This window comes from Miscanthus floridulus, chromosome 3 (assembly GCF_019320115.1).
Source record: "Miscanthus floridulus cultivar M001 chromosome 3, ASM1932011v1, whole genome shotgun sequence".
Lineage (NCBI taxonomy): Eukaryota > Viridiplantae > Streptophyta > Magnoliopsida > Poales > Poaceae > Miscanthus > Miscanthus floridulus.
The window spans coordinates 1,650,534-1,705,115 of NC_089582.1; the positions used below are offsets into that span (position 1 = coordinate 1,650,534).

Here is a 54,582-nt window from a genome sequence, read left to right on the forward strand (position 1 = left end):
CAGTACTTTCACTGCACTGAATTTGTTTTTGCATGCACTAATCTTACGATATCTTCTTATGGATCAGGAATTCCAGGACACCTTAAAATACATTGAGAGTATCCGCCCAACAGCAGAACCATATGGGATATGCCGTATTGTTCCACCAGCTTCATGGAAGCCTCCATGCCTTCTTAAAGAGAGAAACATTTGGGAATGCTCAAAATTTTCTACTCGGGTACAGAAGGTTGACAAGCTCCAAAATCGTAAATCGTCCAAGAAGAGCAGAAGAGGTGGAATGATGAAGAAGCGTAGAAAGATTTCAGAGACTGAAGAAATCAATCACAATCAAATTGGAATGCAGCAAAACCAAGAGAGATTTGGATTTGAACTAGGACCAGAGTTCACACTACAGATGTTTCAGAAGTATGCAGATGACTTCAGTGATCAGTATTTTATGAAAGATAAATGCAGAGATTCACCACCGTCAGTGGAAGATATTGAAGGCGAGTATTGGCGCATAGTTGAAAGGCCGACAGAAGAGATAGAGGTATCAAAAACTTAGCAAAGAGTATCTATGCCCATTGCAATTTAAGCTTTTGAAAATGCAATTGTGTTAGTCCTGGATTTTGGACATTTTCCAATAATGGTCCTGTTAGAGAATTTCTTGTTTAGTTTGGGTCGGTGGCCACTCGTGGCTTGCCACGTGGCGCTGGGGCCGTGTGTCATAGGCTCAGGGAAAACACAGATCAAAGGAAGCACGGCCGCGCAGATTCCCGGGGCCAGGGCGTGGACGTGGCACAGCCAGTGGCCTTGCGCCACGTGGCCGCGGGGTCCATTTGTCTGTATCTATGAGTAGGTTTACATCTGGTGCGGAGCACGGCGGGCAGAAAGTTCACCTATGTCTCCATTGTCCTATCCAAAATGAGCATATTGGGACAAAAAAATATTAAAGAGATAAAATTTCAGTAAATTTTTTTCATCCATCCATTTTTTTTTATAATAGATTTGGGATAGCTACGAATCCAAATCTAAATAGAACTCTAGGATATCAAACAAGCTGAATAGTAATCCTAATCTCTATCTATCTATACCTAATATTAAGCCTAGGATTCTGACTAAACTGAATAGGAATCCTAATCCAAATAAATCTATATCTGGCTATATATCTTATTATAATCTATCTTTCCTTTCTATCGCGTTCTCTTTTTTTTCAATTCTGTTTTCACACGGCCCAAAAACTCCTGTGCGTCCTGCATCCTCAAAAATTCCCGTCGGTTACTGAATAGCATTGATGCTGCTGATGTTTCAATCTCATATGCTTTGAACACATATTTCTGAGCAGTGGATGGATAGTACCACTTTAAGAGAAAGAGATCGCTGAAAGAGAGACTGCACTGAAGTCGTCTGAAAACCAGATGCTTGGTTCCTTTCTCTCACGTCAGGCCATCATAGTGGCATGTCTGGATTTTGTAGATGCTGCCAAGAGGTGGCCCATGTCACGGATAAGACTGAGTACGTCATCAAATAACTTAGGGACTCAAAATGTGCTCATGACCTCTTGAAGTTCAAATTCTTCTGTTTATATGCCCCCAGGGTATAGATGGGCAACAGGCCAGGCCGGGCCAGCACGGCATGGGCCCGTGCTAGGCATGGGCCCGTGCTAGGCACGGCCCGATTGGGGTCAGGCCGGCACGGCACGCCGTGCCTCCCGGGCCGTGCCTTATAGGCCCACGGGCCTGGCCAGCGGCCCAGGCACCGCACTATGGGCCGTTTTTTTGGGCCGGGTCGGCCCGTGAAGCACACCGAAAAATAGCAGGCCATGTCGGCCCACGGCCCACTGCGCAGTAGATTTGAAGATAGAGGCCCCGTTCGCTGGTCTGAAACTGGCTGGTTTTGTAAGAGAGAAACACTATAGCGGCTGGTTGATGGAACAGTGTTCGCTGAGGAGGATCAGTCGGCTGGTCTGGTTTGACCAGACCAGCGAACGCGCCTAGAAAGGGGAAGTGGCGAGGAGCAGAGCGGAGAAGGGGAGGAGAGTCGCGCGCGTCCTGCCTCCCGACCGACAAACGGTCGCGAGGGGCCCTGAGCCCGCGGCGGCGCACCTGACCGGCGGAGTGGAGTAGGTGAGGAGCCTAGCGAGGTAGCGACCGGGCACACCCGAGGCTGGCGCGATCGCTCCCATGGGCTGGTCCAAGCCAACCGCGGCAGGCGGCGGCGCATCCCACGAGCCACGGCGAGAGCTGAGAGAAGGAAAGGGAAGGACGAAGGAGGAGCGAGTGTGCGACTCCCCCGCAAGTGCGGGTGTGGCACATCCACGTGGGGGGAGCGAGAGCGGGGAGGAGGCGAGGAGCCGAGTGTGCGACGTGGGGGGAGGGGGTCCGAGGAGGAGACGCTGTGGCCTATGGCCTTTTACGGGAGCAGGCCGAGGTGCCTCAGTGTCTGGGTGCTGGGCTGTGGCCTGTGGGCTGTTGGCCTGCTGCTGCTCAGGCCTATACCGGGCCTTTTGCCTAAGGATGGCAACGGGGGGGTGGGTTCGGATCGGGTGGAGTGTCTGGGCACCCAAAACCGAAACCCGAACCTGAAACCCGAATCCGCCCCGAAAATCGATTCGAGTGAAAATCCATCCCCAAAACCGAAACCCGCGGATCCCCGAAACCCGAGGATATTGCAATTAAAGATGTACAGAACATGCAAGTAGCAGCTATGATACACGACATGTACAACGTACATGATACAGAAGATAGTCAAGGCGTTCAGCCATTTACAGAACACACACTGTCCAGATATTACAGTCCAAACAAAAGTATTACAGATTTACAGTCCAAAGTGGCAAAGTCCAAACAAAAGATATTACACACATGTACAGGCGTACATAGTACAGAAGATAGTCCAAAGTGGCAAAGTCCAAACATCCAAACAAATATTACAGTCCAAACATTCATCAATTACAGTGCAAACAAATATTGTAGCGCCACAAAGGTAGAATTGGAGAAGCAACCCAAGTTCAGTACAGTCACATATTACAGTCCAAACAAATAACAGTACACTTATTATAGAGTTCATCATTCATCAATTATGGTGGAATCATCTTCATCCTGTGAAATAAAAATAGAGAGTAGCTCATTACTTGAATGTTCAACGCATTGTAAATTCACAAATTGAATATAGAAGGAAACAACAGCACTACCATTTCTTCATCTTTTTCATCAAGACAAGTCATCAAAGCACCAACAAAAATAGAATGAGACCCTGCATTGATGTGATTTTCACAAATTAGTTATATAACTTATACAGAATGAAAGGGGAAAATCAAAATGTCACATCTCTATAGATCGATTTCATAAGCAGTAAGCGCAAGAAGAAGACGACCGAGGAACCATACCTAAGCGACCGCAGATAGCAGCAGGCGCGGCGTCGACCGCGGCCAAGCTTCGGCACACCAGACGCAGCTCCGGATCAGCTCCCGCGCAGCCTCGCTCTAGATCTTGCCCCACCGGCGGCACCACAGATCTGGCGTCGTCCCCACCCCCACACCTGTAGACCGCGGCGGCGGCGAGCGCTGCACCGGTAAGCAGCCTAGCAGTGAGGAAGCAGCGGAGAGGCGGGAAAATGAATGAATGGAAAGCGGCTACCGAGAGCGAGGAGGGCAAGAGGACGGACGGCTCACCTCTTCTAGTCGGCGGAACGGCAGGAAGATGGAACTCGAGGCTGAACTCATTGCGCGTGAAGCGTGAGAGCATGTTGGACTTGCTGACGCCGAAGTCGCCGATCAGGATGCGCCGCCGTACCTACGTGCGGCCGTGCGGGGAAGGAACGAGCCGCCGTCGCCCGTCGCTTGTCGCCCCGTTGGGTGGATGCGGCTGTGCGGCTACGGCGCCTGGGTGGATGCGGATGAGGGCTGAGGGTTGGGGGCTGAACGATTCCACGCTTATATACTTGGGTTATTTGGATTGGTACCATTACAATTCTCAGAACTTTGAGATGTACCATTAAAATTCACCTATTCTATTACAATTCTTCTTCTACCTGATACTTGCCATTTTCTATGTCTTCCGGATGTCTGGACCCACTATCAAGCCATATACGTGTACACATCTTTCGTATGGACCAAAACACCCCCAGCTGCTTCTCTCCCTCCACTCACTGACGTGTGGGCCCCACACGTCAGATTCTCCTTCACACACCGACCACTCCTCCCTCAGCTCGATCGGCGCCTCTCTCTCTCACTCCTCTCTCTCTCACACACACACCAGCCACTCCTCCCTCTCCCTCCAACCACATCGGCGCTCCTCCTCGTTCCCACACCATGGCGGTGCCCTTCCTCCCTCAAACCATGGCGGCACCCTTCCTCCCTTTCACTCCCACCAAGGCGGCGCGACTTGACCACGGCAGTGAGCGCGGCCCGTCTTGCCCAGCGGCGTGCGTGGGGGCGCGGATCCGACCGCCACCTCCTCCCTGGCGGCGGATCTGGCCCCCTCCTCCTCCCCGGCAGTGGAACCGGCCGCCACCTCCACGGTGGTGGATCCGGCCCCACTTCCTCCTCAACGGCGGATCCGACCCCCTCCTCCTCCCCAACAGTGGAACCAGTCGCCACCTCCTCCACGGTGGTGGATCCAGCCCGCTCCACCTCCCCGGCGGTGGAACCGGCCCCAACCCCCTCCTCAGCGGTGGATCCGGCCCCTACCTCGTCCACGACGGCAGATCCGACCCCACCTCCTTCCCGACAGTGGATCTAGCACCCTCCTCCCCGACGGCGAGCGGATCTGGTTGAGGAGGCGAGTGGCATGGATCCGGCGGCGGCAGATCCCAGCGGACGAGATCCGACGGTGGTGGCAGGAGGTTGAAGGAGAATGTGACGTGTGGGGCCCACACGTCAGTGAGTGGAGGGAGAGAAGCAGTCGGGGGTGTTTTGGTCCATATGGAAGATGTATACACGTATAGGCCTGATAGTGGGCCCAGACACCCGGAAGACATAGAAAATGGCAAGTATCAGGTAGAAGAAGAATTGTAATGACAAGTCTCAGAATAGGTGAATTTTAATGATATATCTCAAAGTTCTGAGAATTGTAATGGTACCGATCCAAATAACCCTATATACTTAGGCTTCCTAGGTGGGCTTCTGGTGGGCTGAAAGTTTCGGGGCCCCGATAGAGCTCCACGAGTCAATTTAGGGGGTGTTTGGCATGGCTCTGGAGCTGAACTCCAGCAACTCCAGCTAATTTTCCAGCCAAACACCCCAACTCCAAAACTCCATGGAGCTGCCAACTCCATGGAGCTGTAGTGCAAATGGAGGTGGAGTTTTGGAGCACCTCTTTTGCAGCTCCGACTCCACCTAGAGCTCCGACTCTATTTAGAGCTGGCTCCACCTGGAGTGGAGTAGCTCCACCCAGAGTTGAAGCTATGCCAAACAGGGCCTTAAAGATCCGCTCTAAAACCGCGGTATTTCGGGTATCCGAACCCACAAATCCGTGGGTGAAAACCAGAACCGTGCCGCCCGACGTGCCTGAGAAGCGGCCCAGGCACGGCCCTGTGCATCGGGTGGGGCCGTGCTTGGGTCGGGCCAAAAAAACGGGCCTCGTGCTGGGCTGATGGGTTCGGGCTGCATGCCCATATATACCCAGGGGACCATATTTTCAATTTAACTGGAAAATTGTGTAAGTTTTCTTTTAATCAAACTGTAACTGCGTTTGTCAATTACTCAGCTAAAATTTGTGCTTGATACTTGGAATTTGTATTTCTGCAGCAAGCCACTTGTTAGATTATTATATATATATAATAAAACAACTAAAACTTCAAAGATTGGGATCATCTCTATCATTTGTTTGGTTCGAAACTTCGAATACATAGAAAAGTGGCCCACCCGTCCGCATTTTTAATTTTTTTTCTTCTTCCTTTCTTCCCCGTCGTCTCTCGTCCGCACGCATCCCACGCGGCGGGGCTGGGACGGAGCCCCGCACGCTCGCGACCTCGCGCGCCGCCGCCGCCACCCGCGGCCCCTGACGTCACCGCCGCGCCCGGACTCCTCTTCTTCTGGCCCAAAATCGCGTGCGCGCCTGCTCGTCACCCATCATCCCTGAAACCAAACACTACCTAACACATCTCCGAGTAGAACAAGAAGCCGTACCCGCATGCTCTTCTTCGCCCCATTAAATTACAGAGAGAGACCCTTTCATCAAAAAAAATACAGAGAGAGAAACAACGGCGAAAAAATGGTCGATGCCGGCGACGACACACCGGCCGGAGCGCCGCCGCGAGCTCACGAGGAGGAGCAGGCGGGAACTCCGGCGTACGGTTCGGTGGTCCTCGGCGGCACCTTCGACCGCCTCCACGACGGCCACCGCCGCCTTCTCAAGGTGCTGCCTACAATTAACCCAAAAAAAAAGGCACATAATTTTTGTTCCTCCTGAGTCCTGACTGTTGGGATTGAATCTTGCTTTCTTCGGGGTATCGGGGAATTGGTGGGCGGCAGGCCTCCGCGGATTTGACGACGGACCGGATCGTGGTGGGCGTCTGCACGGGACCTATGCTCGCCAAGAAGGAGGCAGGCATCTCGGCTTTGCCCAAAGATTGAGTTTTTTTCCTCTGAACATTATGCCGTTGATTACTGGACCTTGTGATGATTCACGGTTGGACCTGGTGATGATTCACGGTCGGTTTCTTGATTCTGTTGGTGCAGTATGCGGAGCTGATTGAGCCCGTCGACAAGCGCATAAAGGGCGTGGAGGATTACATTAAGGTTGTGGTCTGGTTATGTTTACCCTGTTTTCTTGTTCTGTGCGATTTCTGCTGCTAAGGAATTAGAAGGATTTGGGGATGGGTGCCAGGCCTGTTTTATATATGCAGAGGAGAAGATGCATAAGCATCAAGTTGTAGTTGTTTTGATACGGAAATTCGTCAGTTTTGCGGATGAAATAGAAGTAGGTTATTACTGTTATGTGGCTAGAGATTTGTTCCTATTTATCTGTCTAAGAAAAGTTGTTAAGCATGGTGTACTTTGGATGGAGTTTCTGGAATGGAAATTAGCCCCGTGTTTTCAATTTTGGAGATACATGGCTTTGAATGTGTAGTGGTTATCAGTCCCATATCTCCAGTTTTGTATGTTCTTGCATGGTTCTGCATTGGGTAATAGGGGGAAGGAACTACAAAGAATAATATGCCTATGTGTTTGTGTATCTGTGTTTTGTCTACCATTTCATGTGTTGACAATAATCCGTGATTGGTCTGTTGTCATATGCAGTCTATAAAGCCAGAACTGATAGTACAAGTGGAGCCTATTGAGGATCCTTATGGCCCATCCATCACTGATGAAAAGTTGGATGCCATTATTGTCAGGTATCAACAATAGCGCCATCCCCTTTTTCAAGCATTTAGCTGTTCATAACTATTCCATTTGTTCTTCATGTGCATATGAGTATATGACCTTACCAAAATGTAGAAAGTCATTACTCTACCCATTTCAAAACCATACTAATGGTATCTTAAGTATCTCATAATATTGGACTTTGAAATATGTGGTCTCCTAATATGTAAACAGTTCATGTTCATTTTTAAGCTTCTCTTTCTACTGGACATCATTTGACATAGAAATGCTGCTTATATTCAGTAAGGAGACATTAAATGGTGGACTTGCTGTAAATAGAAAAAGAGAAGAGAAAGGGCTCCCACTGTTGAAGGTTCATTTGTGCTTGCTTCTATACTCCCACTGTTGAAGGTTCATTTGTGCTTGCTTCTATATTTCATTCAATTGATTTTATTCTACTACTTGGTGTACTATGCAACTGATTAAAATGTGGATGACCTAAATTTCAGGTTGAGGTTGTTGATCTCCTTTCTGGTGGTGTGGAGGGGGAAAAATTGAGCTCTTCTGCTTTAAGGAAACTTGAGGCCGAGCAAGCTCAACAAAGTGAAACAAAAACTGCTAGCCTTGAAGTTTCTTAGGGAGGAAAAAGGAATACTTGAATCTGGTTAGCTGAATGCACAAATACGGGGGTGATCTGTCCAAGCTCGTGAACAAAAATGTGATTAGAGCTGATGGTTTGGTTGCCTGTCTGGAGGAATAATCTTTGAACACTGGCCCATGGCCCTGTAACAGTATCATTCTAACCTTATAAAATCAACCTGGCAACATAGACTCTCCCCTACTAACCAAATTTACAGATTTTGTATTGGCAATGCCATCTCCTTGGGTTTGTATAAATGTCTACAATAGTGGCAAAGCTACAAATAAACATGGTTCTCCTTCACAAGAACTCATGCAATATAGCTTGTCATTATAATCTTGGTCCTCTTGGCACATTTGTATATGCGCATTGGTTGAACAGAGACTTTGGGTTCTCCATGAATGTAGAATCAGGAAACTGAACATAACCTGTAAGGGTACAGATTTTTTTTGTTAGGTGATTAAGATTATGAAAATTCAAACCCCGCGCTTTGCGCGGGTAATAGTGGGGAAAAAATATTTGTATTGCGTCCAAAAAAAAAAGAGGAAAAAACAGGGTGGTACTGTTCCTTAACGGGTAAATGATGTTCATACCACCCGTTACTGTTCCAAAACCCGGTTACTGTTTACGAAAACCCGTTACTGTTCAGCAGGGAAAACACATCGCGCGCTGACTGTGCCGGTAACAGTGTTCTGTGAGAGGAGACGGAGTTTTTGGATTGCACGCTTATTATACTATTGTATAGATGCCCTATAACCCTGTTGTTTTGAATAATTGGTGAATATAGCATAGTGTACTAATCTCTTACTAAATCTAGAAAATTATCCTCTGTGGAGATAAGCAGTATGTTCCTAGCGACCATTGAATTTTGAACAACTGAAAATATGGATAATCCAAATGATGTTGGAATTTATTTTAGTAAGAATTGTCTAAAGAATATATACAAATTAAAAACCATATGGACCTTAAGAGAGAATGAAAGAGTATGACCTTAAGACTTAAGAGAAAGAAAGAAAGACAGAGATAGTGTTTCCAATGACCTACATAAAGAAAGAAAGAGTGTAGTGTTTCCAATGACCTAGATGTGGTATTTGGATATTCTCAAAAAAAAAAAGATGTGGTATTTAGATAGTATCTGCAAAATCAATGCAAGATAACAAGTGGCTAATTCCCCATATATATTTCAATGTGGCCTGATGGATTAGTAGTTTAGTACTATTAGAGTCGTGAAGTACTGGTACCATCAAAGTATTTTGTCGCAGCACGCAAGAAATCTCACATGATACAGAGAGATGCTTGTTAACATGGCTGCTGCTAGGTCTCAAGTTTCTGTGGTCTGAAATTGGGTCATTGAGAGCTATTGTGATCAAGGCCAGGAGTTGGCCACCTTTCTCACCTCACAAGTGCACTGATATGTGACTTCTATATATTTCCTTTCATATGTATCAAGAAACCTCACAAAGATTTCTGTAGGAGTTATCTTAACTCGTGTCCCATTAGTGTTTTTTTTTGTTATGTCAAATTATGGTTGCAGCCTTATCTTGCTCTATTTGATCCGAGTTTGCATTCAGAGATCAAGAAATGGCTTCTTCCTCAACATTTAGAAACCATTGGGTTAGGGTTCTTGGGTCCTCCCCGATTGGTTTGAATACTTTGAGAAAATAGTAGCAGTGTGAGATCAGGTGCAAAGTATGTGGCATTGAAGTGTGCAGTCAGTATCACAGCCTAGGTTCATACAGCACAGAAAGGAGGCCTTCTGGTTCTACAGTATGTCTCCATAGTGTATGGTATGACCATGTCACAAACCCGGGGCATTGGACTGACGACAAGAGGTGCAACACACTGGAGCCTGCTGAAGTGCTGAACTCTGACCACGGGCTCAACACACTGGTGCACAGCCATAATGTCACCCCTGCTGCCCTGCTGGAGAAGGCCGCTTCCGAAACCAACACATTTTGATCGCTAACTCTGATTACTTGTTGGATCCAGAAGAGCTATTGCTAGGAAATTTGGGCCGCGCCCTGGGCTAATTGAACCAAACGCGCCATACACTATTTCAAAAGCGTTCACTCGTGGAAGCAGACTTTACAGGCTCCATCACAACAACGAACAACTCGGACGTTCTAAACGACTTTGGGTTTCTGCAGCCCTGTCTATCATTCTCAATCAGATGAACAGGCGAAGTATCCCTAGCATGAGCATCCAGAGATTCACAATATTCCCAGCTGGTATCTCCTGCATTCCCAAGTGTGTCATCACCTGCGTCAACATTTCTTTGACTAAGTGAGAACTTCGTCTTTCATTCTCCAAATAGTGAAATAGGCGATGACTGTCCATTGTCTGTCAGACCTGCTGCTGAAATTATGACACATGTTTACTGACATTAATATTTGTCCTCGGGATAGCTTAATGCATTCCTGTCCAAAAATAAAGTAGAATTTAACGGCAATAGATATATAAATTATGTTTCCCCATCCCTAAGTTGAATGTCATAGATACCCCATTTACAATTTGGAAATACTAATGTGGTGTTATTATCCAGCACCCAGCAGAGAGTATTGGCGTGAAACCCGGTGGTGTTGGTGTTGCCGGTTTGACTGACCCAGTTTCACCCAACCTTGGATCGTCCCAATTCTTCGGTGATATGTGGATGCTGCTCCCCAAGGAGGAAGAAGAATACAGGGAGTGGTTCCACGGAGCAGTGTTCGACGACGTCAGGCTCCAGAGGATCGGACTACCCAAGCGGTTCAGCAACTGAGGCATCAACAGAGCATTGCAGGTACCTGTTGCCCGTTGCAGTTCAGAGCTCAGGCTCCCAAAGGGTTGCCTCTGAGTGGTCGGTGAAACGGTGGTCAAATTTAAAAGCTTGGGATATACATAGAGATCTATGTTTGAATAGGAGTACTTAAAAAGCAGCTATTGAAGTGTCTGAACCGTGACTTGAGGCTCTTGGTGGATTTCAACTCTAGCCTACCCTAACTTACTTGGAACTGAAAAGCTACGTTGTTGTTGATGTTGTTGTTATGTAGGCCCCGGTTGGAGCATTATAATGTTTACAGAGATTTCTTGGGATACATTTCAATCCACTGACAACTTAGGACGCATGATTCTTTTTTTTTTTTAACATGGAGGACGCAAGATTCTGGCTCTAACCCAACTGGAACATAGCCTGTTAAAAGGAACACACCATATAAATATTGGACAGAACTAACGGCAGCAGCCTACATACACCACATGTGCATATCGGAACTGGACAGCACCTTACCCAAACAAAAGCATGACAAGATAACATGGCATGACATGCAGGTTGGCACTGTCACATTCCAGCGTCACTGACAGCGTACAAGACCTGAGCAAAAGAAAAGTGCCTACTGACCATACCACGACTTCCAAAATTTACAAGACTTGAGCAAAAGAAAAGTTCCTACTGACCAGACCAGGACTTCCCGAATTCAGTTATCTAACTAGCAGCCAAGAACCCAAGCTGCAATCCCCAGTGCAGAATGCAACACTGACAACCAAGCACACCACTCGTGCTTTGGACCACACACAGTTTGAAAACACCCACTAACAACACTCCCTAAAAGTTGTCGATGAGCAGTTGCCGCCTTGTGAACTGCCAGTGCACACTCCCTTTAGTTGCTACCTTGCTTCAATATATACAATATCCACCTCACTTTAGCCAAAATGCCCCCTACTGCGGCCCTTTTGCCTGAGTATGCTCCACGATCTTGTGCGCATGATCAGGCACCTCTGTTTCAGTCTGTTTCTGAGCCGCCGAGTGCCGAGGCAGCATCATCAGTAGTTGCAGCAGAAATGCTGGACTGCTCAGACAACTCAGAAACGTCCTCATCATCACCGAGTTCAAAAGTTCAAGCTCTAGTCGATCCAAACACGCCATCGCTGCTTCAAAAGCCTGGTCACTCCTGGAACCAGACTTTGCAAACTTCATCGCAACAATGAACAACTCTGACGTTCTAAAGGACTTCGAGTTTTCTGCAGCCCTATCATTCTCAATCAGATGAACAGGCACAGTATCCCTAGCATCCATCGTCCAGCGCTTCACAATATTCCCAGCTGGTATCTCCTGCATTCCCAGCTGGCAAGATGTGTTTCAGGACCTATTACCTTCCTGCTCCTATTCTCCTCAGAGCTTTCCTTTGAGTTGAGATCAGATTGGAGCTTGTTGTAGTGTCGCACGAACATATTGATAGATCAATTCAGTGGCACATAACTCTTAAACATGTTTCCTGCGCTCTCATTTCTTTGGGTACTAGTCTGCTTGGCACAGAACTTTTCTTTCAAGTTGGGGTTGGCCCATTTATGTCTAGAATCATAAATCTGTGAAAGGAATGCATTGTCATGCAAGTTGTACTTATCAAGAAGATGTTGCCAAGCACACTCAAACTCTCTCAGTCAACATGCTATCAGTGATCTTCTGGAAGTCATCCTTAAATCCACTCTTCTTCAAACAAATTGGCCCAAGGAATTCATTTTCATTGTTCAGCACATGCATCTTGCACCATCTGTGAATTGTTTCCGGTAACTCCTCCTGGATTGCCACCTCCAATTCATGGCACCGGTCTACATTTAGCACAATCCACGGATTTGATATCAGTTGGAAAATTGTGATAGCATTAAACCATGAACTGAAAGCATAATCAAGTTTGGAAATAAAACATGTACCTGTGAGAATAGTACTTGGAGCTTTACCACCCATTAATATAACAAACTCACGGAACAGCCATTTGAAACTTTCCAGTCTTGCGTCGCATTAGCACTCCCCCTAGTATGATACTTTGATGGTGGTTGTTAACATCAACAAAAAAGCCGAAAGGTATGCCATACAGGTTAGTCCTGTACGTCGTATCAAATGTTACAGTATCACCGAAATGTGCATATTGCATTCTGCTGCGCCCATTAGTCCATAACACTGTATTAAACTGATCCTCGATGTCATCCAACTCAATACGGAACATGAAGCTTGGGTCATCCCTCCTCAACGAACCAAAGTCATCAAACAACTCAATTGTCTTGTCGGGGTCAATGTCTGATAGATCCGATGATACATTCTTACACAATGACTTCAAATCCCCCTTCACGAACTTATAATCCTCCATGCCCCAAAAGTATTCATAAATGCTGTGGCGCTTCTTACTGAGATCCACATTATCATCCCTAAGACGGCGGACTAGATTCTTAGTGTAGTGCTTGAGGTGGTTGTGAGAAACCGAAATTTTCACAACATATCCCAGAGAGGGGATGATTGTGATCACCTCGAAATTCCTGGATGTACCAACAATTGTCATAGGACCTGTGTAGCCGGATCATAGTGCCTTGCAATCAGTTTGCGCAGAGGCAGTGTTGTACAGCTCTGGTTTGCCCTAAAACACACGGCCATTTTTCACAATTAAGCCACATTGCATATGCTGGAATTGAAAAACTGAATTATACAGAGTTACAAACACAAAGCCAGAACATCTCCTCACCTCGCAGCTGCAGACTATGTCTTGAGTAACAACACTTTTATCCACAGTCATATTGCATCGTATTCCAAAACCCAGCTCCCAGGAATGCAAGTTGTAAAAATCATATGCCTCAGCACGGGAGTCAAAAGACATGCCAACTGATGGACTAATAACAACGATGGACATCCTGTCGACATAATCTTTCAGCGATTGCTCATAAGCACTAACACCGCCATGTTTCGGCTCCCTTTTAGGTGGAACAGACTCCCGGCGAAACCTTCCAGACAAAACGCAAAGGCAACATTCACGGGCTGTTAAACATATGGTGCACGCGGAGCAAAATTGCTCCCTGACAATAAACCCTAAAGTGCCAATAGCAACGCAACAGCACGGGAATATATCCACCAAATTGGATCAACAATCTCAGCCATCGTATTCGTATGTCCCAAATTCGTCGACCCGACCCCCAATCCCTAATCACAAATGAACAGGAAGAGCACAGGGTTATGAGTTCTGACCTCCTCGCCCCGCCGCCGACCACGGCACGTCCGCCCGTGAGACCTCCCTCCCGCGCCGCCTCCGCGCCCGCGCTTCCGCTCCCCCGAAGACGAACGCCCGGCGGGCGGCGCAAGGCCACGGCTGCGACGCTCGACCCTGCCACGAAACGCATTTCCAATGAGGGTCAAGCATTGGGCCGCCGCTTCACGATACCACGGTAGAGCAGGAAGCCACCGCACGTACCTCTCCCCGCGTCCGCCATCTCCGCCGCCACCTCCGTTTCCCGCTTGCCTTGGTCCGTTCCGTTTGAAGTAGTGGACGGTGCCACGTTCTACCGTAACTGCAAGTCTGGACCATTTCCCACCGTAACCGCGCCAGCAAGTTCAGGCCCATTACTGTTGCGCGTGCGTCTCGGCCAGTCGGCCCCATGGGCTTCTGAAGAGCTGTTGCTAGGAAATTTGGGCCGCGCCCTGGGCTAATTGAACCAAACGCGCCATACACTACTTCAAAAGCTTCTTCACTCGTGGAGACTTGTCACAACAACGAACAGCTCCGACCTTCTAAACGACTCTGAGTTTTCTGCAGCCCTGGCTATCATTCTCAGTAAGATGAACAGGCAAAGTATCCCTAGCATCCACCGTCCAGCGCTTCCCAATTCCCACTTCCCAGCAGGCATCTACCGCATTCCCAAGTGTATCATCGCCTGCATCAACATTTCTTTGACTTAATGCATTCCTATAAAAAATAAAGTACTCCCTCCATTTCAAATTATAAGTCGCTTTGACATCTTTTAGTACATAGAATTTGCTACATATCTAGACATACGTTATATCTATACATAGCAAATTCGATGTATCAAAAAAGTCAAAGCGACTTATAATTCAGAATGAAGGGAGTAGAATTTAACAGCAATAGATATATAAATTATTTTTCCCTAACCCTAAGTTCAATGTCATAGATACCCCATTTACAATTTAGAAATACTAATATGGTGTTATTATCAGCATTAACATTTGGAAGAGAAAATTCAGAGAAGAACTTGGATTAGTCCTGCACTAAAGCCAAGCCAGCTAGACAAACACAATTAAATTTTTGGAGAGATAGCTACTTAATTTAGTTCACTTTTTTTTCCTCTTTGGGCCTGGATGCCTTGTATATTATTCTTTTATTTGATGGAAAAAGAAAAAAATAGGTAGGGGCTCCCCTGCTGATTCATTCAAAAAATACAGGGTGTGGTTCCACGGAGCAGGGTTCGACGACGTCAGGCTCCAGAGGATCGGACTACCCAAGCGGTTCCGCAAGAGAGCATTGCAGGTACCTGTTGCTCGTGGCAGTTCAGAGCTCAGGCTCCCAAAGGGTTTGCCTCTGTAAACGATGAAGACCAAGATGCATACGTCTAGAAGATGGTGTTTCAGGATCCCTGACTGGTCGGTGAAATGATGGTCAAATATCCAGGTTACGGCATTAGCTTCCTAGCATTTGTGTAATAATTGTGTTATGTAGGCGCCGGTTGGAGCATTATAACCTTTACAGAAATTTCTTGGGATAGAGTTCAATCCCCAGAGACAAGTGAGAACGCAAGATTCTGACTCTAACCCAACTGGAACATACAGTAGCCTGTTAAGAGGAACAGCACAGTAGCACACCATACAGATATCCGACAGAACTAACGGCAGCAGCCTACGTAAACCACAGTCCACATGCCTGTAGTAGCAAATGGCGAAATGTGCCATCGGAAGTGGACGGCACCTTACCCAAACAAAAGCATGACAAGATAACATGGCACGACATGCAGGTTGGCACTGTCACATTTCAGCGTCACTGACAGCGTACAAGACCTGAGCAAAAGAAAAGTTCCTACTGACCATACCACGACTTCCCAAATTTACAAGACTTCACCAAAAGAAAACCTCCTACAGACCAGACCACGACTTCCCGAATTCAGTTATCTAATTAGCAGCCTGAGCCTGTTCGCTGGCTCGTAAACGATCGTAAATTTCCAGCTGAGAACAGTGTTTTTCTCTCACACCAAACCAGCCAGCAGTAAATAATCCACGATCGTTTACGGTCTCCCGAACAGGCTGCAAGAACCCAAGCTGCAATCCCCAGTGCAGAATGCAACACTGACAACCAAGCACACCACTCGTGCTTTGGACCACACGGTTTGAAAACACCCACTAACAACACTCCCTGAAAGTTGTCGATGAGCAGTTGCCGCCTTGTGAACTGCCAATGCACACTCCCTTTAGTTGCTACCTTGCTTCAATATATACAATAGCCACCTCAATTTAGCCAAAATGCCCCCTACTGCAGCTCTTTTGCCTGAGTATGCTCCACGATCCTGTGCGTATGATCAGGCACCTCTGTTTCAGTCTGTTTCTGAGCCACCGAGTGCCGAGGCAGCATCATCAGTAGTTGCAGCAGAAATGCTGGACTGCTCAGACAACTCAGAAACGTCCTCATCTTCACCGAGTTCCGAAAGTTCCTGCTTTATTTGATCCAAAACCGCCATCGCTGCTTCAAAAGCCTGATCACTCCTGGAACCAGACTTCACAAACTTTATCCCAGCAATGAACTCCGACGTTCTAAATGACTTCGAGTTTTCTGCAGCCCTATCATTCTCAATCAGATGAACAGGCACAGTATCCCTAGCATCCATCGTCCAGCGCTTCACAATATTCCCAGCTGGTATCTCCTGCATGCCCAAGTGTATCATCACCTGCATCAACAACAACAACAACACATAAATGTCAATTCTCTTACATCTGAAACTTGGAACCATTGCATTCAAGAAAAAATTTCATAACAGTCTGAAACGCAGCAGAAACTCTACCTTGACAGCATGGCAGCAAGCCATCCCCATGTGCTCCCAAAATCCGCACTCACAAACAACTGCACCATCTTCAGCTCTAATGATAACCTCAAATTCCACTTGAGACCAGCTCTCCTGCCTGTCACTCCTAATGTGCCTTGCCAAATATGCCTTTCCGTTCTCCTTCTCATGCACCACATAAGAACCAGACTGGGAAATTATTCCTTTCAAACTTTTCAAACATAGCCCTTGTAAAGATCTTTGCAGCATGCTCTATAATTGGAAGCCCTTTGCTCATAAATCTGGATCTCTGAACAACAACAACAACAACAACAACAACATAGTCTTTCAGTCCCAAGCAAGTTGGGGTAGGCTAGAGTTGAAACCCACCAAGAGCCTCAAGTCACGGTTCAGGCACTTCAATAGCTGCTTTCCAAGCACTCATATTCAAACATAGATCTCTAGGTATATCCAAAGCTTTCAAATCTCTTTTTATTGCCTCCCAAATGTCAATTTCGGTCTTCCTCTACCTCTCCTCATATTATTAGCTTGGCTTAGGACTCCACAATGCACCGGTGCCTCTGGAGGTCTTCTTTGGATATGGCCAAACCACCTCAACCGATGTTGGACAAGCTTTTTTTCAATTGGTGCTACCTCTAGACAATCACGTATATCATCGTTCCGAACTCGGTCCATTCTTGTGTGACCGCAAATCCATCGAACATACGCATTTCTGCAACACTCAGTTGTTGAACATGTCAAATCTTTGTAGGTCAACATTCTGCTCCATACAACATAGCCGGTCTAATCGCCGGTCTATAGAACTTGCCTTTTAGCTTTTATGGTACCCTCTTGTCATAGAGAATGCCAGAAGCTTGTCGCCACTTGATCCACGCTGCTTTGATTCTATGGCTAACGTCCGCATCAATATCTCCATCCCTCTATAGCATCGATCCCAGATACCGAAAGGTATCCTTCTTAGGCACTACTTGACCTTCCAAACTCATATCTCCCTCCTCCTGTACAACTCCGCCAAAGTCGCATCTCATGTATTCGGTTTTAGTTCTGCTCAATCTAAAACCTTTAGATTCAAGGGTCTGTCGCCATAACTCTAGTTTCCTATTTACTCTCGCCTGCCTTTCGTCCACTAACACTACATCATCAGCGAACAACATACACCAAGGGAACAGAGAAATTCAAATCAGGATGTGACTTACCAATTATAAAAATAGGACAGACGGCAAGATGTGTTTCAGAACCCATTACCTTCCTGCTCCTATTCTCCTCAGAGCTTTCCTTTGAGTTGAGATCAGACTGCAGCTTGTTGTAGTGTCGCACGAACATATTGACAGATCTATTCAGTGGCACGTAACTCTTAAACATGTTTTCTGCGCTCCCATTTCTTTGGGTACTAGTCTGCTTGGCACAGAAGTTTTCTTTCAAGTAGGGGTTCGCCCATTTATGTCTAGAATCATAAATCTGTGAAAGGAATGCATTGTCATGCAAGTTGTACTTATCAAGAAGATGTTGCCAAGCACACTCAAACTCTCTCACACTCAACATGCTATCAGTGATCTTCTGGAAGTCATCCTTAAATCCACTCTTCTACAAACAAATTGGCCCAAGGAATTCATTTTCATTGTTCAGCACATGCATCTTGCACCATCTGTGAATTGTTTCCGGTAACTCCTCCTGGATTGCCACCTCCATTTCATGGCACCGGTCTACATTTAGCACAATCCACGGATTTGATATCAGTTGGAAAATTGTGATAGCATTAAACCATGGACTGAAAGCATAATCAAGTTTGGAAATAAAACATGTACCTGTGAGAATAGTACTTGGAGCTTTACCACCCATTAATATAACAAACTCACGGAACAGCCATTTGAAACTTTCCACAGTCTTGCGTCGCATCAGCGCTCCTCCTAGTATGATACTTTGATGGTGGTTATTAACACCAACAAACAAGCCGAAAGGTATGCCGTACAGGTTAGTCATGTACGTCGTATCAAATGTTATAGTATCACCGAAATGTGCATATTGCATTCTGCTGTGCCCATTAGTCCATAACACTGTATTAAACTGGTCCTCGATGTCATCCAACTCAATACGGAACATGAAGCTTGGGTCATCCCTTCTCAACGAACCAAAGTCATCAAACAACTCAATTGTCTTGTCGGGGTCAATGTCTGATAGATCCGATGATATATTCTTACACAATGACTTCAAATCCCCCTTCACGAACTTATAATTCTCCATGCCCCAAAAGTATTCATAAATGCTTTGGCGCTTCTTACTGAGATCAACATGATCATCCCAAAGACGGCGGACTAGATTCTTAGGGCTTGAGGTGGTTGTGAGAAGGCCAACAGAAATGTTCACTGCATATCCCAGAGAGGGGATGATTGTGATCACCTCGAAATTCCTGAATGTACCAACAATTGTCATCGGACCTGTGTAGCCGGATCATAGCCTTGCAATCAGTTTGCGCAGAGCCAGTGTTGGACAGCTCTGGTTTGCCCTAAAACAGACACGGCAATTTTTCATAACTAAGCCACATTGCATATCCTGGAATTGAAAATACTGAATTATACAGAGTTACAAACACACAAGAAGAACATCTCCTCACCTCGCAGCTGCAGACTATGTCTTGACTCACAACACTTTTACCCACAGTCATATTGCACCGTATTCCAAAACCCAGCTCCCAGGAATGCAAGTTGTAAAACTCATATACCTCAGCACGGGAGTCAAAAAACATGCCAACTGATGGACTAATAACAATGATGGACATCCTGTCGACATAATCTTTCAGCGATTGCTCATAAGCACTAACACCGCCACGTTTTGGCGCCCTTTCAGGTGGAACAGAAGGGCCCGTTCGCGTGCCCTTAAACCCGGCTTGATCCGCTTCTTTTTTCATCCGGAAGAGTGTTTTCCTCTCACAAATTCATCCAGATTCCTCCAAATTCCTCACCCCGGCGAAACCTACCAGAGACAAAATGCAAGGCGACACATTCACGGTTGTTAAACACATGGTGCACGTTGTGCAAAATTGCAAAACCCCTGACAATAAACCCTAACCAGCCAATAGCAACGCAACAGCACGGGAATATATCTACCAAATTGGATCAACAATCAGCCGTCGTATTCGTATGTCCCAAATTCGTCGACCCGACGCCCAATCCCTAATCACAAATGGGTAGGAAGAGCACAGGGTTCTGACCTCCTCGCCCCGCCGCTGCCTGGGTCGCCGCCGACCACGGCTCGTCCGCCCGCGGGACCTCCCTCCCGCGCGGCCTCCGCGCCAACGCTTCCGCTCCCCCGAAGTCGAACGCCTGGCGGGCGGCGCAAGGCCACGGCTGCGACGCTCGACCCTGCCACGAAACGCATTTCCAATCAGGGTCAAGCATTGGGCCGCGGCTTCACGAGACCACGGTAGAGCAGGGAGCCACCGCAAGTACCTCTCCCCGTGGCCGCCGCGGCCGCCGCCCGCGCCCGGAGCGCCCGCCATCTCCGCCGCCGCCTCCGTTTCCCGCTCCAAGCGCAGCCTCCCGACTCGCGAGTTGTGTAGCGGGATGGGATGCCTGCCTGTCTTGCCTTGGTCCGTTGCGTTTGAAAATAGTGGACGGCAAGTCTGGGCCATTTCCCACCGTAACCGCAGCCGCAAGTTCAGGCCCACTAGTGTCGTGCGTGCGTCTCGGCCAGTCGGCCCACTCAGTCCACTCGCGAATGCTAACCGCCCGGAGATGGCGCCACCGAGATTACATTACATACAGTCTAAAAAAAGAAATTACATTACATACCATTTTTTTTAAGAAAGACACTCAAAAGAGCGACAAAATGACAACTTGACACAAAATAATCTCTAAAAAATACATCGAAGATCAAACCAGTCATCTTCATCCTTTGGTTGGTCATTGCCGGTCGAAGATCGCTTTGACGAGGCAGCAGAGGAACACCCTCGTCATAGAAGGCTTTGAAGACCACAAAATTCACTCGTTGCTGACAACGAGATCAAGAACGAACAGAGTATTGGAGATGACAGACCTTGCAAAAGAACAAACCAAAAGAAAGAGGTCGAAATCACCATGAAGAGAGCCGATGACTGTTTCCCTCGATAAACACACCAACTGCCATGAAGATCTAAAGGGAACCAACATATCTGACCAAACTCGACCAAACTCTCACTAGTCCTTCGTCAACGCTGGATCGAACGCATCGACAAGGTAGAAAGAGGCCGGAGAGATCTTATTCCAGTGTGTCATTATCGCCGCCACCTCGTCGATGATACCACAAACCAAACCCTAAAAAAACAAAGAACAAAACTAAACTAAAAACTATAGAAAGATCGGGTCCGTACTCCTCTTGCTACCGGCGAGGCCGCCGGATGGAAGAGGAGGAGGACCGAGGCGTTCCAGGGAAGGGTGGCGGCGGTAGCTTTTCGGGTGTCGCAAGCGAACGGAGGGTGCAACGCTGAGACGAACGGTAATTACATTACATACTAGACTTCACCAACTATTTATGATCACAAAGGCTTTTTCTTTACTGCCAAAAACAACATCGGCGACAGAGGACTTTCCCGCATTTCACGATAAAACAAACAAACAAACAAAAAAGTTGATCCGGTGCGCTAGGCTAAGCCCAAGAAAATCAAAGAAGCAAACTCCAGTGCGCTAACACTGCCGGCCCCGCAGATGGGCCGGGCCATCTTGCAACAGTTACATCACACTGCGCCAAGGCCACATTGGCATCAGGAATTACATCGCATTTCAGCAGAGTACTGAGTTAAAAAAAGAAAAAGAAAAAAAAAACAGAGCACCGACCGAGAAACATAAGCTGAGAAAACAGAGAGAGAGGTTACAGAAGTTTTCATACTTGAAATTATAATTAGCAAATGTGCTTTAAAACTCCCCAAACTGCACAAACGTGTCCAAGAATATGCACATTGTTCCACTTTTTAGGGCTTGCTTGGTTTGCGACCAAAATTTGGCAAGTCAAAGTTAGGTAAAAAATTGCCATAGATTTAACAAGGCAAATGTAAGAAGTTGACAAGTTTTGTTAGCAAATCAAATAATAGTCAAAATTATGACTTGCCAAATCTTTGGCTTCGACATATTTTGGAAGCCAACCAATCATGCCCTTAGTCTTATGTGCATCAATAGGTGTCATGAAATTAGAGATTTATTTTCACAAATTTCTAACTGCTATCGAGTTAACGTGCAGTGTTCAACTTACTAATGAATTCGTTTGATTCGATATCAATCTACGACGAGTATTTATGTAATTTTTTCACAAATCCTGTCCATGAAGCTATCTGAATGAGTATATCAGTTCAAGAGCTGAATGAACATCTTTAACTAATATACTTTGACAATTTAAGATAACTTTGTAAACTTATATCATACAACAGCACCAGGCTGAGTGCCTAAGAGTTATTTTAAGACCAATGTAAGACATTTTATTAGATAATGAGACAATATCCCACCAAAGATGTATGCAGTCACTTATTACAAAGTTGATAAAACAGACAATATTCGCCACAATCATAAAAGGTGATTCAAATTCTGGACAGTCACTTATTACAAAGTTGATAAAACAGACAATATTCGCCACAATCATAAAAGGTGATTCAAAATCTGGACTTTCACATCCGTTGTTGTTTCCACCGTACGTGCCTAACACAGTAACACCTTATGTCCCCTCTTCGTTTTGCAACAAGCCAGAAGCAGATTCAGTGGGTAGCTCTGAACATTACCTGCATAAAACAATTTTTGTTTTTCTTGACAGAGAGATAATGGACCAAAGATGGACTTTATTCCTGTAAGAACGCTTCATTTTATTTGCAGATCTCAGCAGCAAAATGTTCTATTTGTCCAATGTTTGAAACAAAGGAACACCAAATTTGATCGGGTAATGAACTAGTGATCCTACCTGGTACAGCTCAAAGATGCATTAACCAGTACACAAGTTCAATCGTCAACTCACTATAATGGTTCGGTGCTTCACTACTGTCAACTAATTAAACTGAAACGGCTGGTTATCTGTGACAGTTTGCAAGGCGTCAGAACATTGGCCCCAGAGCGTGTCGATGTGCTGTAATGTGATTGATATAGTATAGCTGAAAGAGAGTTGAACACAACACAGTAAGCTGTGCAGACTACCAGTGCCAACTGACACACACAAGTGTACATTCGAATTGCTGCCAAGAGTAGCTACATACCTGCATGAAGGACGAGTGGATTGGATGGACCAAAATTTGTTCAAGAACGGTAATTGTCCGTTGCTGCCTCTGTGGCTACATCACCAGGAGCAGAGCCTGCAATTAGGAGAGAGATTGCTGATTGGTACTAGTTGCCAAACTGCATGCGTGACCGGTCGTGAGAATGGTACATGGCACCAAAACCACCTGCTCGGCGTCTTCTCCTACCCCTGCTGCAGAGGCAGCAGCAGTGGAGGCGTCAACTTCACCTATTGCCGCAGAAGTATATGATGTGCAAGCTGGAGTAAGAAACATATGAAGCAAAGTACTAAATAAGAAACACAACACTGAATAACTTGAACCCTCCGCGCCATACTGACTCAGTAGTTCTAAGTACCTGACATAAAAAACACGGCATCCAAATGTACAGCTACATCGAAAGCAGTTTTAAGTTTAGAAGCCATTACAGAAGCATACATAATGCTAAACTAGAAAGCAACATAGTTCTTGGAGCCTGTAAATTGTTGCGTCGTTACATCTCAGTACGAAACCAGGCCTTTGTTTCCATCAGGGCTGCTGGACCTTGAGCTACTGCTGCGCCTGCGGTTGTATTTCGAGCTCTCCCTCTTGGCTGGGGCAGCATCAGGAGATCTGGACCTGTTGGCAAGGGGGCTGTGGTCAGGATCGCCTCCACCATGACCTGATCGAGAACTATCATTCACATCGCGTCTCGGTTCTGCAGGGCTGCGGCTACGTCTTGGGCTGGGGCGGCGATACCCTCCACGGTCATGACGCCTCGCTGGGCTGCGTGACCTGCTCCTGCTTCGGCCCCTTCTTGGGTACCTAAAGTCATGTGCATTAGTTAACAATTTTGGGCCACTCCTAAAGTAGCATGGCTTTGCACAAAATGATGGTAGGAAAGGTAGAGAGCAAATTGAAAGGAAAACAGTTTTATTTTTATCATGCCAATGGAAAAGGTGTTTGATCTATAAGCAGTGCATGGTTATCTGGTGCTTGCACATGTAATAATCAACATAATACCTGAAGATCAAAATTAATCATACAATCAAGTGTTCAGTATCCACAATACCAACAAACTTGGGGATTTAATCAAACCAGGTAAACTATGAAAGGGATGAACACAACATACTATTTTGTTACCAGGCACAAATGTCCTTCACAGTTTCCATCATAAGGGGAGAGAGAGAAGTTGGGAAAGAGAGACAGTTAAAGCTTACAGTAATGACAGGTTTATCTAGATTGGATGTGATAAAACATTTAATATCATGTTCTTTACTTGTTCGTGCTATTCTTTTTACCCATGAGTAATAATAGTTTGAATAATTTAAGCATTACAACCAATTAGCAATGGCTTCCAACTGACTATTTACAATGAGCAGATTGGTTCCTAGAAACAAACTCATACTATTATACTCTATGGCATTAAACAATGCATAAATAAGGATAAATAATAGTTGGGAAGAAACAGATTGTTTCTCTCAAGTTTAATGAGATTAGTAAAGCCCTGCAAGAATCTCACTTCAACACATAAGAAATACCAACCTGGATGGGCTATTGGCTCTTGGCGAACCACGGTATCTCCTTACTGGCGAGCGTCTACTGTAAGGACCATTTCTTCCATACCTGAACATGATGAGAAATCAGTATAAATGCCAAATCTGTCAGAGTTTGATAAATAGTCTAATTTCAAATTTACCTATTGAAATTGTTCCATCTATCATCTCTCCCTCCATCGTAGCGGGGTCGAACAGGGGGGCGCTCAGGAGATGGCGTCCTGTATCGGCGTGCATACCCATACTTCTGAGTAAAACCACGTCCTTTCCTGACTCGTTGAGGCTGCCCATTGTCTGCAGAACCCACAGCTAAATCTTTACTATTTGTGGACACAGGTTCATTGCTTGGCAGGTGCCTTTCTGTACCAGTTCTAGACATGTCAGCCTCTGCATTATCACCACCAATGTTGCCATCTCCATTTACTGGTTTCGTTAAATTTACATCAACCTGGATGGGATTGATCCTGGAACTTGCACCTGGATCATTCCTGTGTTTACAAAAAAGGGTGTGCATTAGCCACTCAAAAATAACTAGTCGTCTCAAATTTGAACAGTACAAACTTTGCTCTGTCAATGGTAGTAATAGGAATCCAAAAGGAACATGTGGTTGATAAATCATCAAAACATGAAATAGGCATACCTATCTTCTGAATTGTAATTTCCATATCTGTCATCAGCCCTGTTGTCATCTTTGTTTGAGGGTTTACTTCCATCAGGTGATTGTGATCGGTTGACGGTAGTAACTGTTTGTTTACCTTTGTCTACATCTTGAAAAGATCTTCCTTGTTCTGAATTTGTCATTTTGGTACTCTCTTTATCTGCTAGAGGGGGGAAATGATTACTACTTCAAAATTGAAGACAAAAAAGTGAGGCAAAGTGATCTCAGAATACTAAAAACTTATAAATTATACATAATGTAAAAACTATAAATAAATATAATATATGAAACTTCAAGCTATTAGTAGACATTGTAGTATATGCCATAGTAAGTTACAAACAGTTGCTTTCAGATAGAAAAAAAAGAAGATGATTTGGCATTCATGTGAACGTGCTCCATTTCACTTATGACTGGTATCAAAAGAAAAATATAAAGTTTGTTTAGTGAAAAACACATCACCATCGATAAACAGTGAAGATTAATAATAACATGAATAAGGCACTAGGGCAGTCAGAACTTTTTTTTTTTTAATTGATGCTAGAAAGGTATTACAATGTAATAAACCAAATAGCAAAAAAAGGGCAGACCCAGTGCCGGAGGCTCCCACATGAGTGGGGTCTGGGGAAGGGAAAAACCGAGGCAAGCCTTCCCCCCCGCAAAATCTGCGGAGAGGCTGCTTCGAACCCATGACCTGGTGACTCAGTGAGATAGCTCTCACCACTGCACCAGGCCTGCCCTTCAATAAACCAAATAGCAGCAGGAAAAAAATCCAACACAGCATTCCTTTTTTAGCGTTGGAGAAATGGTTTTAGCAGACCAGAAATATATGCACTCAAACTGAAGTCCACTAGGATATGTTGATAGCAAATATATATAACACACATTAAATCTAATGGAATTAGATTGCTACCTTTCGGCAAGGAACGCTTGGTACGATGGCTGCCATTTTCACTGTCAGAACTGCTGTTATCTGTCTTAGAGCTTACTGAATCATCACTTGAACTCCCATAGCTCCTAAAGATAAACCACACCAAAAAGGAGGAATTTCAGCAAGAAGTCATCCCATGCTAAGTAAGTAGCGACATTATGCAGGTTATTAACATTGTACCGTTTAGATCGCCTTTTGGATCCTCTACTCTTTCTCTTACTCCTTGTATGTTTACCCTTCCTCTTTGTGGGCTTGCGCTTATTCTTCTTAGATCCTTTTCTTCTCTTACGCCTATGATCACTGGACGAGCTAGTATCCATTGATGAGTGTGATTCTGAATCAGAGCCACTATCTGAAGAATAGGACAATGAGTCTGAAGTATCTGAGCTATATGAATCTGACGAATAGTGTTTCCTCTTCTTTCGTTGCTTATAATCGCCAGATGCTTTTTTTAATTTGGCTCTCCCTTCAGCATTGGAGTTACCATCTGCCGTTCTTAGTTTTTTTTCTGCAAAAAAAGTGGTAATGAGGAAGATAAGCAACAAAAACATACAATATTTGCAGTTGTACATTGTATTCGTCTATTTATACCTTTCTCTCCCTTTAGCAGATCTTGAGAATTTGTGTTGGAAACTTCACCACAGTCTACAATTTTCACTTGACGAGAAGGATTTCCACTTTCACCATCAACTGCTTCAAGCTTTTTAAGCAAAGCTATTCCACTGACCACCTTCCCAAAGACCACATGTTTGCTACAAATATTACAATTTGAAATTCATTTTTGCTGAACCAAGGAGAATAGGCAGGAAATGTAAGACAAGGACATCGCAGGTAGTTAGGAACTAATGACATTTTCCTCAAAAAGAATAGGAACTAATGACATCGAATACTATGAACGGAAGGACAGTACACTATCTAGGGGCGTGGCATGTTGTAAACGTGTATTTCTAAAACTTTCTATTTAATGCAATGATACTCAGCTCTCCGGTGTATTTGAAAAAAGAAAGGTAAATACAATACATGATCCAGGTTGGTTGTCATCATCACTTACTTTAAATAATTACTTGATGTCATTAATAAATTTTCTGACAAAATATTAGTTTTTTGTTTTTTTCCACCACGGCAAAGCCGAATTTCATTACTTGAAAGCAACGAAATGACAAAGTTTGAAACTAAGACCAGCAAGCAAAACGCACCGCAAAAAGCCACATTGATATTAGTTTTTTTGTTGTGGTTAGAGAACTGAGAATCTAATAAAGCCAAGTGACTGAAGAACAAGAAGCAATACCCATCAAGATGAGGTAGAGCCTTGAATGTAATAAAAAACTGTGACCCATTGCTGTCTGGTCCAGAATTTGCCATGGACAGGACACCAGGCTGATCGTGCAGTAGTCTGAAGTTTTCATCTGTAGAACACATGATGGAATGAAAGAAAACTTCAGCAAAAGCCTAAAAGGACAGTCACTGATAGCTAACAAACAAATTGTGACGACACAATTTCAATGTAGCTAGTAACCTGGAAATTTTCCACCATAAATGCTCTCTCCACCACGTCCTGGAAATAGCATGCAACGTTGAGCTCATAAAGTACACTACAGCAAGAAGTCAGTTGAAAGAAGAAGCCTGGGCTAATGAAGCAATACCATCTCCTCTTGAAAAATCACCACCCTGCAGGAAGGAAATTTGACAAGTTTAGTTTGAATTGAAGGAAAAAGATGTCAAAGTGCAAAGCTGCATGAATAGAAGAAGGTCAATTGCATGCATATTCCATATAGCTCAGTATTTCAAAAAAAGGGCAGACCCAGTGCCGGAGGCTCCCACATGAGTGGGGTCTAGGGAAGGGAAAAACCGAGACAAACCTTCCCCCCGCAAAATATGCGGAGAGGCTGCTTCGAACCCGCGACCTGGTGACTCAGTGAGACAGCTCTCACCACTGCACCAGGCCTGCCCTTCAATCCCGCAAAACATTTCAATGTACTATATCTAGCTAAGTAATACGCAGCAGCCAGATCAGTAGCAATCTTTAAATACCTGAGCAACAAACCCTTTAACTATGCGATGGATATTCGTTCCCTTATAATAGAGTGGTTTCTGTGTAGATGCTCCAAGGCCTCTTTCACCTACGTGTTGGGGAGAGGTCAAGACTTAGAACTCGAACGTATGCTATAGGAACAACTCAACACAGGCGTGCGCACACTGCTGTTGCACAGAATGGAACCAGAATTACCAGTACAGAGTGCTCTGAAGTTCTCTGCGGTCTTTGGAACTACATTTGCGAATAGCTGCAAAACAATCACCATAAGTTAATATGGTGCATGTCACCATTTCCTCCGTAGCTGAAAATAGTGAGCCATTATGCAAACAAAACAAAAAAAAGACCAAGCATGCTGCTTCAAGCTTCACAACCTCGAATGTAATCGTCTCGGCGCTGCCTCCACCGATTGATATGTCCATGAAAACGTGGGGATTCTTAACCTTCGGCATGGTTGCCCACCTGCAGGTGTGACAAAACGAGAAATCTTTAGCAACATCCCTCAAGCGAGGCGTGGACTATCTAGCACAAATGAGAATCCCAAACCACCGCTTCGTCTACTGGCGGATTTACGTCACCAGGTAGGAGCTAATGAAATAAAGTGACTGCTATCAGTAGCACTCCCACAACATTAGGGTACGAGGGCTACAGTGCGCTCGATCTCGAACCCGAGCCCTAACGAATGGAATCGAAATAGAGATGAATCGGATTGGTGCTATGCAAGAGTAGCGAACAAATCCAGCCGGAACTATCCGGATGGATTGGAAACTATACAGAGAAGCAAAAATAAAGGTTGGGTTTAGGCATGGATTTGGTCTCGAGCGACCCAAGCGAGATGGGAAGAGCTTACCGGCGAGTCGGGATGGATCTCCGCCCGGCGCCGTTGCAGGAGGCGGCAGGAGGACCGATGAGCCGCGCCGGCGGCTACAGGAGGGGAGCGAAGAGGTGGGCAGAGGGTGAGGTGGGGGCGCGCTTCGGCGGCGCGTGAAGTGCAGCTGTGCAGCCGTGCAGGTGCGGGCGAAGAGGGAGGAGGCCAGGGTTCCACCGAGTGGTGACGGTGTGCATGTGCGCTCTGTTGGGCCGACCATGCAACCGTGGGCCGTGGCCGTAGACAACTCCGGCCTGGCCTATCTTCCTTTCTATTTTTATTTTTTAATTAATTTATTATTCTTTTGCTTAAAAACAATTAATTTATTATTCTTTGCTCAAATAAATTAATTTATTATTCTTCCATATTGTTTGATTTGCAGCGCTAGTTTTGTGCGGAAATATCTGATCCAAAATCTGAACCTAGCCGACAAGTTCGTGATGAGTTATCAGCTCATTGCTTAGCTAGATGAAACCATTATATGTACAGTGTTCCTACATGTTAATAGCAGAAAAATTTCTAGGGCAAAGTGATTCCTTGAGAAATGACATGCGAGTTGATCTTTTTTTCATTTTGGACCATTACCTTCTTATCACGAGTAGTGCCCCTTTCAAACCCGTTCCCCTCTCTAACCCCGGGAAGACCATTACCTTACATTGGACCTAACACATGTGTCGGGTACCATAAAACAGGGTACCCCGAGTGTACACCAAAAGGGGCACTTAAATCCCACCAACAACAAAGTTAGAAGGTAAGCCATGGGCTCATAACCAGCCCCGTCCGAGCCCACCCGGCTCTCCGCATCACCTCAGGCCTCTCACGGGAGGTCTCGGCGTCCTGACGTAATTTTCGCCTCGCGCAAGGCCTCTCACGGAAGGTCTCGGCAAGGAGCCCAATCTCCGTCTCGCGCGAGGCCTTACTCTCCGTATCGCTCGAAGCCGGCTTGTCCGTAGCCCGTCGCCCCCGCCTCGACCGGTCTTCCCGACAGCACGTCATGTCCCATTAATACATCAACCACTCCCGCGATCTCAGCCGAACGACGGCTCGACACCGCGGAATGGCCGACGGGACATGAGGTCGCATCAGTGCCATAACGGCTGAGACAGGGCACGGCGGGGATTACCGGCCACTGTATTCTGACGCTGTGCCCACGATCAGCGCCCGCACTACACTGTGCCCCGCGATCCCCGCCTCGAAAACAACATGACATGGGCAGCCTGGCCCGGGTCATCATCGCCTCCAAACCGGCGCACCAGATCAACCGCTCTCTCCGGGCCTCAGCACTCTGCACCAGGGTCTGGCTATCTTGGGATTCGTGTCTGCCGAGACCCCCCACCACGGTGCGGCCTCAGCACCGACCGAGCCTCGGCCTCGCGCACAGTCAATCCACAGCGACCCGCACACCCGCTCCGAGGTAGCCCTGGAGCTCCCATGACGCACAGGATCAGATGTGACCAGCATGCCGCCCCAGTGCTCCAAGGACGGACCACTCCGATGACTACGCCGCCATAGGAACAGGCTATAGGGCTCGGACACGCCACCTCTGTTCGCACGACACCGTATAGTTAGCATATATACTACCCTTGTCCTCCCTTCAAACTATAAAAGGAAAGGACTTGGGCTATTTCTAGGGACAGGCACTCACGAAGAACAAGGCCCGATAACACACACACTTCCCTGCCGCCTGAGAGCAACGTCTCAAGCAGCCCACATCACACCTCGCCGAGACCTGGGACTAGCTCCCTCTCTCACCTAGCTTGTAACCCCCTACTACAAGCATTTCGATGCAAAGAATACAAGATCGATCTCCTAGACTGGACGTAGGGCTCGAATCGCCCGAACCAGTATAAACCTTGTGTCCCTTTGCATCACCATCTAGAATCGGGAACGCGCAGGATAAATTCACTAGTTGGTTGAGGACCCCCCGATCCAAAACACCGACAGTTGGCGCGCCAAGTAGGGGCCTCTGCGTGTCAGCTTCATCATCCCAACAGGTTCTGGATGGTAGACCCCATACGACCACTGCGTCTCGGCACGGTGGTGTGGTTTGGGAGCCTAGAGTTCATATCTCTAGGGCACGAGTATGATATGGTACTTCTCACACCCCGAGCCCCGCCTACTAATGATGACGTCATGCATCGGCAGCCCAGGTGCAGGCGGCGCCCGGGCGGCCATTCTCGCCGTGCTCGCCAGGCACGACGCGAGCAAGATCATCCCGATGCCACGCAAACCTAGGGCGACTCGCCGCTCTCCGCCGGCACCCCACGACTAGCTGTTGGCGTAGGGTCCCTGGTTGGGGATCTGTCTAGCCTGAGCATGGACAAGGGAAAAACGCCGGTGGCACCCGGCGACGCCCCGACATTAAGCTTCGCTCCACTAATCCTTGAGGAGCTAACTCCAGCAGAACAGAGCCCGGCGACGGCACTATCTCCATACCCCTTTGGGTTGAGAAATGCCGCCGCATCTTATGCTTACGCCTACGCTTCCGCTCACGCGGATCTCTCAGAGCGCCGCCAGCGCTTTGCTCTCGACTTCGACACCACCGCGTTGACCCACACCCACGCCGACTCCTCGGAGGAGGACGAGGCGTGGGCCGGAGCGGATTTCTCCAACCTCTGCAACCACGAAACTATGAGTTGCTTCTTGGCCGCAAGCGACTATTGCTTTGGCTACTCTAATTCTGACGATGAAGGTACTTACGATCCCACTCGTGAGTGCTTCCACGTCGGACTTGGGATGCCAAGCATGAGCGACGAGGATGAGGGGGCAGACAATCGCACTCCGCTTCATCAGGGAATGGGTGATGCTACACCTTCGCGCATTGTCCCACCCGCAGCACGGAATGAGAACTTTGCCCTCGGACAATTCTGGCGCCCGGACCTGGAACAACTTCGCGAGCTTCAGGCCAAGGTCGAGCAAGATCAACTCCTTCTGCAACAGCTCCGAAGCACTCTCGAGCAGGAGCAGCAAGGCCACGGTGATGGTGGAGGAGCCCGGCTGTGGGCTCACGACGTACACCACCGCATCAACGACGACGAAGGGGACGATCGTCCCCCAATCTTCAATCGCGCTAGCCAGAATGTCGCGGCTATGGCAATGCTAGTGCGCGCGATGCCCGAGCCCTCCACCACGGAAGGACGGTGGGTTCGTGACGAGCTCTGGGATCTCCTCGAGACCACCGCGGTGCAGTAGGCCGAGAGTTCCACCTCCCGGTGGCGCGATGCCGCCTTGGACCTCCCCTCAGCATAGCATCGGTAGGATAGGGAGGCCTCGGTTCGTCCTGAGCTCGTTCGGGTGTCGGCAATCGGTAGGGTCCCCCCGGTCCACGACCGCCTCGATAATCGATGCGAGGCGTAGGGTGACCATGAGGTGGTCGGCCGACGACGACACCACGACAGCGAGGGGCCCGCTCGAGGCTACCATCCACATCGGGGCGGTCGCTACGACAGCGGAGAGGACCGCAGTCCTTCTCCTAAACCACCTGGCCCTCGAGTCTTTAGTAGAGCCATCCGTAATGCTCAGTTTCCAGCCCGGTTTTGCCAGCCAGCCAACCTCACCAAGTATAGCGGTGAGACCAACCCCGAGCTCTGGCTCACCGATTACCGCCTAGCTTGTCAGCTAGGCGGTGCCGACGATGACCGGCTCATCATCCGCAACCTTTCATTGCTCTTATCAGACTCAGCGTGAGCCTGGCTCGAGCACCTTCCTCCCTCTCAGATCCACGATTGGCGCGACTTGGTTCAGATCTTCATCGGGAATTTCTAGGGCACATACGTGCGCCCTGAAAACTCCTGGGACCTTAAGAGTTGTCGCCAGAAACTAGACGAGTCTCTTCGAGACTTCATCCGGCGCTTCTCGAAACAATGCACCGAGTTGCCCAGCGTCAGCGACTCAGAGATTATCTAGGCTTTTCTCTCTGGCACCACCTGCCGAGACTTGGTCCGAGAATTAGGCCGGAACGTGCCACATTCGGCCGCCGCGCTCCTCGACATCGCCACCAACTTCGCCTCAGGCGAGGAGGCTATAGGGGCCATCTTCCCCATGGACGACGCCAAGGGGAAGCAGAGGGATGAGGCCCTCGAGGCCTTGGTTCCCTGCCTCCCCAAAAGGAAGAAGAAGGACCGCCAGGGGAAGCGGGCCGTCCTCGAGACCGATATGGTCGCGACCGTAGAACGCAAGAATCCCCGAGGCCCTAGGGGCCCCAGACCCTTCGACGACATGCTTAAAAAACCCTGCCCTTACCACCAAGGCCCGGTCAAGCACGCCCTCGAGGATTGCTCCATGCTACGACGTTACTATGCCAGGCTCAGGCTCCCCGACGACGACGCCAAGCAGAAGGGCGCCGGCGACCGGGATGATGACAAGGACGATGGGTTCCCCGAGGTACACAACGCCTTCATGATCTTCGGCGGACCCTCGGCGTGCCTTACGGTGTGGCAGCGAAAGAGGGAACGCCGATAGGTCTTCTCGGTCAATGTGGCCACTCCCCAGTACCTCGACTGGTCTCGGGAGGCGATCACCTTTGATCGAGATGACCACCCCGACCATGTTCCAAATCCCGGGCAGTACCCACTTGTTGTCAACCCGATCATCGGCAACACCCGACTCTCCAAGGTGTTGATGGACAGAGGCAGCAGCCTCAATATCCTATACGCCAACACCCTGGAGCTCTTGGAGATCGACCGATCGAGGCTCCGAGGCGACGCCGCACCCTTCCACGGCATCGTGCCAGGAAAACACACGTGACCCCTCGGGCGCATCGACCTTCCTGTCTACTTCGGCACCCCCTCCAACTACCGCAAAGAAGTCCTTACCTTCGAGGTGGTTGGGTTTGGGGGAACCTACCACGCCATCCTGGGGTGGCCGTGCTATGCCAAGTTCATGGCAGTCCCTAACTATACCTACCTCAAGCTCAAGATGCCAGGCCCCAGCGGTATCATCACGATTGAGTCCACGTACGAACATACGTACGACTGCGATGTCGAGTGCATCGAGTATGCCAAGGCTCTTGCCGAGGCCGAGACCCTCATCACCAACCTCGACCAATTCAGTGGCGAGGCGCCTGACTCCAAGCGTCGCGTAGGGACGTTCGAGCCTACAAAGGCCATCAAGCTCGTCCCGGTCGACCCCGCCTGCCCCGATGACTGGGCGCTGAGGATCAGCGCCACCCTCGACATCAAATAGGAAGCCATGCTTGTCGACTTCCTCCGTGCGAATGCCGACATGTTCGCATGGAGTCCCTCGGACATGCCGGGCATACCGAGGGAGGTCGCTGAGCATGCCTTGGACATCCGGGCCGGCTCTAGACCGGTGAAGCAACGCCTGCGCCACTTCGATGAGGAAAAGCGTAGGGCCATCGGTGAGGAGGTGCAGAGGCTCTTGGCGGCCGGGTTCATCAAGGAAGTGTCCCACCTAGAGTGGTTGGCTAACCCCGTGTTAGTTAGGAAGAAAAATGGGAAATGGAGGATATGTGTAGACTACACCGGTTTGAACAAAGCCTGTCCAAAAGTCCCCTTCCCATTACCCCGAATTGATCAGATCGTTGACTCCACTACTGGGTGCGAGACCCTGTCTTCCTTGATGCGTATTCTGGTTACCATCAAATCAAGATGAAAGAGTCCGACCAGCTCGCGACTTCTTTCATCACCCCATTCAGCATGTACTGCTACGTGACTATGCCTTCCAGCCTCAGAAACGCAGGGGCCACATACCAGCGGTGCATGACCTAGGTCTTTGGCGACCACATTGGGCAGACCATCGAGGCCTATGTGGACGACATCATGGTCAAGACCAGAAAGGCCGAGGATCTCATCGGCGACTTGAGGATAGCCTTCAAATGCCTTAGAGAGAAGGGCATCAAGCTCAATCTCGAGAAGTGTGTGTTCGGGGTCCCCCAAGGCATGCTTTTGGGATTCATAGTCTTGGAACGCGGCATCAAAGCCAACCCAGAGAAGGTCTCGGCCATAACCAGTATAGGACTAATCAGAGACCTCAAGGGAGTACAGAGGGTCATGGGATGCCTCGTGGCCCTAAGCCGCTTTATCTCGCGCCTCGGCGAGAAAGGCTTGCCTCTGTACCAACTCTTGAGAAAATCCGAGCGTTTTTCTTGGACCCCCGAGGCCAGAGAAGCCCTCGATAGACTCAAAGTGCTGCTCATGAATCCTCTCGTCCTGGTCCCCCCGGCCAGGGACGAGGCCCTCTTACTCTACATCACCGCAACGACCCAAGTGGTCAGCGCCGCCGTAGTAGTAGAAAGGCAGGAAGAGGGGCATGCTCTACCCACCCAACAACATGTTTACTTCATCAGCGAAGTGCTCTCTGAGACCAAAACACATTACCCTCACATCCAGAAGCTGGTCTACGCCGTAGTCCTGGCCCAGCCCAAGCTACGTCACTACTTCGAGTCTCACCCAGTGACTGTGGTATCATCTTTCCCTTTGGGAGAGATAGTCCATAACCGGGAGGCCTCAGGCAGGATAGCCAAGTGGGCCATCGAGCTTATGGGGGAAGCCTTGACTTTTGCGCCTCGGAAAGCAATTAAGTCTCAGGTCTTGACCGATTTTGTGGCTGAGTGGACCGACACCCAACTACCACCTGCTCAAGTCGAGACAGAATGCTGGACCATGTACTTCGACGGGTCTCTAATGAAGACCAGGGCAGGCGCGGGTCTCCTCTTCATCTCACCCCTCGGAGTACACATGCGCTACATGGTGCGGCTCCACTTCGCTGCCTCCAACAACGTGGCCGAGTACAAGGCCCTCGTCAATGGCTTGCAAGTCGCCATCGAACTTGGGGTACGGCGTCTCGATGTCCGGGGCGACTCGCAGCTCATCGTCGATCAGGTCATGAAGGAGTCAAATTGCCTCGACCCCAAAATGGAGGCTTACTGCAAGTTGGTGCGTCGCCTAGAAGACAAGTTCGATGGTCTTGAACTAAACCACATCGCGCGGAAGTACAACGAGGCCGCCAATGAACTGGTAAAGATGGCCTTGGCATGGGCTCCGGTCCCCCCAAACGTCTTTGCTAGGGACCTCCACAAACCTTCCATTGACTACACCTTGGTAACAGAGGAGGGCCCACTTGTGGAATCCGCGGCAGGGCTCGATGCCCCCTTTACTGCCGAGACCCCCTCGACCAAGCCCAAGGTCTTGGAAGTCAACACCGAGCCTCCGTAGACTGACCAGGACGCAGATTGGCGAAACCCGTTCCTTGATTGGCTTGATCGGGGGGAGCTTCCTAGTGATAGGACTGAAGCCCGATGGCTTATGCGCCGAGCCAAGACTTACATCCTCTACAATGATGAATTGTATAGGCAAAGTCCCTCCGGTGTCCTCCAACGATGTATCACTGCCGAGGCGGGCCGAGCCCTGCTTTAGGACTTACACGCAGGGGCCTGCGGGCACCATGCGACGCCTCGGACGCTTGTAGGAAATGCTTTCCACCAAGGATTTTACTAGCCAATGGCGGTCACCGACGCCACCAAGCTAGTATGCTCCTGCGAAGGATGTCAGTACTATGCTCGACAAACACATCTCCTGGCCCTGGCCCTCCAAACCATCCCCATCACGTGGCCGTTTGCCGTATGGGGGCTCGACATGGTCGGGCCTCTGCAAAAGGCCCCCGGAGGCTACACCCATCTACTGGTATCAATCGACAAGTTCTCCAAATGGATCGAGGCTCGTCCGATCAATCAAATCAAATCCGAGCAGGTAGTGCTGTTCTTCACTGACATTATCCACAGGTTTGGGGTTCCTAACACCATCATCACCGACAACGGGACACAGTTCACCGGTAAAAAGTTCTTGACGTTTTGCGATGACCACCACATCTGTGTGGCCTGGTCGGCCGTAGGATACCCAAGGACCAACGGCCAAGTAGAATGTGCCAATGGCATGATCCTACAAGGCCTCAAACCAAGAATTTACAACCAGTTGAAAAAGTTTGGCAAGAAATGGCTCGCCGAACTCCCATCGGTCATCTGGAGCCTGAGAAACACTCCAAGCCGAGCCATGGGGTTCACGCCTTTCTTCCTGGTCTACGGGGCCGAGGCCATCCTCCCCACTGACTTGGAATATGGTTCCCCAAGGCTACAAGCCTATAATTTACAAAGTAACCGCACCACCCGAGAGGACGCCCTCGACCAACTGGAGGAAGCCCGAGACATCGCGCTGCTGCACTCGGCTAAATACCAGTAGACCCTACGACGCTATCAGGCCCGGTGCGTCCGAGGCTGAGACTTGAAGGTAGACGACCTGGTGTTAAGGTTAGCATAGAGCAACAAGGGCCACCACAAGCTGACCCCGCCATGGGAAGGACCGTACATCATCACCCAAATGCTGAAACCTGGGACCTACAAGCTAGCCAATGAAAAGGGCAAAGTCTTCACCAACGCTTGGAACATAGAACAACTACGTCGCTTTTATCCTTAAAATTCCAAGCATTGTATATATCGTTTCTCGGAATGCAATTGAAACCCATTTTTTAGTTGTTCTAATTTCTCGAGAAATTCCCCGAGCCTATCGTTGATCTCGGCAATATGATGACACTATAAGGGAGACTCGGCTCTGCATCTGCAGAACCGAATCTCCCTCGGGGGCTAGATGGGGGATTCCCCCTAAAGTTCCACGTGCCATTTTTTAGTCGTTTTTCGAAAAAAATCCTACGCCAAGCCCTCTAGCACGCTCTGACGAATCGGTTGTGGAAAACCCGAGGACCAAAAGCCTAACTCAGGGCTAGAAGGCCGGTTGAGTTGTGAGACAGCCTAAGCCTCCAGGCTACGGCGCTCCCTCACCACCTTTCGCCTAGGGGACGACTTAGACTCCAAAGAGGTTTTTTTGCAAAGAAATCAGATCAGAGACGACAGGAGGGCAGAGGCTTGGAAATACGAGACAAACGTTTAAAGAAACACGAGTTCTTTAAAAAGAAAGGCCTCAATGGCCACAAGCGTTACGATTCAAATCTACTTCCTACTCTACTTACATGGCCGCTTGGGCCTAGGTCAAGGCTCAGCACCTCCGGCATCGGCAGACGGCAGGGGAGGGACCACCTCCTCTTCAAACAACGTTGCTAGTGCGATGCCAGGGCCTTCCGCCGCCTCCAACAGCTTCATCACCACCTCGTCGGCCTCATCGTCGTCATCAGGCAAGATGTAGCCATCGCTGATGGCTTGAAGGTTGACACCAATGTAGTGCGAGGCGATGACGGTCAGTGCACGCTTGACGCCCGCATGCAGCACTCCTCGGAGCCATTCACGCACTTGGCTGCTCAATGTAATCAGACGGCTCCCAAGGGAGCTACCTAACTAAACCCCCTCGACCGCCAGGGCGTCGTAGGCAGCACGGGCAGCACTCTTCAGTGCCTCATGCTCCCCGATCTTAGTCTTGAGCACCATCTGCACTGTGCTGGAAGCCTCGGCTGCCCGAGTAACCTCCGCCTCTGACTCTGCACCATGGAAAACGGAATGAGGTTGAGCGAGGGAAAAAACAACCTAAACTAGGGGCGGAAGCCTACGGAACTCACCCTTGGCCTTCTGCTCCCAGCGTCGGGTCTCGACCTGACAAGCCTCGGCTTTCTCCTTCCAGCGCAGGGCCTCGGCCCGGGAAGCCTCGGCCTTCTCCTTCAGGCGCTGGGCCTCGACCTAAGAAGCCTTAGCCACCCTAGAAGCTTTACTCCCTAGCTCTGCGTCACACAAGGAAGTTAGGGAACGAACATAAGGAAAAGAAAACAAAACAAGGGGACTAGGACTCACCCTCGGCCGTCCCCCTCCAAACCATAGCCTCGGTTCGCGAGGCCTCAGCTGCTGCAAGGGCTTTCCTTGTGCCTGACATGCCCGTCAGCTTAGTGGTGTGCCTAGCCCGGAAGAGATGGAGCCACAACTCCCAATGGGGAGCAATCCCCAAGTACCCCTCACAGACGGCAATGAAGATGGCCGCCTGTGCGATGGAGTTGGGGTTGAAGTTGTGGAGCTCCACGCCATAGTAGTGCGGGAGCACCCGCATGAACTGATCCGCCAGGACGCCGAGGCCACGCTTGTGAAAGGAGATGAAGCTCACGACGTAGCCATCATGAGGCCTCGGCTCTGGCTCGCCGTACGGAGCGATCCACTCTGGCATGTTGGGGTCCATCACCGGATGAAGGAGTCCACCGTCGATGAGCGACTGGAGTGTCTCCACGGTAACATCGGAAGGATCCCAGGGGTCCGCCTCGACAACAACGATGTCGCCGGCCATGAGTGCGATGGAGGGATCGGATGCGGTGGTGAGTTTTTCTCTCTCTCCCACGCTCTCGCTTTTTCTCGCTTTCTCCCTGGCTCGCTCTTCTCCCTTCTTCTTCTCGGCACCCGCTGCTCTAGCGATGGCTCGATGGAGGTAGATCTAACGCAGGCAAGGTAAGGTGAGGAGGGGCGAGACTCTTTGAGTATTTATGTAGGGGGAAGGCGAAATGAACGGGCGATGAAATCGGGGAAGTTTCCCCCTGATCCGGCGCAGTTAACCACGAGCCGATTTTGCCGCCCACGCGCCCACTTCTTTCTCATTAATTGCGGGAATAGTTACGTCCCATCCACCATGTCACGCTCGGCCACTATGGCAGTAGGCGTCGTTTTGCCTCCCCAGGAAACCGCCTCAAAAGGCGCGCCACCCGTTGCCGAGCCAATGGGGAAGATATTCCCCCCGCCCTATTCCTTTCAGATGAAGGAACCAGGCTCTGAGCCTATTACGGTCTAGGGGTTCAAAGGCTGGGTCCTAAGGGGTTTCGACAGCTGCCCCAGGACAACAGAGTTAGGGACGACCGTGGGCGAGCCTATACGGGGCTGAGGCCCAAGCAAGCGAAACGCTTAGGATGCCCTAAGTCGTGTCCGAGACCGGCAGGAAGGTCTCTGAATGGGATCCCACCATAGGGAGGCACTGAGCCATCGAGGCCCAGCGAACGGCCTCAGCACCCACTAGAGAAACCCTCTGGTACTCTTGGAGTGTGTCTCTGGACCGCTAGCCGTCCCCTAGCGAATTGGGCACGGGCCTCCACTCGGACTTACCCGATAACAGCTCACCGGAAGTGCCAACGCTCGTGCCCACTGAGGGTAGCCTGGCACATTCCACCCCTCCTTCCAAGCGAAAAGGAAGCGTGAGGGTCATACAAAAAAGCCAGGGGAACCCTCGATGGACCTCTCGCCCCATGCAGAGGCTAGGGGGCCCTTCCTGCAATCTTGCCGAGACCTAGCGACCCCGGTTCGCACTCGAGGGGGCTCAGCAAAACAACCCCTCCTTCCGAGCAAAAAGGAAGCACGAGGGTCGTACAAAAAGCCAGGGGAGCTCCTGACGGCCCTCTGCTCCATGCAGAGGCTAGGGAGCCCTTCCTGCAACCTCGCCGAGACCCCGCGATCAAGGCTCGCGCCCAAAGGGGCCTCAGCAAACAAACCCTCAAGCGCAAGGGGCGTATAAAAGCCAGGGGAGCTCCCGACGGCCCTCTCACCCTGTGCAGAGGCTAGGAGGCTCTTCCTGCAACCCTGTTGAGACCCAGCGGCTCTAGCTCACACCCGAATGGGCTCGGTAAACAAACCCTCTGTCTGAACGAAAAGGATATGCGAGGGTCGAATAAAAAAGCCAGGGGACCCCTGACCGCCCTCTTGCTCCAGGCGGAGGCTCGGGGGCTCCTCCTGCACCCTAGATAAAGACAAATGATCTAAGTCCATGCTAGAAGTTGCATTACAAATGCGACAAAGGGCACCGAGCCCATTATGGTCCAGGGGTTCGAAGGCTGGGCCCCCTGAGGTTTCGACAGCCACCCTAGGGCAACAGAGTCAGGGATGACTTTGGGCGAGCCTACGAACGACCGAGGCCTGAGCAAACAGTCGCTCGTGGCGTTCCAAGTCGTGTCCGAGACCGGCAGGGAGGTCTCCGAATAGGATCCCACCGTAGGGAGGCACCGAGCCACCGAGGCCCAGCGAACGGCCTCGACACCCACTAGAGAAACCCTCTGGTACTCTTGGAGTGCGTCTCTGGACCGCTAGCCGTCCCCTAGCGAACGGGGCACAGGCCTCCACTCGGACTTACCCGATAATAGCTCACCGGAAGTGCCGACGCTCATGCCCACTGAGGGTAGCCTGGCACATTTCACCCCTCCTTCCGAGCAAAAAGGAAGCACGAGGGTCATACCAAAAAAGCTAGGGGAACCCCCGACGGACCTCTTGCCCCGTGTAGAGGCTAGGGGGCTCTTCCTGCAACCTTGCCGAGACCCCGCGACCTAGGCTCGCGCCCAAAGGGGCCTCGGCAAACAAACCCTCGCACGCAAGGGGCGTATAAAAAGCCAGGGGAGCTCCTGACGGCCCTCTCGCTCTACGCGGAGGCTAGGGGGCTCTTCCTACAACCTTGCCGAGACCCAGCGGCCCAGGCTCACACCTAAATGGGCTCGGCAAAACAACCCCTCCTTCCAAGCAAAAAGGAAGCGTGAGGGTCATACAAAAAAGCTAGGGGAACCCTCGACGGACCTCTTGCCCCATGTAGAGGCTAGGGGGCTCTTCCTACAACCTTGCTGAGACCCCGTGACCCAGGCTCGCGCCCAAAGGGGCCTCGGCAAACAAACCCTCGCACGCGAGGGGCGTATAAAAAGCCAGGGGAGCTCCTGACGGCCCTCTCGCTCTGTGCGGAGGCTAGGGGGCTCTTCCTGCAACCTTGCCGAGACCCAGTGGCCCAGGCTCGCACTCGAATGGGTTGGGCAAAACAACCCCTCCTTCCGAGCAAAAAGGAAGCATGAGGGTCATACAAAAAGCCAGGGGAACCCCTGACGGACCTCTTGCTCCGTGCGGAGGCTAGGGGGCTCTTCCTGCGACCTTGTCGAGACCCCCGCGACCCGAACTCGCACTTGTGGGCTTGGCAAATACGATAAAAACTCCTCACTCGAACACGAAAACAAAAAAAAAACCCTGGAGGAGTAACTCCACTCCTCCAGGGCCTCGGGGTCTACACCCGGCGGGTGCACTCGCGCGCACCCACCAAAACCTCAAGAAGCAAAACACAATCCCTACGAGAGCAACTGCAAGCCAAGTCTCGATAAACCCTCAGGGAGAGTGCACTCACTCCCCCTGAGGCTCGGGGGCTACTATCGGGTACCATAAAACGGGGTACCCCGAGCGTACACCAAAAGGGGCACTTAAATCCCACCAACAACAAAGTTAGAAGGTAAGCCATGGGCTCATAACCAGCCCCGTCCGAGCCCACCCGGCTCTCTGCATCACCTCAGGCCTCTCACGGGAGGTCTCGGTGTCCTGACGCAATTTCTGCCTCGCGTGAGGTCTCTCACGGAAGGTCTCGGCAAGGAGCCCAATCTCCGTCTCACGCGAGGCCTTACTCCCCGTATCGCTCGAAGCCGGCTTGTCCATAGCCCGTAGCCCCCGCCTCGACCGGTCTTCCTGACAGCACATCATGTCCCATTAATATGTCAACCACTCCCGCAATCTCAACCGGACGATGGCTCGACACTGTGGAATGGCCGATAGGACATGAGGTCGCATCAGCGCCATACCGGCTGAGACAGGGCACGATGGGGATTACCGGCCACTGTATTCTGACGCTGTGCCCACGATCAGTGCCCGCACTACACTGTGCCCCGCGATCCCCGCCTCGAAAACAACACGACATGGGCAGCCTGGCCCGGGTCATCATCGCCTCCAAACCGACGCACCAGATCAACCGCTCTCTCCGAGCCTCGGCACTCTGCACCAGGGTCTCGGCTATCTTGGGATTCGTGTCTGCCGAGACCCCCCACCGTGGTGCGGCCTCGGCACCGACCGAGCCTCGGCCGCACGCACAGTCAATCCACAGCGACCCGCACACCCGCTCCGAGGTAGCCCTGGAGGTCCCATGATGCATTGGATCGGATGTGACCAGCACACCGCCCCAGTGCTCCTAGGACGGACCACTCCGACAACTACACCGCCACAGGAACAGGCTACAGGGCTTAGACACGCCACCTCTATTCACACGACACCGTATAGTTAGCATATGTACTACCCTTGTCCTCCCTTCAAACTATAAAAGGAAAGGACTTGGGCTATTTCTAGGGACAGGCACTCATGAAGAACAAGGCCCGGTAACACACACACTTCCCTGCCGCCTGAGAGCAACGTCTCAAGCAGCCCACATCACACCTCGCTGAGACCTGGGACTAGCTCCCTCTCTCACCTAGCTTGTAACCCCCTACTACAAGCATTTCGGTGTAAGGAATACAAGATCGATCTCCTAGACTGGACGTAGGGCTCGAATTGCCCGAATCAGTATAAACCTTGTGTCCCTTTGCATCACCGTCTGGAATCGGGAACGCGTAGGATAAATTCACTAGTTGGTTGAGGACCCCCCGGTCCAAAACACCGACAACATGTCTCCTCTTCCAAAGTGTTCCTACACCCTTTCTAGAAAAGGCCTTTATCACTTAATGTGTGCCTCTCTTTTTTATCATGGATTCTATAAGCTTGTCATCTTCTTCTATAAACCATTAGTTTAACTCTAAGTTTGTTGCTTTCTTTGCAAGTGTTCCATCCATTTGACTTCCATGCATATTGAAACCTTCTTGCCATTGTGCCTTTGTGAGGACCCCCCTAATTGATTGGTCCTTGTCACAACACTTCCAACCCTTTCTAAGAGATATCACACTTTTGTTTCCTTGTAATTTCATACCACACCTAAACTTGCTAGCTTTGGTACTCCTACGTTCCAACTACTTGTCCTCTCTTATGTGGTGTCGGGGACCTAATAATGGGGTACCCAATGAGGTGGAACTAATAACCATCGAACGCTGACACTTCCGGCCAGACAAGAGCACTACTGCGCTTCTTGCCCGAACGACGGAAGATTGGTTCTGCCTCGCCCGATCACTCAGGGCTAGCTCCACCTCGCTCGATGACTACACCCTGATCCTTCGTAAAGACGAGCACAGGGTACAATAGGACATTCGAGTCAACCGCAGTATCGAGGAACATGCCCTATGCGCCTGTAGGAAGGTACCGTCAAGATACGATGGGACGGGCGCTTTAAGCCCTTTCCGACATAACAGTGCCCGAATAGTGTTGTAGGCGCCGACTTTTGTCCCACAGTGTAGTAGGCATCGCCTTTAGCCCTTGGGCGCGGATGCTAACACAGGCATACGACAACCGCTACAATCCAAGGAAGAACTCACATCATCTACAATGACAGACATATAGTCATTTCCCCGTCTACCCCCCGCAGAGTCACGACTCGGCGCCCTGACACCCCGCACCGTCTGCCAGGGAGGACGGGACGTAACCACTCGCTGAAGCAAGGCCAGGGCATGGCCCTGTCAGGGTCAGCGAACGCGCTATCCCTGCCATAATCTGCCATGACAGTGGAACAGGCTCAGGGGAAAAGGAAAGCTTGGCACCTCCGAAGGGCAGCCGCTATCGTAGGTTTTTTCTCTTTCTCCCATCTGTAAACCCCCTGCTCCCCCTTGGTCTATAAAAGGGAGGGCAGGACACCCCACGAAGGGGAGAGAGTTCGACAGACACAACACATCACGCATATAGCCAAACAGTGAACAAGCTCTTGGCGTCCTTTAGACCATTCCATCAGAGACTTAGGACATTTCCCTCTCTTGACTGTTTGTACCCCCTACTACGAACCTTTTTCGGTACTGATAACACGAGCAGTAGCAGCTTGGACGTAGGGACATTCAACTCGAACCAGTATAAACCTTGTGTCCTTTAGTACACCATCCAGGCCTAACGCGCAATAATTATAAATTTACTAGCCGGTGTTTGTTCGAAACACCGACATGTGGTCAAATCAATTTATCACAAATCCTGATCAAGTAGGCATGGTTCATCAAAGCAATCCAACTCTTGCATTCTAGGTCTCAAATACTTCTTAAATCATTTTCTTTAAGGAGCATTCATAGACCCTAAGAACCATTTTGCCTTGTCAGGAGTTGCGTGCAACCATTCCATGTCTAAGTGGTTGTACGTCCCTCTCAAGCACAAATCTACGCCATCCAACTTATATATGTTTCGTCTTATGTATATATATGGGCACCGCATCTTCTCTTATTTGTGTACACAATCCCCACCATATAAACCAAGATCATGTCTTAGTAAATCCTTACGATACCTCATATCTGTGATAGTCTTCTCTCGTTAGTTGAACCATCTTATGACCCAGCTATCTCTAACTTTATCTCAAATATCTTGTTAACACAAAAATCCAATCAAAGATTCTAGCCTGAACAAAATCTTCTAGTGTTGTCAGAAAATATGACAAACCAGTCAAAGTCTTCTCAACCTCAACTAAGATAGGTCAACGCCAGTCAGACGACCAGTCTCATTTCCTTCCCTTCCCTCCATTTTCACGCTCGCAACTATTGTAGAGGCCAACGCTAGAGAGGACGAGTGTGTGGGGAAGATGGTGCACTGTTGGGTCGCCCCATTCCGACGCACAAGTGCAGCCGCATGCGGCACCATCGAGCGGCCCCTTGGACTATGCCCTTAGTCGAAGGCACATGCACACATAGAGAAGGCAAGGTGGCGATGTGGCTCCCTGATGTGGTCGGAGCAAGCTTGTGTAGAGCCATCAGGGCCAAGAATGAGTTCATCATCGGTAAGTGAAAACCACCTTATCTTTTGTCTTAGGGTTAGGGATTTGACTGAGATTGGGGGTTTTGATTTCTAGGGTTTTGAATTTAGGGGAAACAGAGGTTTAGGGTTTTGTAATTGATTGACTAACCTTCTTCTAAGTGCTTAACTGAAGCCCTAGTCATCTAATCTGGTATATAAGCTTTGAAATCGAAGAACCAAGACCAATTTCTAGGATTCTAATTAATAACAGCTAACCTGGCCGGCCTTGGTACCAAATGTAAGAACTTAATGACTAACTATGCCTAGCTCATCATTAATATTAGAACACCTAGACTAAGGGGATTAGAGGATCTTGGGTTCAAACCTTTGTCTGTAGAAGAATAGTTTGATAGCCTCGCTGATGTCCCATGGTTGAGGTAGGCATGGAGAAGAAGTCAAAGTGGACTCGTGGTACGCAGTGCTTGTGGTTGATGATCCACATGTGGTCGTCGGTTTATGGCGGCGGCGGTCTTCCCGTCACTATTAGCACCTTCTAAATTGGGTTAGGATTAGGAAGTGTGAGGCTAGCTCACGAGAAACATTATTAGTTTCTGTTATGGGCCGAACTTTTCTTTATATTTTGGTGCTGCGCAATGGGGGCGCAACCATGGGTCGGTTGGTCACCCCTCAAGGCGCATGAGTAGTCTTGGACTCGGTCACTTGACCTTGTCACGAGAGATCAACCCAACAAAAAGATTGTTTTGAATGACGACGGTGATGCAAGTGGGCTAGATTGGGCTGACCTTTAGCCTAAATTTGTTTATGCTGACAAATAGCGGATCGTATTGAAGTCTAAAATCATTCGCCTTCCCATTGGAAGCATTAATTCTTTGAAAATTGGAAACTATTTTTACTTGAATTTTGTAATATGCTCAGCATGACTTGACCTTAAATTTTATGGACTAGTAGTGGTTCTTCTCGCATCTATATATGAGCGATTCTATTGTCTTGTAGCCTAAATTGAGTAGTGTTTCCAGAATTATTATATATATTGCTATGGTCTCGTGAACCAATAAAGAATAATAATTTAACAAACTTATTAACATAGCTATATGCATATCATGCACTACGGGATACTGTGTAGTTACCGAGTGTGAGTAACACTCGGTAAATAGTGCTACACACTCGGCAAACTCTTTACCGAGTGTCACACTCGGTAAAGTGGACTCGGCAAACAACGACTCGGTGAAGTTATTTTACCGAGTGTCTAATATCGGCGCACTCGGAGCCTGGATTTACCGAGTGCTTCAATACCACTCGGTAAAAAATTATGACTTGATGGTCGTCAGCCTCCAAACTGACTGTTAACGGCGACTTTTACCGAGTGTCACTAGAAGCACTCGGTAAATAAATTACCATTTCGTGATTAAAACAATTCTGCAAATAAATTTTTTGAATAATGTTTACCGAGTGTATCTTCTAACACTCGGTAAAAGAATAACCAATTTTGTGATTAAAACAATTCCGCAAATAAACTTCGGGAAATAATGTTTACCGAGTGTTCCCACTCGGTAAAAAGTAGTCAAATATTTCCGAGTGGGGTTGCGGCACTCAGTAAAAAATGGGACACTCGGCAAAATTCACAGAATCAGAACCAATTTGGTTCTGTTCTCTGTTTTACCGAGTGCTACACTCGGTAAAACTGACAGAATCTCTGTTTTACCGAGTGCTACACTCGGTAAAATATGTCCACAGAATTTTTTTTGTTTGTTTCCGTGCATATCCGGTCACAATAAGCAACAAAATCACAGGAAATTATAATAACATGACAGATAGACAATATATATCACATATATATCCACAAATGTTACATCCACTCACAATAACCAACATATGTCGACAAGCACCATGCAAAGTCCACAAACACCATCAACATGTGTCCAATGTCCACAAAGTTCAACCAAGTCCACAGTTCAACATACAAACCCATCAAACAAGGTCGGATGGCCTGTCACATGGTCAGAGGCCTGCGGAGAAATGGAGTCAAGTCCAGGTCTTGATCACCCTGCATATCGTTGTTCGATCCAGCTGTAGAAGGTCCCTAGAATGAGATTGCACATGTGAGTTATCTGGATCAAAGCAAATTCTAAGGTCTAAGCTATGGTAGGTCAAACTAAGGTATAAGTCGAAGGTAGCTCTATATGACACGAAAGTGAAGAGTGCATCTAAGTGACTCACAGGAGTGCCGTCGCGCGGAGGTGGAGGCACCAACGGTATCATCGGCGGCGGCGGAGGCGGTGGAGGCTGGCCCATGCTCTGAGAAAAACGGGCCATGTACTCATACCAATTATTTTGCGCCTGCTGGAAGGCCTCAAGCTGGGCCTGCACTCGCGCCCTCTCCTGTGCCAACTTGGCCTGGTGCGACAGCTCGAGGGCCTGAAGCTGGCTCTGTGAGGCCTGCTGTGACTCCTGCAGGGCTTCAATCTGGGCCTACAATTATTTATCACATAGTTAGAATGCAAATAAAGAACGAGTAGAAAATGAATGGACAACGAATGCAACAGAACTAACCTGGAGTGCTACCACCTGGGGCTGTGGGCGTATGGCCGGACTCGAACTCGTGCTCCGAGCTCTAATCTGGGCGAGTGTCTGAGTGTTGGCCGTGTCTATGGTGCTGTTGCCCATATAGTATCGCCCGTGTGGCTTACCTGGTCCCAACCTCATGACGATGTCACCCTCGAGGTCAGCGGTGCTCGGATCAAATTCTGACCCATGGATCTCTCTCGCCATCGCCGTGTACTCACTGAGGCGCCTGTCCACGCTCGGGTTGCTGTATGCCTCGGGCGGGTCCTCCGCGTTGTAGACGAGGTCGGGGTCCTTTGCCTTGCCCTTGTGTGCCAAGGCATATGCCTTGAACGAGGCGCACTCCTGGCCGAGGTGGAACCGCGTCTGTAGGAAGAAGCACAACAATAAGATATTATGCATTCAAAAGTTAGCATAGCAACAACGAAATGAAATCCGCGTACATATCTGGCTGCATATTCCTTGAGGGTAGCGGGGCCTTGTTTGTGCAAGGAACCCTGCATCATCGCACGACAACGTGAGCGTACGGCGTGATATTGCTCGTACTCCTCACTCAACCACTTGTCCACAATGGCCTCCCAGCAGTTGTCCATCCCCGCACACCAAGCAGGAGGCACCTGCACGTACACGAGCACATGACAAATCATAAATCAATTTCAGTGCAATTAATCGCAGACGATGTAATCTCATGTTTACCATCAAGTATTGCTCCTTAGTCAGGGGCAGGTGCACTGCCTGTGCTCTGGTGACTCTGTGTCCTCTGCGGGCATGGTAAATTCTTCTGCACATGAGCTTTGTCTCGTAGAAGAGGTCCTGCACTCGGTGAACACAGACTCTGTTCACCACGTCATCCGCGTCCTCCCTACGTACTCCCTCCGCCAAGGTGTAGTAATCCTACAAGTAAATACAGTCAGTAATATACAATTAATGTGATGTTATTATCAGCATAGTGCGATGAACACGTACCCACAGCTCTTTCATCACCCGGTCGGCCTTGCTGTTATAACACCTGCCTGCTCGATCAGTCTGATCACTGGCGGCGTGCCAGTGGGACCACTTCATGGCGGGCTACACAACACCATCGATCCTCACCATCCCGGGGTAGTTTGCCTTGCACAGAAGACCCAGGATCCCGTTTACTCGGCGAGAGTGACTCCCTGGGATCACCATTTCCTAATCCCTGCACAAAGTTATTGAGATTGAATATTAGTTTCTATTATAACTTAAAAACCTGTGAAGTAGTGTTAACATGCAAAAATTACTTACTTAGTTCCGGAGGGTCGAATCACTGGCCGTCTCTGTATGGGTAAGTCTGGGAGGCACGACGACCCTCGCAGCCAAACCGTAGGCACCCCATTTTCCTCTGCCAGCAAGTCGGCATCCTCCTCACGCTCAGCCCGCTCGGCCTCATCCTCCCTCCGTGCCTCCTCCACCGCCTCCGCTATCTCCTCCCTAGTCTCCTCCTCCTCATCCTCCTCCATGGCCGCTATGAACTCGTCGTCATCGTCCTGTGGAGGAGGTGTTGGCTCTCGATGCCCTCGTCGTCGCCGTCCTCCTCCTCCACCCTGGGCTCCACCTCCCTGGGCACGCCCTCGTCGTTGTCCTCCTCCTCCTCCCTAGGCACGCCCTCCACCCTCAGTCTGTGCACGCCCTCCTCCTCCACCCTGGCTAGACCCCTCGCCACCAGCCAGTAAGGTCATAACCGACCTAATCTTCCTGATTCCACCGCCCACCATCAATCACCTGCAACAAAAGGAATAAACTATCAGTACGCATATACAAAAGTAAATGTATCATACATGTATAAAAGAGATGCAAAATAAGTAAATGTATCATACATGTATAAAATTGCCGTAAGTACTATAGATCTTACATGTACTAGAAATAATCATCAAGATCATCGATAGGTGGGCCAAAAATCTCATCATCGCTATTGTCAACGTAATTATGATCGTCTCTCAAAGTCTCATCACTAGCGACACTGCCTGAATGGTGTTGCTCAAGTAATAACAAGTCCTTCGCGTTGTGAACCTCCTCTCCATCATCCCCGTCAACAATGACCGTATCATTGTCTACTTCCATTGCGAGATCTACATCTAAAACAATCTCAAAACTCCCTTCTAATCCTTCTTCTTGAAAGAACTCTCTGTCATATGTGTTTGCATCGATGTTATAATCATCATCGTTTGGGACAGGTACTTTACCATGCGGCGATACCTTGTACACAACATCATACGCCTTAAGACGGTCTTTGGTTTGGCACGGGTATGAGAGATAATAAACTTGCGTGGCCTGTTGGGCCATAATGTACACATCGTCTCCTAGCAAGACGGATGACTTTAGAACTTCGACTAACCCAAGCTCAGGGGTCTTTATCACTTCTTTGGGATCAAACCAATGGCATTTGAATATGACAAGACGAAGAGGTACACAACCAGGAAACTTGAGTTCGTATATTTCTTCAATTATTCCATAGTAGTCCAACCCATCTGTGCCTGGCGTGAAAACACCGGTATTTGTGGTTCTTCGATTCGGCCGACTCTGCTCGTGCCGAGTTGTGTGAAAGCGATATCCATTGACATCGTACACAAAGAATGACTTGACCCTAAATTCAAATCCATTGGCAACTTGCCTCAACTCGGCACTCATAGACACGTCAGTTTTGGCTTGCTAGTTCAAGTAGGATGATTCGTTATATATTTGTCGAGTTGAGAGTTAAGTACAAACAACAAATGAAATTGAACAGTACCTCCTCCTTGAACCAACAAATAAAAGTGGGATTTCGTTCTCCCGCGCCATGTCTTAGAAGGGTTTCAACTTCCGCTTCGGTGGGTTCCCTCCGTGATGGACGATGGTAGAGGAGAACAAATTTGCTGTAACGGCCGTTAACAAGAGGGTTGGATGGGTGCATGCGAAATATTGACAAGAAAAGAAACAAGTTTGTGTAAAACTTACGCAATGTATGGGCCAACCTCTTCAAGGTTCCGCAACACATACAGCTGGATAGAGCGCCACTCTTCTAGGCTCAACATCTTCAAGGTAGGTTCACTTGCACTTCCGAGTTGCCCTCGGAAAAGGCTGAGGGTCGACTGATTGTCGGCAGTATTGTAACGAGGGGGTGGATTATGCACGTTAGGAAGGTTGTCGGCATAGTATCTTGTTGTGAAGTATGCACTAACGCGTTGCTTGATCCAATCTAGCCTTGACATTGTCCTTTGACTTTTCCCAGTCCATGATTGTGTGAAGGACCGCCTCGGTGAAATTCTTTTCAGTGTGCATTACATCAATGTTATGTGGAAGAAGGAGGTCCTTAAAGTAAGGAAGCTTCCACAAGCACGACTTGTGTGTCCAGGCATGCTCTTTTCCGTATCCCACGAAGCCCCCCTTTTCATTGTCGACCACAAGACCATCTAACATCTCAAGAACCTGGGCACCTGTCATCATTTCCGGTGCAGAGTCTTCCACTGTGACACCTTTTCGAAAGTTCTTCTTGTCTCTCCTGAATGGGTGGTCAAGAGGGAGGAATTGTCGATGTTTGTCAAATGCTGAAAACTTGCCCCCCTTCTCTAACCGAAAGAACTCCACAGCTGACTTGCATATCGGGCATGGCATCTTCGTGTGAACACACCAGCCACAAAATAACCCATAAGCCAGGAAGTCATGCATGGAATAATGGTACCAAATATGCATTCTGAAGTTTGTCTTTGTGAATCGGTCATATGTCACTACCCCTTCGTCCCATGCACGGACCAAATCGTCTATCAGAGGCTCCATGTACACACTCATATTAGCCCCTGGGTGTCCTGGAATTATAAGTGACAAGAAAATATTTTGCCGTTGAAAGGCGACGCCAGGTGGGAGGTTGAGAGGGATGACGAATATGGGCCAACATGTGTATGGTGAAGAACCCATTCCATAAGGATCGAACCCATCAGTTGCCAGTGCAATGCGTACATTACGAGCCTCATCAGCTTTGTCGGTATGCTTCCGATCGAAGCTTTTCCATGATTCACCATCGGACGGATGTATTATCTTGTCAGTGTATCGGCGTCCAGTTTTGTGCCACGTCATCTGTTTTGCGGATTCCTCGCTCATGAAAAGCCGTTGGATCCTCGGTATGAAAGGAAGGTACCTCAGGATCTTTGCACCGACTTTTGTTTGCGTCTTTCGACCATCACCAGATTCTAACTCAATGTACCTAGATGCCTTACACTTCGGACAGTACTTATCGTCAGCATGTTCTCCCCTGAATAAGATGCATCCGTTCGGACAAGCATGTATCTGCTCGTACGACATCTTGAGTGCACGAAGGATTTTATTTGACTCATACGTGTTCTTTGGCAGAACGTGATCATCCGGAAGTAGGGTGCCAACTACTGTCAACAGTTGATCGAAGGATTCTCTACTCCAGCTAAACTGGGACTTCACAGCCATTAGACGTGCAATGGCATCCAGTTTAGAAACATTGGTGCGCCCGTGAAAGGGTTGTTGTGCCGCATCCAACATGGCGTAAAACGCCTTTGCAGTTTGCTCTGGCTCCTGCTCTGCACTTCCTTCATCGAAAGCCATGTCATGGTCATTTAACATTTCTGCCACCCCGGCTTCAGAATCAAACTCCTCGATCCGTTGTCTCACGACCTCTTCTCTCGCACGATGGCGTTCACCATGCATGGTCCATCGGGTATAGTTCTCTACAAATCCATTGTTGACAAGATCTTTAGTCATCTCCTCATATGTTTTCATTGCCTTGTTCTTACACTTCCTACAGGGACACCAGGCATGTCGCCGTCCGTTTGCAAATGCCTTCGTCATGAAATCATTGGCCTTCTCAATCCATTCATTTGTGTATTGACCCCTCTTCTGATAGCCCGTGTACATCCACTGATGGTCATCCATCCTAACATATAGACGATATTGCAGTTTAGAGCAATAGAGTAGTAGTGCTAGAGAAAAACCATATGAGATGATAAAGAGACATTCATGTTCTTGGTCGATTCACATAGAAGATGTTTGCTAGATTGGATGATGAGATTTTACCTAAGGTTTATAAGACGGTGTCATATGAAATGGGGAGATTTTATCACCCTCTGTAAAGAGTTGAGACGCATCAAAGGTTCAAATTTCTGCTGCTTCTACTCTTGCGCTTCAGAAGAGTTTACCTATGCATATTTCGATTATATGATGCCCATTAGAGTTTGAGATTTTTTTCTTCAGTTTTCTTTTGAGTTTGCATAGCTTTTGACATGTGTGAAACAATGAAGAAAAATGTTCTTTCCCCTAGCAATACTTCCCTATCTTAACAAATGAAATACTGTAAAGTTCTAGCAGCTTAATTTTTTTTTTGGAATGCAACCGACAGCAGCTTAATTTTCTGGCTTATAGTGTTCTTGAATTATGTGCTCTTAGTGACCAGTTCCTTTTACAGAACTTGGGACCTCATGTTGGTAACTTAGCAAAAAGAAAATTCAGGTTATGGTTTGGGTGACGTTTTAACTAATGCTTAATTAGTATATAAATATAAATGTCACTTTATTGTAGAAATACAAGGCACACATTTTCTTTTATTCTTTGGCAAACTTTATGGTTTAGTTATATAATGTTTACTATTGTTCTCAATGATGTCAGTAGGTAACGTGGTTTCCTTGTCAAGCACCTGCACATGCACAGATGATTTGATTAGGCATGACCCAATCACCTGAAATCTAAGATGACCTATGACCATGACATTTCACTGTACGGTTATGACTTCAGCAGCATGGTTACAGTGCCACAGCCACAGCCCACAGGTCTATCTTGATTTTCTAGAGCTCCAATCTTCAGAGTGCAGCTTGAGGCCAGTACATTTAGCACAGTCCAACAGTAACCCAGACTAGTATATGAAGTAAAAAATGGAAAATTCAGTCACCAAATCATTTTCTTTGAGAAATAAAATCATGGGTCCAAGGAAAAAGGGAGATATCATGGAAGCTAGTTATCTGTTTTAGTCTGTAAAAGTATGATAAGTGTTATCAGTCGGATTGCATGCTTGCTTATCTTTGTCAAATATGTTCCTCCTGGAACCTGAAACAACTGAGCATTTATTTGGCTCTCCTGCAATCTGGTGATAATTTTATAGTATTTTCTGTCTTGCACTTGCACAGTGTAAACTAAAATACATGCTTGAATGTTTCATCTAACTCCTAGTCCTATTTCTCGCCAGTTGCCTGCCTGAAAGGAGAGCAGGAAGTCCGCAGGCCATGGTGGGCGCCATCATGCCTTTCTGTTGTGTTCGTGCGGGTGGCCAAGCGGAACCGGCAGTCCCGCGTTGTATCCCTGAAGCTGGAAGTTTAGCAGGCTTGCCCTCAGCCACGGAACTTGCAGTCCCGTGTTGTCTCCCTGATGCTGGAAGCTTAGCAGGCTTGCCGTCAGCCACCTCGCCTTGCCTTGGCCTGCTGCCACCATCCCCGTCCTTCTAGGGACGTAGGCCTTACTAAGGCACC

The 54,582-nt window shown here is 48.6% G+C and overlaps 3 protein-coding genes and 2 pseudogenes across 9 annotated transcripts in view; 2 read left to right on the top strand and 3 right to left on the bottom strand.

Annotated features, from left to right (window-relative positions):
* Positions 1-922, top strand: part of LOC136541245 (uncharacterized) — a 7,900-nt gene extending 6,978 nt beyond the window's left edge. For all 5 annotated transcript variants that reach the window (XM_066533029.1, XM_066533028.1, XM_066533033.1 and 2 more), the window contains one exon: positions 68-922. The gene's annotated coding sequence lies outside the window, so the exon portion shown is untranslated. The remainder of the gene's footprint in view (positions 1-67) is intronic.
* Positions 923-5,870: 4,948 nt separating this feature from the next.
* On the top strand, positions 5,871-8,304 carry LOC136544748 (phosphopantetheine adenylyltransferase 1-like). Of its 2 annotated transcripts, none has more exons than XM_066536812.1 (6): positions 5,871-6,335; positions 6,452-6,523; positions 6,659-6,718; positions 7,220-7,314; positions 7,586-7,655; positions 7,792-8,304. In XM_066536812.1, the coding sequence occupies exons 1-6, from the start codon at positions 6,111-6,113 to the stop codon at positions 7,918-7,920; spliced, it is 651 nt and encodes a 216-aa protein (XP_066392909.1). In that variant the 5' UTR covers positions 5,871-6,110; the 3' UTR covers positions 7,921-8,304. The 2 variants fall into 2 exon arrangements, with proteins under 2 accessions (XP_066392909.1, XP_066392910.1); XM_066536813.1 differs by having other exon boundaries at positions 5,873-6,335; positions 7,586-7,693; positions 7,792-7,930.
* A 2,932-nt stretch (positions 8,305-11,236) lies between these two features.
* LOC136542966 (protein FAR1-RELATED SEQUENCE 5-like) lies at positions 11,237-15,621 on the bottom strand (annotated as a pseudogene).
* Positions 15,622-15,688: 67 nt separating this feature from the next.
* LOC136544750 (protein FAR1-RELATED SEQUENCE 5-like) lies at positions 15,689-20,217 on the bottom strand (annotated as a pseudogene).
* A 3,017-nt stretch (positions 20,218-23,234) lies between these two features.
* Positions 23,235-29,123, bottom strand: LOC136541246 (peptidyl-prolyl cis-trans isomerase CYP63-like). Of its 2 annotated transcripts, none has more exons than XM_066533035.1 (14): positions 28,948-29,123; positions 28,472-28,559; positions 28,293-28,347; positions 28,097-28,185; positions 27,709-27,733; positions 27,582-27,620; positions 27,354-27,471; positions 26,657-26,817; positions 26,246-26,573; positions 26,048-26,151; positions 25,120-25,297; positions 24,623-24,967; positions 24,469-24,549; positions 23,235-23,748 (listed from the first exon to the last, which is right to left on the bottom strand). In XM_066533035.1, exons 2-14 carry the CDS (start codon positions 28,547-28,549, stop codon positions 23,445-23,447), a joined length of 1,905 nt encoding a protein of 634 aa, XP_066389132.1. In that variant the 5' UTR covers positions 28,550-28,559; positions 28,948-29,123; the 3' UTR covers positions 23,235-23,444. The 2 variants fall into 2 exon arrangements, with proteins under 2 accessions (XP_066389132.1, XP_066389131.1); XM_066533034.1 differs by having other exon boundaries at positions 25,120-25,300.
* Between the last annotated feature and the right edge of the window lie 25,459 nt (positions 29,124-54,582).

Bases quoted from the DNA above. Each gene is read 5' to 3' on its own strand.
- LOC136544748 (XM_066536812.1), top strand. From the start codon at position 6,111: ATGCTCTTCTTCGCCCCATTAAATTACAGAGAGAGACCCTTTCATCAA. The intron at 7,315-7,585 runs GTATCAACAATA...GCTTATATTCAG, and splicing joins TTGGATGCCATTATTGTCAG to TAAGGAGACATTAAATGGTG. The intron at 7,656-7,791 runs GTTCATTTGTGC...CCTAAATTTCAG, and splicing joins AAGGGCTCCCACTGTTGAAG to GTTGAGGTTGTTGATCTCCT.
- LOC136541246 (XM_066533034.1), bottom strand. From the start codon at position 28,549: ATGCCGAAGGTTAAGAATCCCCACGTTTTCATGGACATATCAATCGGT. The intron at 25,301-26,047 runs GTAGCAATCTAA...TCCCCCCTCTAG, and splicing joins CAAGCGTTCCTTGCCGAAAG to CAGATAAAGAGAGTACCAAA. The intron at 23,749-24,468 runs GTTGGTATTTCT...ACATGACTTTAG, and splicing joins AGAGCCAATAGCCCATCCAG to GTACCCAAGAAGGGGCCGAA.